Source organism: Thamnophis elegans, chromosome 10, assembly GCF_009769535.1.
Source record: "Thamnophis elegans isolate rThaEle1 chromosome 10, rThaEle1.pri, whole genome shotgun sequence".
Classification (NCBI taxonomy): domain Eukaryota; kingdom Metazoa; phylum Chordata; class Lepidosauria; order Squamata; family Colubridae; genus Thamnophis; species Thamnophis elegans.
This window is the reverse complement of record NC_045550.1, coordinates 12,593,233-12,665,321: the sequence shown is the minus strand read 5'-3', so window position 1 is coordinate 12,665,321 and position 72,089 is coordinate 12,593,233. Positions and strand designations below refer to the sequence as shown.

At 39.2% G+C, this 72,089-nt stretch overlaps 1 protein-coding gene and 1 pseudogene across 1 annotated transcript; both read left to right on the top strand.

Annotated features, from left to right (window-relative positions):
- The first annotated feature begins 19,815 nt into the window (after positions 1-19,815).
- On the top strand, positions 19,816-69,989 carry SLC18A2 (solute carrier family 18 member A2). The gene is made up of 15 exons (XM_032224854.1): positions 19,816-19,954; positions 27,790-28,144; positions 35,602-35,660; positions 36,629-36,712; positions 37,707-37,799; positions 40,361-40,450; positions 41,229-41,272; positions 41,355-41,415; positions 45,554-45,649; positions 55,821-55,899; positions 56,112-56,163; positions 57,674-57,737; positions 64,284-64,403; positions 66,868-67,001; positions 67,493-69,989. The coding sequence occupies exons 1-15, from the start codon at positions 19,834-19,836 to the stop codon at positions 67,601-67,603; spliced, it is 1,563 nt and encodes a 520-aa protein (XP_032080745.1). The 5' UTR covers positions 19,816-19,833; the 3' UTR covers positions 67,604-69,989.
- On the top strand, positions 21,822-23,684 carry LOC116513833 (annotated as a pseudogene).
- Positions 69,990-72,089: the final 2,100 nt, after the last annotated feature.

Here is a 72,089-nt window from a genome sequence, read left to right as displayed (position 1 = left end):
AAAATCTTGAAACTGCTGTTTTAAAAGCATAATTAGAATAAAATCCATAAAAATCTAGCAGTATTGAAATGCAAACTGAGAAGTAAAATGTCATAGAAGCTTGGTGGAAGAGCCACAACTTGACTGCCTTCCTGATTATAACAGGCATAAGGGTGACTGAAACTCCAGGGAAAAGACATTCCAGAAGATCTGATTCACAGCTCCTTCCTTCAGCCTTCCCAGGGTGAAGGGATCTATAGCATGTCCGCCTGTGTGGCCTGAAGAACCAGGAAGATTCAATTTGTAAACTGTAAAATGGCACCAACTCCTGCAAGGGTTGTATAAAGCAACACTTTTGTACTGCTTTACACACAAGCCTACTGGTAGCTAATGCAGTTCTCACAATAAAAATGTTGGACTATATTATGAGTCCTGTCCCAATCAGCATACAAAAGGCTACATTTTGTACCAATTAGAGTTTTCTGGTAGTCTTTCAGGGGCCCAAGTTCAAGCAGATGACAGTCCAAGATGTCTTGACCATAAGGGTCAGAGGTGGGTTCCTATCGGTTCGGACCTGTTTGGCCAAACTGATAGTGGTTTGGCGGCGTGAGTCGCTGGAACCAGCAGCAACCCAGCCCTGCCATGCCCCTGAACCGGTTGTACTGGCAGTTCCCAGGGCCGGATTTAAATGAAAAGAGGCCCTAGGCTATTCCACTTATGAGGCCCTTTCACCTCCCATTTTAAAGTTTGTAAATTACATGAGAGACAATAAAATACATCATTACTGTGATATATATCAATATTTATCAATATATATAGCTGGCCTCCCGACGGAGGGCGGCTCTGCTCTGCGGCAAAGGCAGCGAGGCCAGCCGCCTCCCCTGCTGCGCTCAGCTGCCCGGCTCGGCCCCCTCGCCCTCATCTGCCTGGCCGCTGGTGGGCTCCGGGGTGGCTACTGGGAGCGGCCACGTCTCTCGCCCAACTGCCGGTGCTGGGAACGTGGGTGGGCTCCCCAACTGCTGCGGCACTGGAACGATCTTAACCAATACATTTTTATGTTTGTTTATTAGTCATATGCGTAGAATTTCTCCTTATTTTCGGTTCAGTATTTTAGTGTTCACTGTTTTTAGAATACTGTAATTTTAATTTTGCTAACAATTTGAATGTTGATCTTGAGGCCCTAGGCTGATCTTGAGGCCCTAGGCTGAAGCCTAGTTAGCCTATAGGAAAATCCGGCCCTGGCAGTTCCTATGGCACTGCCATCTTGTTTTTTGCTTCTGCCTATGTGCAGAGCAATTATATTGCACTGTGCATGCACGCACAGCGCACATCAAGTGCGCGCACGTGAGGCGCAGCCACAAGTGAACCGGCAGTAGTGCCTGCCAGAACCCACCCCTGATAAGTGTAATTCTTATTATGAGTTTAGCTTCTTTAGCTGAACTCCTGGGCCCGCTTTCATCTTCATAGAGGATGGGGAGGTAGAGATACTACATGTTTATTACATTAAAATGTCATATGAATCTTCCCAACAGTTAAATGGACTTGGAAATATTCAGTTTCCTGGAACTGGAGAAGCGAAAGCTTCTGAGGAAACATCTCTTTTTCCCCCCTTGCTAAATCCTCAGCCTTACCACCACTATAGTACCGCTGTACTATAAGTACTGTATTTTCGTAACAGTAAGAGAAATCATTGATGTACTTATTAAAAGTCTCTTTTTATTTATAGTCACATGATAAAAAATGGTTCTAGAGCGCATCTTTGATCCAAATTAAACCCCGTTTTTGTAATGTCTCGGTTTCTTTCTTCCTTAGCAATGCATTACAGACTAAGCTAAAATGCTATTTACTCTCAGAAATACTTAAGAATCTAAAATGGCAAACCACAGGACGCTTCCTTCAGCTGCACTAGTGAGACCAATGGCTAAACTGTGCATCCGTGATGTAAAAGATAGTGTTTTATCAAAATTCACCACTCGGCACACCCACACAACGAGACAGTTACCATTTGTGTTTCAGGAAGAAGCTATGAGGCAGATATGAAGTTTTATCATATTCTTTCAGTCCAATGAAGAATTACTAACTCCCACTAAATTCAGAGGACTATTATTAACCTATTAATAATTTTCAATTTTAATTTTAAATAATGCTGCACTCTACTGATTTAACCCATTATTAATGGTTCTACTCCCCCGCCTCCCCATTTTCTAATTCTTGTTTTTGGCAATAAATTACTAGCCTTTCAAAATCTGGATCATAGGATCGATTACTATTCAGACTCTTTGTAAAGGATGTATAAATAAATGGCGTATTATGGCCCACCTTCTCCTTGTCTATCTCTCTAAACCGCAGCTGCTTGTCCTAAACAGCTTCCCTTTTAATTTTGGGAAACATGTTTAGGATTTCCTAAAACCAATTTAAATGTAATCTAAAACTGTCTGGACAGGGAAAATGACTAGTACATGCCGAGGACAATGTTCCATTAGCACTAATTTATTGTCCTTCAGGGCATTGCAGAAACATTGATGAATACAACAGAACACAGACATTTCTGCTTTATTAGAATATCACCTCGCACGTGTCTGTTCATGAATCAGCATCTTACAGTCACTTTTATTCCCAGAACAAAATTTTTATTTCTATTCCAAATGTATAGGAGGTATTTGAAGTGAAAGGGTCAAAGTACCATGTCGAAACCGATTGCCGTGATGAATACGCATGAGCATGAAACCCAGAAGGAGACAACGCATGGTTTTTTTTTTCTTGATTTCAGTGCTTACAGTACAACAAGGATAGGGAATATGCAATTTTTCCAGATGTTATTGAAGTCTAATTCACATCCACCCTGGCCAACAGGAGCAATAAGGGATGATGGGAGTTGCTACCCACAAAGGGAGATAGATGCACCTGCAGAATCCAATAGCTCAAGTTCTCCCTTGTCAAAATGCTGATGATCAGGTGGAAAAGTTGTGATGCACGTTCTGTCCCTTATACATGAATAGGTGATGTCATATTCAGAAAGGCAGGACTTGAGTTTAGTTGTTCTGGTGCTCCTTTCATCATTGGCCCTCCTGATGGACTCCCACAGTGGGAGGCCACACATTACTGTCCTGCAGTGCAGAACGAATGCATGCATTTTCCTAGATTATAGAATTATATTAGCTTTTGAATAACCAAAGAAATAATGATTTAATATAATAGGTATATGGCTCTGCAATGCTTCCTATTCTTGGGGCATGAATATAGCATCTTTATGGAGCTTTTCAGAGCAACTGCAATTCAAAATCATGAGATAATTATACAGAGTAGCCACAGGACCCCATGGCAAAACACAGGCAATTTAAAGTGTTAAGAGGCAAGTGCTACATTTGTGCCTTTTATACATTATAAAACACTTGTTTTAATTCAGTCCAATTTGCTGCACAGCCCTAATAAACATTCCAATCAATCTTCCCATAGGTGACTGGGAAACAATGAATGCTTGATTCTGGGCAAGTTGAGTTGGGGTTTTTGTTAGAGGCTGATTTATTCTCATTGGGGATGAAAAAGAAGCCAGTGTTATGTACAAGAAAGATGTATAGATTACCATTTATAGGTTACTTTCTCAAGTATGAGCTTACTTGAGTATTTAAGATCATGAACAGAGGCCATACTTTGTCTTCCAAAATCATGGTTGATTGGCTCAGAGAGTAGGTGCCTTTTTATTGTTGGACCCAGACTTTGCAAATCCCAGCTCAGAAATCCAAGCCACTTCTTTCTTGAGCCTTCTGCTGCTTCTTTGGCTTTCAACTTTGGGGTCTTTGTTTACCCATCTCCTTAAATATACACACGGATCTGCATGCATTAACTTCTCAACCATTCTGGGCCTATGACTAAGTTGCTCCTTCTGTGTGAAAGTTCATGTCACAATAAATCAATTCAACTTTAAGCTTCCATTGCACTTTCTATGCATTTTTTAAAGAAAGTCTTTGCTTTCTACCTTCCATGCTCCTACTGAGTATTGTGCCAAAGGGAAGATGTGATATTTTCTTTTCAGAGTGCAGGGCCCAGAGGGGAACAAGTGCTTGTTTCCCTGCCTTACCTTGACCTATACCTTGTTAAGCTACGTGCCTGACAAGTGAACCCAGATGAGGGCTCACGGATGTAACCAATACAGTTCATTGCTATTTATTTATACTTAAACATGGGTCAACATGCAAAGCAGAGTGTAATCACATTTGAAAGTGAGATCTCTGCTGAACATCATTCTGAACTTCCGCAGTGCCTGGAAGATGATATTTACAGCTGGGTGTTTAGTTGCTTAAATGCCAAAAGGTTTCAAAGAGCAGCATAAACAGTCAATATAAACACAATTTGCATGTAATGACTGGATTCCTTTAACCTCAAGGGACGGGGAAGATTATTTGTCAGATGCCTTTTAGTTAGAGACAAATGTCCAGGGAAAAAAATAATTAGGTTTGTAACACGGCACTCAGTGGCTCTTCTTATTGATTAGGAAGCTAAGGCAAAGTTTGCCTGCAAGGCTGTGTCAAGTGTTAAGAGAACACTTAGCTGGGAAAGACAGATAAAACAACCTGTGATTTAACCTGGTTATTAATCAGCATTTATTTTTCTTGACAGCAGTTCTCTCCTTGTTAAGATACCAAGTTAAGGCAACATGATCTCTCTTTTCTATCTGGTACAAAACGATTATTTCAAGTGATAGCTGTCACTGAAAATGTCAATAATTAACACTTACCATCTAATGTTCTACCTGAAAAAAAACATTTTAAACCTGACGTGTTTAATTCCAGTGCAGTTGCGTTTGTTCTTGATATTATTCTAGAGAAGGACAGTTTCAAAAATTTCAAATGATAGCAATTAGAAGTAGACGTGGGTACAGCTGACCCTAAGAGGAAATCAATCAATCATATTTATAACCAACATAGTACAGTACAATACAGGGAAAAAAAGCACGATGGAAAGTATATGAAACAAAGCAGAAATAACATCATATGTTTTCCGTTGCCAACTAAAACAAGTAGCCCAATTTGCTTATCACTGGATCAGATTCTGAGTGATGATATGGTCATCTGTTCTAGAAACAACACAAAATCGGTGGGATATGACATGTTGGGACTTTGGCAGCTGAGAGAGTAGAAGTGGGGGATGTACTGGAAAAATTGGTGAGGGCAAATTGCCACATAGGTTCCCCACATATCTAGGCAATATATGGTGGCAAAGGAAGGGAGGGAAGGAGGGAGGGAGGGAGGGAGGGAAGGAAGATTCTGGGAAAACAGGAAATAGGCAGGCTAGCTTGTATGGGGAGGAGGAAGGAAGGGGACAACATATATCAGCCTTGCCTACATGATCTACATGTAAAATACAGTGTGAACCTTCTGAATTTCATTTTGACCAACCCCAAAGCAAGGAAATACTTCAGGTTTTGTTTCTGTAACTGTGGTGGATCCAGAGTGGTTTGGCAGAAACCTGTGGGATTCAGTGATGTTTTTATTGTTGTTCCATGTACATCTCTGGTAAGAATTGACCTGAAAGCAATATAACAGACCATAGATAATGACCATTGTGATAGAATTTCCTAAGGAATACATTGATTATAACTGAATATATTATCTTTTCATGAATCAGGATCATGATGCCTAAACACCAATCCATGGGAAAGTGGGGCATTTGATTGATAGAATACTTCGCCAATCCAGGACAGAAGAGGGAAGCACACTGGTTTAGATCTAACATATAATGCATACCATGCTTTTCTTGCAGACAAACCAAAACCTGGCTCTTCTGGGAAACTGGCTCTTCTGAAACCATTGACAGGCTATTGTGTTGAGTTTATTTGGACTTTTCAGCCAAAAAAATACTTGAGATTGTTATCAGTAAACCAAATCACAGATGTGTCACTTCTAAAAGAGGGAGTTTTATGCTGATTAATGTTCAAAGTGGGAGGGGAACTCACAAATCTTCTCTCTACTGACAATCATTTCCCATTCTGTAAATAATGTTCAAAGGACTACAAGTTAATTGAAGGCACATGAAATGGCTAGGGGGCCATGGCATTTAATGTTAGTGCCAGGATGTGCTGGAGATATGAGGGGATGCGAAAAACAGGAGCAACTTAATGGCATCCATTATACATTTCATCATAGAATCAAATGAACATGCGTTCATAGGCTAAACCTTTTTTTAAGACAGGAGAAATAAAATGACCATTCTTTAACTTGAGTACAAAAAGGTAATAGCTTATAATGAGGATAATGGGAGCAACCCTGAATGTTGTGTCTTTGTAATCAACTGCAGAATGCTAGAATTCTAGTAGATGCTAGAATTTGAATTATCTGCTGGGAACGTAGCGTTCTCTCTCTCTCCCCCTCCCTCTCTCTCCCTCCCCCTCTCTCTCTCCCCTCCTCCTCCCTCTCCCTCTCCCTCCCTCCCTCCACCTCTCTCTCCTCTTTGCAAAACTACATGGTGCATACTGTTGTCATTGATAAGGAATGAAATAATTAGTAAAAACAATAGCACTGTGAATTTGCACAATCTCATATATGCATAATGTTTGCACAATCTCATATAAAAGAGCCAACCCTGATGTGATTGTTAAGTGATGACTTTGTAGGTTCCTAAGCGTGGACCTCACAGGACTAAGATCTAGGAACAGATGCTGAAACCACATCCCAAGCAAGCATAACAGTGGGTGAGAACTGTGGGTGGGCACTACAGAGTATGAAATCTAGGATATCTTAATGGATGGCCATAACCTGAGTATTACCTATATTTTTATTTGCAACTGTGTTGAAGATTATATATAATAAATGATATTGATTTATTTGTATCCCACCTTTATTGTTTTTAATGTATCCAATACAGCTTCCTTTTCTTATTTTCCCTACAACAACAATACTGTGAAATGGGTTGGGTTGGGTTGAGAGAGAAAGACTGATCTGGCTTTCATGGTTAAAGCAGATTTAATTCCCATTCCCGCCTTCTAGCCTGGTGCCTTAACCACTAGACCAAATTGGTTCTCATATATGAGATTGTGCAAATTCACCTGTTATTGAAGAACTCAGTTCTAATATTCTGGATAGATATCTGAGTGTGATAACCTGGAATAAGAGATGTCTGCTCCTGTTAAAGAACGTTCTATGCCATGCTGTGAAATTTTGATTTTGATTTTTTAAATTTTAGATCACCGTATTTATATATGTTACCTGTATTTCTACCCTGGCAACAGAATTCCTTGCATGTCTCTCCTGCTAGACCTAATAGGATGTTAAGTGTTAAGTCCTCGGACTTACGATCTGAGTCAAGTGGAACAAGCTGGGACTTCTCTGATTGGTTCAAGCGCGCCTGTTGGCAGGCGCGAAAATTGCAGCCCTCGGATTGGCTGCCCGCCTGACAGCTGTCATATAAATAGCTGTCAGGCAGCCCCTGTTGTTGCTTGTTGTTTCTGACGTTGGTTCATTAATAAATCATTCAACTGCAGCATGGCATCTGTCTTACCTCAGCTTGCGAACAAAGCATTGGTGATGAGGATGGCGGGATTCTCAACGGCACATTTGTTCGCTGAGTACAGCCCTGACCACAAACCACCACTACCAGGGCAATGCCATTCCCATCCTGGGTTGTGGATAGTTTAATGTACAATATGGAACTTTCAAAGGTCAACTTCCCTTGATTGTAGTGTCCCAGCCCTTAGCTTCACTTCTAGGGATGGATTGGTTCAGGGCCTGGGGGTTTACTGTTGAGGGAATCCATACTCTGGGCCAAGGGGATCTGTTCTCATCACTGATGCATGAGTTCGCCGATGTTTTCGATGACTCTTTGGGCTCCTACACAGGTACTCCCATTTCCCTCAGTCTTGACCCCCAGGTGATGCCAATTCGCCTCAAGGCGTGGCACGTTCCTTTAGCACTATGGGGGAGGGTGGATGCTGAGATTGACAAGTTGGTCTCTCAGGGCATCTTAGAGCCCGTGGACCACGCCCCCTAGGAAACCCCTTTCGTAACGCCGGTGAAAGCCGACAGCTCTGTCCGGATTTGTGGGAATTTTAAGTCAACCTTGAATAAAGCATTACAGGCCCATCCTTACCCTGTCCCTGTAGTGCAGCATGTGTTGCACTCCTTGGACAGGGGAAGGTTTTTGCCAAGCTTGACTTGGCGCAAGCCTACCAACAGCTGCCAGTCGACGAAGCCACCGCGGCTGCACAGACAATAGTTACTCACCGCAGGGCCTTTAAATGCAGGTGACTCCAATTTGAAGTCAATGTGGCCCTGGTCTATTCCAGAGTCTCATGGAGCAGTTGCTCCATGGGATTACTGGTGTCATCCTTTATTTCGATGACGTTTTCGTCGCAGCGTCGAACCAAACGGAACTTGCCAACAAGTTACGCCAGGTTTTCACTCCCTTTCAATGGGCTGGCCTCAAATTGAAAAGTTCAAAGTGTCAGCTTGGGGTTCCATCGGTTGAGTTCCTTGGCTTCTTGATTGACAGCCAGGGCATACATCCGACCCCCTCCAAGGTCGATGCTATGTTAGCAGCTCCTGTCCCGACTTTTAAATCTGATCTGCAGGCATTCCTTGGCTTGCTCAATTTCTACTCCATGTTCTTGCCATATAAGGCCATGGTCGCGGAGCCTTTGCACCAGTTGCTAGATAGCTCAGCCCCTTGGGGTTGACCACAAAATCCCAGATGTTCGCGGCTGTCAAACAATTACTGACCTCTTCCACCATGCTGGTACAATACAGCAAACGACTGCCTTTAGTATTGGCCTGTGATGCTTCGCCTTTTGGCATTGGCGCAGTATTTAGCCAGGTATTGCCCAACGGTCTCAAGGCTCCAATTGCATTTTACTCCCGCACCTTATCGAGGGCAGAGCGTAATTATAGCCAACTCGATAAGGAGGCTTTGGTTGCCATTGTGGGGGTAAAACATTTCTATTACTACCTTTATAGCCGGTCATTCCACCTAGTGACTGACCACAAGCCACTGCTTGGTCTTTTGGCAGGGGATCGGCCTACCCCATTGATTCTGTCCCCGCAGATGTTGTGGTGGACTGAGTTTCTGGCTTCTTATAACTATTCCCTGTCTTACCGGCCTGGTAGGGCCATCGGGTATGCTGACGCCCTCAGCTGTTGCCCATTGCCCACATTGGTATCGGACCCCACCCCGGTTTCTAATGTTTTCCTAGTGGACAATGGCCACCTGCCACTTACGGCCGTTGACATTGCCCTTTACTCTGAGAAGGATGGCCTGTTGTCCCAGGAGCTGGAATTGGTCCAGCTGGGGTGGCCTCAGGGGCTGGTGGCATTGTCATTTACGTCATTCCTCTGCCACTGCACGGAGCTGTTCGAGTTTCAGGATTGCTTTTTATGGGGGACCAGGGTGGTAGTTCCAGCAGAATTGCAGGCCACTGTCCTCAGCTGCCTCCACGAAGGTCACCCAGGCATAGTTCGGATGAAGGTGCTTTGTTGTGCCTATGCCTGGTGGCCTAACATGGACGCAGAAATTACAAAATGGGTTCAACGTTGCCGGCCTTGTCAACAGAGCCGGCCGATTCCCCCTGCTGTTCAGGTTCAGGATTGGGAAATGCCAAGGAGCCCATGGTCCCGGCTCCATTTAGATTTTGCTGGACTCTTAGAGGGTCATATATATATATTGGTGGTGGTGGATGCCTTATCCAAATGGATTGAAGTTTGCCCTATGACTTCCACCACGGATGCCACTGTCCGAGTGCTGACCAAATTATTTGCCACTCATGGATTGCTGGATACAGTGGTTTCCGACAATGGGCCACAGTTTACGTCTGCTACCTTTCAGATGTACTTAGCCTCCTTGGGTATTAGACAAGTATTTGTCGCCTCGTACCATCCCACGGGAAATGGGTTAGTGGAGCAAGTGGTGCACTCGGTTAAGGATGTGTTAAACTGGCTGGGTCCCGGTAGCTGGCACGCTCACCTTACCAGGTTCTTGTTGGTGCAACATTCCAGGTCATGGACAAGTGTCCAGCTGAAGTCCTGATGGGTTGCCGGCTCCATACCATGCTAGATAGGCTCTACCATGAATATACCAATATTGGCCCGTCTGGGGAGTCCGCTATGTTTAGATCTTTCCACGTGGGGATCTGGTGTTTGCACAAAATTTTGTGGGGGACCCTAAGTGGCTTCCAGGTTGGGTAATTACTGTCACTGGGCCCTGTTCCTATAGGGTCCAACTCGAGGATGGAAGACAATGGGGACACCATATAAACCAATTACGCCATCGCGTTCCCAAGGATGACCATGAATTACTGCCCCGAGAGAAAGCCTGCCTGCTCCCAGATGCTGCCTGCCAGCCACAATCTCCATCTTCACCAATTATGCCTCCACCATGGCCCGAATCATTCTCGCCGGCTCGCATATCTGCAGTTGATCACCAGGTTCGGAGGCGGAGTCTCCAGTGGAAGTTCCTTGCCAATCCCGTCTGCCGCCTGAGAACTGTGACACTCCTCCTCCACCTGTATCATCACCCAAACTGTGCAGATCGGGGCGGATCGGTCATCGCCCCGCCTATCTCTCTGAGTACGCTTGTGCAATCTGGTGAGAAGGAGTGTTAAGTCCTCGGACTTACGAACTGAATCAGGGGAAACAAGCTGGGACTTCTCTGATTGGTTCAAGCGTGCCTGTCAGAAATTGCAGCCCTCGGATTGGCTGCCCACCTTACAGCTGTCATATAAATAGCTGTCAGGCGGCCCCTGTTGTTGCTTGTTGTTTCTAACATTGGTTCATTAATAAATCGTTCAACTGCAGCACGGAGTCTGTCTTACTTTCTAGCCTGGTGCCTTAACCACTAGACCAAATTGGTTCTCATATATGAGATTGTGCAAATCCACCTGTTATTGAAGAATTCAGTTATAAGATATATGAGTGTGATAACCTGGGGGCGGAGCTGCAGCGGTGCAGCTGGAGCGTGTTTGCAGTAGTGCCTCTCGGTTTTATTTTATTTTATCAATTTTTAGTACTCCTACTTGATTCTTTTTTATTTAATTAACATTTTTTTGGTGGAGATAACCGCGTAGAACATAATACATACAAAAACTTTTGTTGCTGCCGAAGAATTAAATAAGCATGGGAAAAAGAAAGAAATGCCATGGCACCAGCCCAGGATCTCTCCCTCCAGTGAAGACAGCAAAACAACCACGAATTGAGGAGCTCTTTGTTGGCAAGAGATCTGTAAGTAAAACTAACCCCCCCATCTCCAACAATCTGGAAAGACTAGAACAGGACCGGCAAAATGATATGGCAAATCAGCATTTATTAGACTTCTCCAATCTGGTGGAGGGGGAAAAAATGAAAAAAAATGAGTGTGATAACCTGGAATAAGAGAGGTCTGCTCCTGCTAAAAAACGTTCTATGCCATGCTGTGAAATTTTGGTTTTGATTTTTTTAAATTTTAGATCACTGTATTTACATATGTTACCTGTATTTCTACCCTGGCAACAGAATTCCTTGCATGTCTCTCCTGCTAGATCTAATAGGATGTTAAGAAACATCAGGGAAGAGTTGGTCCTGAAAATTACCTGGCCCTAGAACATGAAAAGTTTTAGAGATGATACCTGTATCTTGAATTGCATCTTGAAGTACACTAGACACCAATGTGACTTACAATGTAACCAGAGGACACTGAGATGTATTCATAACTTCCATCATTATTGGATTGTTTACCAGCTGTACTTTCTGGAGGATTTCCAGGGACAGCCCCATGTAGAGTGCATTGCAGTAGTCCACTCAAGAGGTGACTGAGGAATGAGCAACTGGGAACCAGGAGTGCTTTTGTACACTGGAATGACTATGCAAAATAATGTTAATGACTTAGCTTGTGTTTTCAATTAACATGGGTTTGAACTTTGATCACAGGCAATATTATTTATTGTAGCAATGTTAGCTACAAGATGGATCTTAATCAATTAATAAAAACTTAAAAATCACAATAATATTCCATTGTTTCCACAGGAATGCCATTTGATTGCCTGCACTTCCATTTTAGCCATTGTCTATTCATTGCAGGATAAAGGTTTCTTCCGCGTGTTTCCAACCAATACGGTTCCTGAGCTTTCCTTTGCCACCTGGGCCCATAATACTTGCTGATATCATTGATCCATCCTGCTTTGAAACACGCTAAGTCATTGCAAGCCAATAATTACAGTGACTTGCATATTTAAAAATATCCACTTATGTCTAAATTACCAGAAATCTGCTAACTGCTTTGCAAATTCTTGAGGGCAAAATGTAGCTAGGCACAGGAGAGGTACTGATTCAAACCAGTTTTCATTCTTTGAGTGAACTTGTGAACATGATCCAAACCATACAATAATCAAATTAAGAAAGGCATCAAGTTTTCAATCACACCCATGGAAAAATAAACTGACTAAATATAACTGAGTTTCCATTGAACGTACAATGAAAATCCCGCACAATGACCTTTTAGGTGTTACCACCGTGTAAGTATTAATAATATATCTGTGCACAAATAAGTACTCTCAGAAACAATTTCAGCCACTTGTTCTAAAGGTGCTGGCAAGATCCCTTTTAATATATATCGGCTTTTGTATCTGGCAGTGAGAATGTCAGCTCCTTGGAGGCAGAAAGAGCTTGAGAGGCTAGGAAAACCAACGATTCAAACTTGAGCAGTACTAAATAGCCATCATCACCATGCACTGCGCTGAGGAAAAGGCAATGCAAGGAACAGAATAAACAGTTACAGGCTAGAGAGGAAATCTTTTATGTCAAGATGTTTACAATATATCTTGTCATAAGGAAATCTTTTTCTTCTCTCCTAATGCACAACATACGTAGGATTCTCTTTGAAAATCTGACTGCATTAGAGCTAAAGACTTATTTTTTTCTCTTTGAAGTATTGTTAATGTGTAAATTATTCCTTTTCACCATAATGCAACATTGCTATTGATGTTTCATAAAAGGACATTAATGTAGCTTTGACTAAATAAGGTTGTTTTCTCCTAGTTGCACTGGATTCCAATTCCAATTTCAGTAAATATCTGTTTACAATCAGAGCACATAGGTCTTCGGCTTTCTATTGGAAAATTGAAAGATGTGTGTATAAAGAGGGTGGCAGAAAGGGAGAGAAAGAGATTATATATTGATTTATGATATATTTTTTTATTTCTTCTTAAAACCCAAGAAATAGTTTTATTAGGACCAATCCAAATGTTGTAAAATAGCAAGCGAGCTTTCAGTTGTTCTGCATGGTTAAAAAGGCTAAGCAAAACATAGATGGAGGAGAGGATTTGTCATGATGTGGTTAGCAAATCTGTATTTGGAGATAGTAGAGATGATTATTTAAGAAAGGGGTGAATAGCAACAGAGGAGTCCATGCTTCCTGGTTCACTAGACAACTGTGAATGTTGCATGGGTGAGACAGCCTCCTATTTTATTGCCAAAACTTCTGTCACTCATTATCAAAACAAATCAGAACTGTAGAATATATAATGCCTTGTACAGAAAGTTTCTTAACCTCAGTAACTTTAAAACGTGTAGATTTCAACTCCCAGAATTTCCTAATCAGCATGCACTGGCTGGAGTATTCAGGGAATTGAAGGCCATACACCTTAAAATGGCTGAGGTTGAGAAAAGTTGGCCCAGAGCCATCTATCCATTGTGTGAAAACAGCCTTTATGAGTGGAAGATTCAGAGATATCTGGAGGATGTTATGAAGATGCTATAAGTTGATAATAGAGAAATGTATGGAGAAAGATAGTGGAGCAATATGTCAAAACTGTTCCCTTTGCTATGATAATTCTAGAAACAACTACTGTAGTTCTCAGAACTGATTAGAAGAACTTTAAAAAAAATGGAGAAAGAGATGTTGATGTAGGTTGACCACAGACAATACTAGCATGTAATCACTGAATTCTCACAACTTCACTTTCAAATCTGGGTGTTTAAAAAAAATGCAACAGTGTGATATATGTCTAGCATCTATTAGAAAACAGGACAAGAATTGATTTATAAAATTTAGGGTGTGGAATTTATTTCACTAAAAAAAGAAATAGAAATGGTTTATATATAAAACCTCAACTAAAACCAAAATTTGTATTGATTGATAAGCGGGGACTGGAAATTAATCTGCATGGATCTAAGACTTTGATATTGGAAATGTATGCCCCAAATGAGGATAAAGCATTATTCTATAAAAGTCTTACAGAGACCCTAATAGATTTCCCTTATGAAGATTCTCTAATGCAAATCTCTCAGCACAAGAAGCATTTTACAGAGGAGCAATTGACTAGAAAGTATTGCATAAAGGCACTTTGAATTTATTTTGGAAATATGAACAAGAAAAGACATTTAGTTATGTTTGGTATGTAAAAACCAGGAAAAATTTAGATTCAACTACACATACTGACTTAAAAGATTTTAAAGATTAATATAGTTTAAACCAAAAGGGTTCAGAGGAGGGATTGATGGACAAACAATTGCAAAACTGTCATGAAACTTGGTTTTTGTATAAGATAACTGCAGCAAGATGATTGTATCCATAAAAATGGAAAGATTGGCATTATCCACAGTGGAGGAGTGGTTGATGAAGATGATTAAACTAAGATGGCTATACTGGTTTGATTTGTTATGAGAAAAGACAATATCTATGATTATTGCCGAGTGGAAGCCACTTACAGACTGAGTACAACAGAAAAAAATGAACTTGTGATTTATGGTTTTGATCATTAGACAGGACCTAGGTGCAGGCTATGCAGACACCTCAGAGACAGTCCAACACATGGTAGCAGGATGAGGAAGCAGGTAGGAACAGCCTACATTGAATGACTGGATCAAATAGCTGGCCTTGTTGTTTACAAGAACATCCATACAATATATTGGCCAGATGGAAGATTCCACAGAAGGTCATGGAGAAGAAGACGACTAAGATATGGTGGGGCTTCCAGAACCAGACATACTGATAGGTACTAGAACAGTGATTCTCAACCTTGGTTCACCTGAAGACGTATGGACTTCAACTCCCAGAATTCCCCAGCCAGCTCTGCTGGCTGGGGGATTCTGGGAGTTGAAGTCCACGCGTCTTCAAGGTGACCACGGTTGAGAAACACTGTACTACAAATTCAGCCAGACATCATAGTAAAAGATCCAGAACACAAGACAGCAATGGTGATATATGTAGCAGTGCCCAGTGACAGCAACATCACAAAGAACCCGTATGAGAAGCTGGAGAAGTTTCAGGACCTGAAGGAGACTAGACAACATATGAAAAGGCCAAAATGGCCCCAGCTGTGGCAGGAGACTCGGAACTGTGACATCTAATCAGTGCCGGATTTAGATGAAAAGAGGCTGTAGGCTATTCCACTTATGAGGCCCTTTCACCTCCCATTTTTAAGTTTGTAAATTACATGAGAGACAATAAAATACATCATTACTGTGATATATATCAATATATATAGCTGCCCTCCCGACGGAGGGCGGCTCTGCTCTGCGACAAAGGCAGCGAGGCCAGCTGCCTCCCCTGCTGCGCTCAGCTGCCCGGCTCGGCCCCCTCGCCCTCACCTGCCTGGCCTCTGGTGGGCTCCACGTCGACGGGGCGGCGACTGGGAGCAGCCACGCCTCTCGCTCGACCGCCGGTGCCGGGAACGTGGGCGGGCTCCCCAACTGCCGCGGCGCTGGAACGATCTTAACCAATACATTTTTATGTTTGTTTATTAGTCATATGCGTAGAATTTCTCCTTATTTTCGGTTCAGTGTTTTAGTGTTCACTGTTTTTAGAATAGTGTAATTTTAATTTTGCTAACAATTTGAATGTAGGCCCCTCTTGATCTTGAGGCCCTAGGCTGAAGCCTCGTTAGCCTATAGGAAAATCCGGCCCTGCATCTAATCTAAGAGAGTGTGTCACATAAATCCCAAAAAGGACATCAGAGCTCTCCGTCCAGAAGTCTCCAAATTTCAGACTGCCTTGTTAATCAGATGCCTTCTTTTGAGTTGTCTACCAGTACTTTTGATCAATGATGGGTCAATTTCTGGTCAATCCCATGCAGTGGTGGGTTTCAGAAATTGTTCGAACCTACTCTGTGGGTGTGGCCTCCTTTGTGGGAGTGGCTTGCTGCCCATATGACCGGATGGGAGTTGCTTGCCGCCCATGTGACCGGATATGAAGATGCCGACGACACTTGTCAGGACCACCTTAAATTACCTCACACACAGCACTGGCATGCATAAGAATAGGATGTAAACTTGTTTTTTAAAAGGCATCTTTGGTTTGCGTTAAAACAACTTCAACACACGCCATGTTCTGATTGCACCACAAACGCAGTAGTCATCCTTACCTTTCACAGAGGCACTGAGTTTTATAAATATGAGCATGATAGTGTAGAATAATCATATCCAAGGACCAGTGGTGGGTTTCAAAAAAGTGTTGGACCCTCTTCTGTAGGTGTGGCCTGCTTTCCGGCTCCACTGGTGGAACCTCTTCTAACCGGTTCGGTAGATTTGACGAACCGGTTCTACCGAATAGGTGCGAACTGGTAGGAACCCACCTCTGATCCCATGGATGGTAGACTTTGTTGACTAGTAGCCTAAGGTAAGGTGACTTGGGCACACTTTCTTGTTCAGTCAAGACACACTTCTGGTTGCACTTTGTAACACCTCTCCTTCCTTTCTTGATGTAGCAGGACCTGTTTTTTTCTTTAAAAGGATATCGCGTCCACTACCTTGGAGATCAAGGGGAAAGGTATAAACTGATTAAATTCTCTGCCGGGGAAAAAGACAAGGCCTGCGCCTGTGGCCAAGGGAGCATCTCGAACATTGCTAGGGCAATCTGCTGCTGATGGAAAGCGCAAGTGAGGAAAAAAACCCTCAAGGGCTTTTTATCCAAGTACATTTCATTCAGTGCTTTTAACATTAGACAAAGCAGATCAGCCTCCTGTGCGCTGAGTCCGAAGATGGAGACGCCAGTAAAGCCAGCTGGCTTCAATGAGCTCTGGGCACACTGTCTTCCTAGTATTTACCGCTCGCGGAGCAGCTGCCCGGGGAGCGTGGCGGAGAAGCCAGCTGCCCTGCCAGCCATGGTTATTTCTTCCCGGGCTTCTAAGCCAGACGCTTGCAAAAAAGCGCCTCAGGCTCTGCAGCGGTTTTCCGCAAGGACAACTTCTTCTTTCCTTCTTCCAGGCATGAGCGACCCGCTTACTTTTGAGACCGAGAGAAGAAAGAGCAGGGCGGGAGGGGGGTGGAAACATGATGCCCCCAAGCAGGGAGCACTCCCTATAATTTCTTTTGGAGGGCGGGGTGGGGGGACGGGACCAGGCCACGCTTTGGTTGATGGGCTGCCGTCCATCAGCCAGCAACGTCGAAGGGAGTCGTGAGGAGGGAGATAAGGATCTGGCGTGACGTCAAGGAGGAGCTTGGTAAGCGGAGCTTCTGTGAGGTACCGGGGCTCTTGAGCGCGGCGTTGGCGCTCCGGCAGCGAGCGAGGCGAAGCTCAGCTCAGGGCTGCGTCCGGGGAGCCTGGTCGTCTGGGAAAGGCGCGCGGAGGCTTTTGCGCGCGGCGAAGGGAAAGAGCAGCGGGCGAGGGACGCGGGAATCCGGGAGTGTGGGGTGAGTGAAGGAAACCTGACGGCGCTTCTGGAGCGAGAGCAGGAGAGGCGCTGGGTCAAAAGAGCGGCCGGAGCGGGGAGAGAAGCGGTGGCAAAGTGCGGGAGGGTGGGTGGCTAAGGGGGCAACTGGTGGAAATGAGGCGAGGAGTGATGCTGGAGGACCCTGGAGGAGTGGGGATGGGAGGGAATGGCGGGAGAGACCGGTACAAAGATGGATTTTGGAGCTGGACGAAGCATTAACAAAAAGTACCAAACTCCCCGCGCATCCCAGTCACTTTGGTTGGTACCCTTCGATTCTCCCCTCTCCCCCAAACTTTATCGGTTTTTGACTGCGGCAAAACCGATGAGGTTTCTTAACGGCACGTTACAAACTAGTGGATTAATTTTTGTGGACAAGATTTCATCATCTGCATAGAGAAATACCTGGGGAAGCACCCAGGGATGGCATCCCTGTCTCATCCAGTGCATCTCATAAAGGGGACAATTCTCCATCAAGGCTGATGCCATAAAGATTGGCACTTCTACAATCTTTCTCTCTCCCTCCCTCCCCCTCCCTCTCCCTCCTCTGTATTTAACATTACCTGAATTTTGGAATTAATGAAATCTGTCAATCCAGGAACAAAGGATTAATCTGGAGCCAGAGCACTGTGAATGTATGTGTTTTTGGACACAGTTGGGAGGTAACGGCAGAAACAATATAGAGATGTATATTGGGGTTCATCCTTGACACCTATTTTCAGTATTGAAATATAGACCTGGAAGAGACATTTTCTCATCTGATTCTTGATATATCAGTTTTAACAAAGGATTAATACCGGTAATGAAAAAAATAGGAATGCAAATATAGTGAAGTCTTTAAAATATAGGATGAAACAGTATGTATGAAATTGAATTTGTGTACTTGTAGTTTTATATTGCGATTTTGGATAATGATCAAAATTCATGCAATGTTACCGGTACCACCTCTTATAATCAACTTATGAATCTTTGGAGGGATATTGGGGGGAAATCATTCTGATGATGCTGTATGTCAATTAGTGAAGAATATAAATATTGGTTGGGGTGAATTTGTTTTAAGGTTTATTTGGGGGGGGGATTGTAGGAATCCATTAGGTTTGTGTCTTCCTGGGACCTCCCTATATAAAAAAGAATATTTGAGTCAGCTTCCCATTTACTCTTTCTTGAAGTGAAACCCAAGTTGTAGAATTGGAGTTTGGATCCATGGTGAATGCATGCATCTGGAGCAGTGTTTCTCAACCTTGGCAACTTTAAGTCCTGTGGACTTCAACTCCCAGAATTCCCCAGAGCTGGCTGGGGGATTCTGGGAGTTGAAGTCCACAGGACTTAAAGTCGCCAAGGTTGAGAAACACTGATCTGGAGTATCAAAACAACTGAGGTTCTGAGATCTCAAATATTAGTAATCCCCCCCCCTTTTTTTACATTTATTGTCAATCTTTGTTATTTAGGTAAAATTGCCACATTATGTTAAACAATGAGAAATTAAAACTAGAGATTTTTGGAAATGGGTATATTGGGTGGAAACAAACTATAATCAAGAAAAAAATTCTGGATATATGTCTATATTGCACCGGTGTTCTGGATAATTTTGTCTAAAATGTAATTCAGTCTTCAAAAGTCAGTTTGAGATTGTGGAAAATAAACATATTTATTTCATGTCAACTAATTTTTTATGCAGATTATTTTAAATAAAGGTATAAGTGCCTGATGCTCTTTGTCTAGTGCAAAGCCAGGCAGATTAATTAATAAAAATATGGCCAGTTTAAGATGTCAAGTATTTCTGTTGGTTCAATAAACAACTTAATATCTTTTTATATGTTACTGGAGTAGTCTATCTTTATTTTTAGATTATTTTTATCTTTATAAACCACTGTTAATTAGATTTTGCACAGGCAATTTTTACATGTGGGTACCCAGTTCTAACAAAAGGCAAATAACTTCTGTATAATAAGTTGGTGTTGAAATATTGACAGCAGTGTTAGTCATCATTTATGGTTTTATTCTTGATAAGAGAAAAATCCTTGCTTAGCTAGATAACATAAGGAAAGAGTAGAAGCATTGCAGAAGCAGCAATGACAGACATTCATGAAAACGAAGAGACGTAGGTAGCCATAGTGGTGGCAGCTGGAATCATATTCTTCTTTTAAAAAGTGCCAGGAAATCCAAAAAAAAAAGCTTTTAAATTCTAGATTGTATTAAAATATTGTTTTTTATGTTTATTTTATAAGCCGTAATTTGAGAGAACTAAAATCATGGCTTGGCATGAATTCGGTGTGCTGAATTGGCTTCGAGAGAGTCGGCAGTCCCGAAAATTAATCTTGTTGATTGTCTTCATTGCTCTGCTTTTGGACAACATGCTGCTGACTGTAGTTGGTATGTAAAAAGTTCATCATGGATATTATAAATATTGTAACTGCTTTGCTTGTGGGTAGCCTTAAACTCCTGCGTGAAGTGTGTATGTCTGTACATGCGTGTTTGCTACATTCATTTCCTTCCTTTGTGGCTTTTGTAAAACAAAATGGCAGGAAAGATAAAAAGTTGGCATGTCATGTCTGATGAAAGAGACTTTGGCTCTTTCACTCTTACGTTTTATTATGGTTTAGGTTTTCAGTGTCACAACAATTAGCCATTATGGAAACAGCAAGAAATTGAATTAACTTGCATGATGGCTTGAATGTACGAACGTTGATCAGATAATTAAACATTGTGTTCTTATCAAAGGAAGAGATATTTTATTCTAAAAGGACTACTGTAAAGGACTGGCTCATCTACTGTAGGCAAATCTTAAATTTGGTATCTTCTTTTATTGATATAAGCAATAACAAAGTTTGAAGCAAGATTTGTTTTCAGGTAACACAAAACCTCTGTTTTTATTTAGTGGTAATGAACTGTTATTGTTCATATAGCAATTGGCAAGACAGTAACTCTTATAAAACAAATACCAGACTTTTCAGGTAAACTAGATAGGAAACTAGAGGAGCTAATTCTACTTTACTGCAAGGTTACATTAACAAATTCTTGCAAGTCTGAAAGTACAAATCTCCCACCGTCTCCTTTTCAGTCTGAGAAACAAGGGAGGATCCCTCCTGAGCCTCTTTCTCCTCTCATTATGCAGCTGTAGAGTATGCCTTTTGTTATCTGACCATTCTCTGGGCTTATCTATGGAGATTCTCAGTCATCCATGTCATGGTACTCCCAAAGGTGCTTTTTTCAAGAGGCAACTGGACTTTCTGGTTTTTCTTTGATGACGTTTCACTTCTCATCCAAGAAACTTCTTCAGTTCTAAGCGAAGCGAAATGTCTACAAAGAAAAAACAGAAAGTCCAGTTGTCCCTTGAAAAAAATCACTTTGGGAACATTCTCAGAAGAGCATTTCTTTGCCCTGAGTCTCAAAGTCATTCTCACGTATCATTGCACAGGGGGAATTTCTTCAATAAAAGAATTATGAAGATGAAAAAGCATTCACAGAATTAGCAAACAAACAACAAAAACCTTCATCACAGAAATGTACTTCATTTGATGCCCCAGATTTGATAATTTGAATATGCATTTAAATCAGAATGAGTAAAGTTGAATAATTTTGAAATCTATTTTGAATATAGAAATTTAAATACATGTTAAGTTGTGTTAATACTTAAGCGTTTCTATAATGTAAATCATGATTTTGTATATATTGTAATATTAATTTTTCCATGAAAATGCATCTTACATTAAAATGAAACCATCTTTTTACACTTTTATATGTGATTTCTTATAATAACTCTGTGAAATGAATTGGGTGGATTCATAGTGTATAATTATGTTTGCCCTAACTAGTTTGAATTTCCAGGTTTAAAACAACCAACCATCATTTAGAATTCTGTACTTGGCGTTTTTTTGTTTTCCCACAAGTTTCAATATTTTATTTCTATTTCTTTACTAGACTTTCTATGCAATTATCAAGACAAAATTGAAAACAACATAGAATTCCAACTACAGACTCCAAAATAATAACAAATGTTATTCATCAGGGGCTTTTCGGATTTTAATATCCCCCTGTTCAACAGACTCTTCAGGTTGACTAATATCCCAAATGTAGATTATCAATTATCTCTGACGTCTGTTGAATTATACATACGCATGAACAATTCTTGTTTTATGCCCCGTCCAACTCCATTCCCATTAAAAAAATGGCTATTTCAGCGTTGTCATTGTTTGGTTCAATATAAAGTAACATGGCTTAATTTAGCAATCCTGTACCAATGTACCAGGAAATAACAGTATGTCCATTGATTTAAATGAAGCTGACTCTGAGGGGACATATGGGGAAAAGCTATTCACATATGAATTTTTTTGTAGCTGTCAAATGGTATATGTGTTTATTCAGTAAATATAATTTTTTTTCATATTATATTTTAAACCATTATAGCAATTTAAATTTGCTCTGATATCAAGTAAGTAAATCTTCACTAGATGTTGTTTTTGCAGTGTAGTTTGTAAAATTAAATTTGAGATCCATAAATTAGAACAAATAATCTTCTTGTTCCTGTATCTCCTGCACTTGTGCGGAAGTAAATTTCAATTTTCCTTTGTCATGCTTTAGAACTAGCTTTGACAAGAGATTTTCCAAATGATTTTAAGTTTTGCAACTTAGCTTCCTCACTCTTTCCCTATTTTTCTTATCAAGCATTCCCATCTATTCCACTTTCACTTGCTCTTCCTGGTGGAATATGCCTTTTTCTGCATAGTCCCCCCCCCCCAAAAGAATCCTGGTTATTTGAACAGCTTTATAAATAATAGCCATTTATGGCTCTCCTCTCCACTAAGCTTCCTGTAACAACAACGATATCCTGAGAAAATTGGTTATGCTCTGACATATTAACATTTTTATCTGTTTCATGTTACATTCATGTCAAAATTATCTTTTAGTTTTAAAGTATGGAAATATAGCTTTGTAAATTATTTCCATATCACTAGTTTTTCAGTTACGTACTTGCTGAAGGCCATTCACTTATCTCAACTGAAAGGTTTCCTGAATAAATAAGGTTGTTTACACAGTAATTAGATTCAGACATTTCGCAAAACATGATTCATCTAAATGATTGATAAGTTTGTCATTAATATCCCCTGCAAGTAGTTTTTCCTACCTCCTTATTTTAAAAGTCCTCATTTTCTTTCTGACACATTTATATACTTAGGATGCTGTTGGGAATTTCAACCATATAAAGATGCCATATTTACTCATTTTCTTTCTGTTTCCTTAATTTCCTGAAATTATTACTATATCATCTGAAATACGTTGACTTGAAAACAGGGATGGGTTTCAACCGGTTCGCGGCGGTCCCCGCGAACCAGTTGGTCGGCGAACCCAGAAGTAAGTAACTTCCGGGAACGGCGAAGGGCCCACCCGCCCGCCCGCGCTCCTTACCGGTCTTTGAAGGCTTCTGCACTTCCACGCAAGCGCATGGCACATACAGCGCCTGCGCGATTCTCCACGAGCAGCTGGATGGCACATACAGCGCCTGCGCGAGTCTCCGCGAGCAGCTGGAGCATCGCGCAGGCACTAAGACACATGCGTGAACTGCGCGCGTGCACGAGGACGCCGCCGGCCCCATTCCAACCGAACCGGTTGGAACGGGATTAGCAACCCACCCTGCTTGAAATTGAACAGGATTTACACAGGACCATCAACCTGTAATTTATTAAACTGTATCAAATTTCTGTACCTGGACAGGAGGGAGGTTTAGCAAGTGTGGAAAACGCACTGGGAGGCATCCTATCAAATCGCAGCTGAGGAGATTAATTAATTTGGCAGGCAGGAAAAGCTCACTGACTAAGCAGCGAAGAGAGGGAGACAACATCTCCTGCCAAATCTCAGACCAGTAGGAAGGAATGAGGTGGATGATGCTATCTACAAGGAGTCCCATGTCAAGGACTTTAATCGGGCCTTTGGATTTATGACCAGAGAAGCTCTACAAGCAGAAAAATTGGATCATCATCCTGAATGGTTTAATGTTTACAACAAAGTTTACATAACCTTAAGCACACACAAGTGTGCTGGCATATCTGAATGGGGCATCAACTTGGCCAGTTTTATAGACCAAGTTGGAAACATACTAGCATAAAGGGCTCACATCATCTTTGTCTGTAAAAGTAGGTCCCGGATCGTAACCTGTCAGAAAGTACCATGACAAATGTAATCTGGCCTCCATAGCCAGTTAATATGGCATCTTTTTGTAGAAACTTCATATTCGGTTACTGTAGGGTTACACCTGGCAATAGGCAGCTGTTCTGTGAATTCATCTATTATCCCTTATAAATCTGTCTTGTGTCAATATCTGTCTCTAGGGTTCTTTAGTCTGTAACCATATTAAGCAGTATTAAGTAGGTGTAGGAGAAGTTGCCTGTGGTTGCCAGTTTTAATAAAGCCTGTTCTTACATAATCAAATTATTTTTAAAAAGGGGAAAAAGGAATTTCAACCATATACAGATTGCCATATTTACTCATTTTCTTTCTGTTTCCTTAATTTCCTAAAATAATGACTCTATCATCTGAAATACATTGACTTGAAATTGAATAGGATTTACACAGGACCTGTGTGTCATTTATTAAACTGTATCAAATTTCTTTACCTGGAAAACACCTGTTATGTACATTTGTAAAGAACATATGAAGGAGAGATTATCTACCCTAATATTGTCTTTGTTAATTTCAACAACTGTTCGGAATATTAGATCTGAAGCTTTTCCAGAGCTACTTGGAATTTTGAATGTTCATGACAAAAATAGGAAGCTAATTACTGAGTTATTAATAAAACCAGAAGTTCACATTAACTGAAGCAGTGACATGCGGTGAAGCTTATGGCTGGTGAGGCAAAAAGAAAGAAAGCGGCTTTTGCCCGCCCTGCAGCAGCTATGTCTGAAATAGAGGTGTCCTGCGCCCTGCAGCTATGTCCGACCCAGCTGCGGGGCGCGGGATGCCTCTATGTCAGACAGAAGTGGCGGGGCACTTTCTTTCAGCTTTTGCCCGCCCCGCAGGGCAAACACTTCCACCTTGCAGGCGCTGGAGCCACAGGCCACCAGGAGTACCCAGGCTGGAGTGAGAGCCGCGGAGGCGAAAGGCAAAGAGGGGTGGGGGGTGTTCCAAGAGCCCGCCTCCCCTATTTGCGCTCCGCAAGCCAGGCCCATGGCAGCAAGAGGCTCAGCTCTGCTTCTATCACCCCCCCTCTCCACTCCAGAGAAGCCGGCCGCGGGTGAGTCTCCACAGCCCTGGTTCTGTCTCCAAGCAGCCCCGGGAGGAAACGGGCCAGCCCTGCTTCCCTCCCCAGACTTTCTGGGAGCGGAGGACCCGCATTCCTCTCCCCCTTCCAAGCCCTGAGTGGCCAGCCTCGGCTCCTGCTGCTTTCTCCCAGAGCTCCGGCAGGCCCGCCGAGGAGGAATCCGGACGAGGCAGGAGCGAGAGCCATGGAGGTGAAAGGCAAAGAGGGATGGGTGTGTGTGTTCCAAGAGGCCCCACTCCCCTTTTTGCGCTCCACAAGCCAGGCCCGCAGCGGCAAGAGGCTCAGCTCCACTTCAATTGTCCCCCCAGCTCCAGAGAAGCTGGCCGCAGGCAAATATCCACAGCCCCAGTTCTGTCTCCAAGCAGCCCCGGGAGGAAACTGGCCAGCACCACTTCCCTCCCCAGACTTTCTGGGAGCGGAGGACCCGCATTCCTCTCCCCCTTCCAAGCCCCGAGTGGCCAGCCTTGGCTCCCGCCACTTTTTCCCAGAGCTCTGGCAGGCCCACTGAGGAGAAGCCTGGACAAGGCAGGAGTGAAAGCCGCCCACCCCACCGCCTCCTCCCAGGCCCGCCAGGCCTCTTCCTTGCCCTCCGGGGGCTGGGCAGGGGTTGGGAGCAGCTGGACCACCCTCGGCTGGTGTTTTGGCTGCGGATAAAGAGGCATCTGCTGGGCTGAAAGCAGTGGAGCAGGCCCCGAGTCCAGCCCGGACCGGTGTCCAGCCTCCCTTTCTTCAGCTCCCCGCTCCCCAGCCAGCCAGCCCATCCAGTCCATTCCTCCCCCGGTGCGGCAAGCTCCAGCGGGCTGGGGCCTGGCAAAAGAAAGAAAGCACCAGCCCGCCAGCAGAGGCGGGTAAAAGACCTGCCTCTGCTGGTGGGCTGTCCCCCTCTTCTCAAAAAAGCTGTCCTCCCTGCCTCTCCCCCTTTCATTTCTTCTCAATTTGAGAGAGAGTTTGTTTGAGTGAAGTAAAGAAACAAACACAAACACACAAATTACTTACAATAAAATTAATTACTTACGTGTCACGGAGGATTTCAACTCTCCTCTTGTCTGCCATGATGAAAATGTAAAAAGTGTAAAAAGAAAAAGGCAAAAGCTGCTGCTGCCAGAGTCCCCAATGGATGACTCTGCTTAACTGTTTAAAAAGAGCCTCTAAAAAAGTGCCCTCTGCAAGAGGAGGCGAGAGAACCACGTGCCTCCTTTGCATAAGGAATTTTTCGCCTTTTAACCCTTGCTTAACTCTGCTCAAGTGATCATAAAGATAGTCTAAAGGAGGCATGTGGTTCTCTTGCCTCCTCCTGCAGTTAAGCGCTAAGCAGAGTCATCCACTGTGACTCTGGCAGCAACTACCTCAGCCTTTTTCCTTTTAATTTTTTTTTCTTTTCATGATGACAGTGGTGAGGCCCTGCCTCCCCTGCCTCCCCTGACTGCACGTCCCTGAACTGAAGTTAATGTGGAATACTACTTAATCTAAAAATCTCTTCAGATTAATGATTAACAATATAAATCCAACCCTAAATAAGTAGTCTTGATTCATGTTCTTCAGAGATCAAGTAGATTATTTTATAGAATGAATACAAGAATTATTTTACGTTCAAAATATTACGTAAGAAATATCAAATGCAACCAGTTGTAGATAATTATTACATTGTGTTCCAGTTAAGAAAGTCAAGACTAAAAGTATCATTGTTATTTATTTCCTTATTTATATTTTATTTAGCAGTTTTGCAAAGAAAAAAAAAAAGAAGCTTCTTTTACTGAAATAACTAAAAATATAAAAGATACAATAGTAGTTCCTTGAACTCCATTATGAAGAGGGGAATTCATCCTTTTTCTGCGGTGTTTCCTGGACAACTAATTGGTATCAATATTGCATTCATTTACATACCAGGTTATTGTTATTTTTTATATGACTAGTATTTTGTTTCCAGATGAACTTTATAGAGGTTGATTTATCATTGCAGCCTTTTGATGTTTATTGTGTTTGTTCTAATTAGGATGCTTATTTGATGTTTATACTGTGCGCTTCAAACAGCTGCTGTGGGTAAAGGACATATAAATGAATAAAGGCATAACAAGCATAGGATTTTAATCTTTAGCTTTTAAAGAATTGGAAGTATTTTATTCAGATCATAGTTATATCAATGCCTGGGGTACGCAAAAATCATCTTACACATAATTTTAATATCAATTTTCTAGATGCTTTTGCATTTTTAAATTCAACTCCCTATTTAACCATATGGGGAATACTTTTGCAGAATTCTGAGGAAATTGGGGAAGACTTGAATATATTTTTCCTCAGTTCTTTGATGTTAGACTGAATATAGATAAGTCTTATCATGTTTTTTTCATTCCATGTAGAAAAGAATGACTGACTGCTTGAATTCCAATCATTTTATGAATGAACTTATGGGTTTGTCTTTCTTCATCAGGATTCTTGTATAAGTGGAAACAAACTTTAGAATAGCTATGTTTTCATTTTTTTTTAGAACTATCTTATAAATTAAATAGGCTAGTTTATGATACAGCTTATTTTTGTGTTTTATTAAACTAATAATAATGCTGTTTAAAAATACAAATATGAAATGCATTTTCAAGTAATATGCAAATATTAAAAGATGTTACGAGTTAAATTATGTTGAAATGATAAAATAGTTCACGTAAGATTAAATAAGAAGAAAAATGGAAAGCTCGGACACATGTATCAGAGAGTACAAAATTTGATCAGATTTAAACTGCTTTTATGAGCTCCTGTTGAAATAAAGTTATTTTGATAAATCCAAACAGTAATTTTTCTATCATGAAAAATTCTGAAAACTAGCTATTTGTTCATCCATGTACTTTACAAAAGAAAAAGTGCAGCCTTGTGCTTATTTTTGTTGTGTTTATTATGACATGTGTATGTCGTAATATGTGACATAATTATGTGACAATTGCTCTCTTTGCTTTTTCAGTGCCAATAATACCAAGTTATTTGTATAGCCTTAGACACCCCAAAAATGTAACGGATGTCCAAACCACTAGACCGGAGACTCCTGTCAACTCGAACAGATTGCAAAGCATCTTTTCCTATTATGACAATTCAACTATAGTTACTGGAAATAATTCTGAAAGAACAAGGCCAGAAGATTATTATGCTCAGACAGAGCAAATGGTGGTCAATATGTCTATGGTAACCCCATCCTCCTCAGACTGTCCAAAGAAAGACAAAGAGTTGGTGAATGAAAATGTAGAAGTTGGTTTGCTTTTTGCTTCCAAAGCAACTGTCCAATTGCTTACTAACCCTTTTATAGGACCAATGACAAACAGGTATGTTTTCTTTTTTTTCTTACATAATAAAATATATTCCATTTGTTCTATTCACCTGGGTATTTATTTTTTTAGAGAAATATTTGCTTTATTATGTATGCATCTTATTTCTTATTTAGTTTATTGGTTGCTTTCACTGAAATATATTATTAAAACGAATTGCTAATAAACCTGCACTATATCATCCTTAAATGAATCAGCCTTCTGTTTACCTTCAATTTTATTTTACATAATTTTCAACTTTGTTCCTTTTCTGCTTTTTGACTGGCATCTTGTAGAAGGAGTGAACTTTTTTTTTAGCTAATGCAGATATCAGATAATGAGAACTAGAAATGAAATAGCTTATGTTAGTAAAACTATTGCAATGTCTTCAGTAATAATATGGGAGTAGTGAGTCAAAATTATGCACTTCCCTCCAGCCAAGCTTTCAAATACGTTTTTTATTATAAACTATTTATTTTTATGTTACTTTTCAAAGAACATCCTCCTAAGTTAGCTTGTTGTGCACTTGGTTAGAATGCAGTACTGCAGATCGATTCTGTCCATAGTCAGGAATTCGATCCTGACGGGGCTGAAAGTTGACTTAGCCTTCCAGCCTTCTGAGGTCAGTAAAATGAGGACCCAGATTGTTGGGGGTAATATGCTGACTTTGTAAATGACTCAGAGAATGCTGTAAAGCAGGGGTGTCAAACTCAATTTCATTGAGGGTTGCATCAGGGTTGTGTTTGATCTCGGGTGGGGGCGGGGGGGCATGGCCAGCTTGACACCAATCATGTCGGGGACACCTGTGGTGGCCCAAGTGCTCTACCAGCGAAAACAGGCTCACAACCTCTGTTTTCGGCTAGGACGGCCTCCTGCAACCCTCTGCCAGTGAAAAGGGAGCTTGGGAGGGCCATGCGTGGCCATCCCGAGCTCCATTTTCACTGGCAGAGGCACCGCGAGCCAATCCTTTGCTGTTTCCAGGGCCGCCCCATGGACCAGATCTAAGCACCCTATGGGTTGGATTTGACCCATGGGCCTTAAGTTTGACATCCCTGCTGTAAAGCATATGGAGCAGTATATAAATCTTAAGTGCTATTGCTCTTGTTACTACAAATGCCTGCAAGTAAGAGCTGATGAAACCAGAGACAGAAATGACTGTATGATGGGTTTGTTGTTCAGTTTGTTGATCAAATATGGTTGACATTCCTCCTGAAAAAATAACAATTCAGGCAGGCTCATATAGCTGTGATTAGAAGCATTAGAGTGGCACCATGGTTTTAATATATATCATCACAATTTCATACTTTTCCAGCAATAGCACATACAATAAAGCTGTAGGAAAAATAGTTAGTATAATCAAATTGATAAACACTATGTTCCTATCAAAGCATGACTGAAAAACATCTATAAAACAGCAAACAATTGCAATTTTCTAATAGCATGAAACAGTGATTATGGGCCCAAAACCTTCTGATTCCAGGGAAGTTGTCTTTACTTCTGGATGGGTTTATACTTCATTGGGGAGGAATGATTCATAATTTCAGAATTATTTTGGACTCATGGCTCCTGTTTAAAGAGAAGATGACAACTATGGACAAGAGGACTTTTGTACAATTATATCCATTGCGGAAATTATGAATATTTCTGAACTGAAAAATCCTAAAATCACTCTTAATTTAGTCATCTCCCATGGGATTATTGTAATTTATTTTACAGAAAACAAGTAGTTTTCTGCTACATTCCTCCCATATAACACCTCTAGTTTGAGAGCTGAATTGGATGCCAGTTTACTTTCAGTTGCAATTCTTGAACTGTCTTGTATTATCTTTAAAGAATTCTTGGTTCACAAGTTGAATATCTACAGAACTGCCTCCTCCAAATGGTTCTATCTGTCTATTCGGATCAAGTGAGGTATATTTTTTTTGGGTCATTCAATCTATACAGGCCAAAAGCTTTCTCAGTTACACTCCCTCTTCTCTGAAGCATTTGTACTTCCAGAGATCAGATTAATCCCCAATTTACTGGGTTTTGGTAAAGCTGAAAAACTGTTTTTTTAAAGCCCCAGGAGGAGATCTGGTCTGAGGTAGAACTCACATTCTGGGTTGTGCCTGAATGTTACCTTGGACACCATAGTTTTCTGCCTAATTCTCTTTGTTACTGTTAGTTATCTGATTGTGGATTTTGTGTGTGTGGTTATTTTAATCTTATTGAAAGAATAGAGTAGAAGCCATTCAGAATCTCTCTGGATTGGAGAGGCATAGCACAGCAAACAAATAAGCACAAATTTGTGTTTACCCATAAGACGCTGCACATATGATGATCTATTTTATGTAATGTAAAACAGGTGTTTTTTTTTTTTTAAAAAGGCATTATGGTTACTATTTGATTATTAATTATGTTTATATACATCTGTGTGAAAAAGTCCTGCACACTTTACAGTTTACAGTTTATGACACTTTTTGGATAGGCCGTTGATTTTATAATATTTTATGCTAACTGCTATGCAAATATTGTTATATTTAAATAAATACTGGTGGCTTTTAAGTGAAAAGCATAAGCTTTTGGTAATTTGGTGCTGTTTGGATGTGAATTTTCTTGCATGCTTACAATGATTGCTTATAATGACTATGAAAACAGATTAACTGATGCATACCCAGTGGCATACGTGTTGCAATTACTAAGGCTGATGCTAGAGTTTTGTTAACATTTTTATTGTTTGTGGCCCTGAAAAGGACTGTTTAGGTAACCAAACATGATTACTAATATAAAATTGGCCAGCCCTTATTGCTTATCACCAGGCGGCATTGCTTTGGCATAGACTATATAAGCCTTTGCACGTGATCTTTGATGACAATGTGGTGCCAGGCTGCAGTAATGGATTCAATCAGCTCCTGCTTGGTCTTTGGATGTTTCTTGCTTATTTTGTAACCAATATTGGCCCACAAGTTCTCAATTGGTTTCAAATCCAGGCTCTGAGCTTGTCAATCCAGGAGTTGAATACCATACTTCTTCATCCATTGCTGGACGGACTTGGCTTGATAACAAGGAGCGTTGTCATCCTGGAAGTAAAAGTCCTTCCCTACAAGTTGCTGAGCTGACGGAAGCATGGTCTCTCCCAGGACTTCAACATACTGCTCGGAATTCATGATTCCCTGCACGATTTGTATCCGACCAATACCAGAAGCAGCGATACAGCCCCAGATTATCATGTGCAATGGATGCTTCACAGATAGATTCAGGCAATAGTACTTAAATTCTTCAGCTGGAAATCTTCTGACATACCTATTGCACTGACTCCCAGTCAAGTAGAAATTGCTCTCGTCATTGAAGGTGACCTTGGCCCACTGTTCATTGGTCCACTTGGCATATTTCTTGGCCCACGCATGTCGATGAGAGCAGTGAGTGTCTGTGAGCAAAGGTTTACTTCGAGCCCTGCAGCCTTTGAGTCCTCAGCAAGGAGTCTGCAACACACTCTACTTGTGCACACTTTTACATCTGAGGTGAGATGACCTTCCTGTTAGCCATTGAAATGCGTTGCAGAGCCTGATTTTGCCGTTTTGTCGAATTTCTTGGTCTTCCAGAGCGGAGCCTGTCATTAATTGAACCAGTTATTTGGTACTTTTCAACCACTCTGCTCGCTGTGGTGTGATGGCATTTCACTCTCTTGGCTATTTCTGTACAGGAGTAACCCTCTTCGTGAAGCACAATGATGCGATGCCGCTGCTCAGTACTGGTGAAAGCAAAGGCCTTCATCCTTGCCCACAGCCAGAGCTAAATTACATTGCTCAATGCTTTTCATGCCTATTTATAATCTGGCAACATTGATTGGCTCATAGATTTAGCCCCTGTGCAGACTGGATGAGAGCTAACAAACTGGTGCTCAACCCGGAAAAGACCGAGTGGCTGTTGTGTTTTCCTCCCAATAATTTGGCTAATGTTCCATCAATCAGGCTGGGGGGACAAAATTTATACCCCTCAGACAGGGTCCGCAACTTGGGAGTCCTCCTGGACCCACAGCTGAGTTTTGACCATCATTTGTCAGCTGTGACCAGGGGGGCATTTGCTCAGGTTCGCCTGATGCGCCAGTTGCGGCCCTACCTGAACCGGGAGGCCCTCACAACAGTCACTCGAGCCCTTGTGATCTCTAGGCTGGAATACTGCAATGTGCTCTACATGGGGCTGCCCTTGAAGAGCATCCGGCGACTCCAGCTAGTCCAGAATGCGGCCGCGCGAGTGATTGTGGGCGCACCACGGTTCGCCCACATAACACCGATCCTCCGTGAGCTGCGCTGGCTACCTGTTGATCTCCGGGTGCACTTCAAGGTCCTACTTACCACTCACAAAGCGCTCCATGGTAGTGGATCTGGCTATTTGAGAGACCGCCTTCTGCCAATTACCTCCCTGCGTCCCATCAGATCGCACAGGGTAGGCCTCCTCCGAATTCCATCCGCCAGTCAGTGCCGACTGGCGACTACGCGGAGGAGAGCCTTCTCAGTCGCAGCTCCGACGCTATGGAACAATCTCCCCGTGGAGATCCGCACCCTCACCACCGCCCAGGCCTTCGGCACGGCCCTTAAGATCTGGCTATCCCGTCAGGCCTGGGGATAAAAATCTTAGTTTGTCCCCTCCCGAATGATGAATGAATGTTGTGCTTTATTTTTAATATTATGTATTGTCTTATGTCTTTTGTCTTTGTACCCCCTCCCCGTGTTTTGTAAGCCGCCCTGAGTCCCCTCAGGGAAAAGGGCGGCCTATAAATTATAATAAACACTCTAAACACTCTAAACATTTTGATTGGTCAGCCAAAGCTCGCTGCTGATTGGCTACTTTTGATCCTAACATTCTCAAAAATTCAAGTTGTGTTTGTTTAAGCACATAAACTCACTCAAAACCTTAAAAAGACTTTGGTTATATTAATAAAAATTATGCATCTCAATCTGACTACAGAAATTTTCATCAAAGTACTAATTTTGTGTGGTTTCTATGAATGAAAAGTTAATTAAACATGTAAATACAGCTTAAAACTGAAAGCGTGCAGGACTTTTTCATACAGCTGTAATATATGCTATTATATATAGCCATAGCAGTTAGACTTATATACCGCTTCATAGGGCTTTCAGCCCTCTCTAAGCGGTTTACAGAGTCAGCATATCGCCCCCACAGTCTGGGTCCTCATTTCACCCACCTCAGAAGGATGGAAGGTGAGATTAGAACCGCTGAACTGCAGATAACAGTCAGCTGAAGTGGCCTGCAGTACTGCACCCTAACCACTGCGCCACCTCGGCTCTGGTATGATATCCCACCATACTGTCTACAAGAAATAAAACCAAAGCACATAAAACAGTAAAGTAACACCCATGTTTTCCCAAAAATAAGACAGGGTCTTATTTTCTTTTGACTCCTGAAATAAGTGCTTGGCCTTATTTTTGGGGAGATATTAATTTTGAGGTGCAGGAGGTGGCGAGCATGGTCACCTCATGGCTGCTGCTGTGTTGCAATATTTTCAGGGAGGACTTATTTTTGGGGGAGGGCTTATTTTAGCACATGGGCTCAAAAGCCCAATTGGGCTTATTATTTGAAGAGGTCTTATTTTCAGGGAAACAGGGTATCAAAAGCAATGGCAATTTTATCAGCCAAATTTTGAACTGAAAAGTCTAAAATATTAGAAAATCAAAACTGCAATGATAGATTGAAGCCGGAACCTACGCCTTTCTGATATTCAATATAAAATAAATAAAATAGTTGTTTTAGATGCAATAGCTGGAGGGCAAGGTAAAATTTATATTGCACTTTAAATATTAAAATCTGCTAAGTATTACTGTTGTGTTACTTTTAGAAAGCAGTATTAATTTTTATTTAGAGTAATATAGAAAGCCTGGCTCACATGCTGAATGGGCTCACAATATATGGATGGAACAGCCTGATAACATACAGATTCTGGAATGGTTAGGTCTAATTTATGTAGGTATTTTAAATGCAATTGCATGTTCATTTGAATTTCTAGTAAAAATATGACATGCCCTTGGGCTCAGCTCAACTCCTTTTTAAAAAAGGTTTTTATTAGAAGAACAGTTTAAGAAACTACAGAAACATAAAAGAAAAAGTAGTAAAACAACATAAAAGGGTGAAAGATAACAAAAGAAAAAAGAAATCTAAAGAAGCACTTCTGGTTTTCTTTTCGGCAATTATAAACAAAATAATTAACATCTCTTTACCCTCCCTTCCAAATTACATATCATAGTTTGCTTCTTCTCTTATACAAACCTTTTTAATCAATGAATACTGAAATCACTAGTTCATGTTTATTCATTTTCAGCAAATAAATAAATCATAAGGGTTTCCAGGCTTTCATAAAAGTAAGTATAGTTCCCTCCTTAGTTTAGCTACAATTCCTAATGATTGTAGGCTATGAAGTTTCCTTGGCAATATTACCAGAATGGTTTTCCTTTCCCACTTTTAATGGTTTTCAGCAAAGCCAACAATGATGTGATTGGAGCAGCTGAGAAAAGGTAGAGCAATTGTAGTGGAAAAACCATTGTTGCACCAACTTTCTGTAAATTTCCATCTTTTTCACTGGGTGCAAATCATAGTAAGTTGTATTTATGTCATCTGGTGCTGATCTGATATGTTGATGAAGAATTAATAGAAAACAGCCTTGAGCCTTACTTGTTTTAGCATCTCATGAAGAAATATCTCTTGGAACACCAGATAATTTGTCTGTACATCTCTGTACTCCTTCTATTTCTGTATTTCTTTAATGGTGCTAATACATTATTGATATGTGGTTCTGTAGGCTAAGTTAATGAAAATAATTGTGAGTTTTAAAATAAATGGTTTATAATCTGTAGAGATCTGTAAAGAGATTTCTGATACCATTTGGGCCTATGCAGAAGTCATGGGTTTGCATCACGATGCTCTCACAAATGTCAACCCTCTTGCTGGCTTTGGGGAAGTCCCTACCATTTGGCTAAAGTATTAGGAAGCTTTGTTTCAGTCAGGGATCTCCAAACTTGACAGCTTTAAGAGTGTGGCCTGGCTGGGGAATTCTGGGAGTTGAAGTCCACAAGTCTTAAAGCTGCCAAGTTTGGAAACCCCTGGTTTCAGTATTAAACATTTTGCGCTGCTGTATGTTGTGTTTTCTCACTGAAAGAATTTCTTAAATGTAATTATTCATTTGTAGTGTTTTATACAGTTAATTTAAGGTAAGAACCAGAATTTATTTCACTCTTGCTGAAACAAACGAAGCTTGTAGTCTGGCAAAAATCTGAAATTCTTTTGTGGTTCCCCTCATTTTACATGAGCAACATCTCCTCAGAGATGCTTGCCCCCTCAAAATCCTTCTCTAACCTTCAAAAGGTTGCCTAGCTCTATTATAAAATATTATTTTCAGCTTCCTAAAAAAAATGAAACATCTGTTGTAGATGTAGAAAAAAACGTGTAATGAGTCAAAAATTGCTATTGATTTTGTTTTCCAGGATAGGCTATCAGGTCCCCATGTTTGCTGGTTTCTGCATCATGTTTATTTCAACAATAAGTAAGTGTTGTTTTTCTACTATATCCCCAATATTACAGAAGAGAAGGAGAAATGGGAACAAAGCACTGCTTTGCATTGTCAAATCTGGATATCCTTTGGTTCTAAGAATATATGAAGCTTTCACTAGAAAACTCTTGGGTAAAACATCAATGAAGACAAGACTTTGTTCCACAGATTCTAAGTGTGCCATAATAATCTTGTAGTATTCACATAACCATTACCCTTACCATTGTTGCTTAGGATATGCTTTGAGCTGAAATGTTTTTGTATACAGTCTCTACCATTGAAGTAGAAGAGACAGAATGGATAGAAAAATAAGGCACTTTAATCTTTTCTTACTTGCCAGATGAAAAGCAACCAGAGCCCAATGGAAAGAGGAATGCACTTGAATGTCTCTCATTCATCAGAGTGGCTCCTTCAATTGAATTATTCTCTTTATTATATAGCAATGCATATTCCCCACAGAAGCTTGGTAATTGCTTGTCCATTTTCAGGGGAAAAACCCCTCCTAAACCAGTTAAATTGTATCTTGATTATGGGAAGGTATTGTGAAATGTTGGAACAAATATTGTTTTGATAAGAAGCTTCCTACATTTTTTTTCTTTTATGTTGTATCATCAAGAGGCTAATGCCAGTGTTTCTCAACCTTGGCCACTTGAAGATGTCCGGACTTCAACTCCCAGAATTCCCCAGCCAGCATTCGCTGGCTGGGGAATTCTGGGAGTTGAAGTCCGGACATCTTCAAGTGGCCAAGGTTGAGAAACACTGGGCTAATCATTTCCGCAATAATAACTCTAAGTGAAATAAGAGAAAATAATGCAGATTGAAATTCACATGATGGTCGCAGAGAATTCAGATCAAATGAATGTTAATAATAGGGTAATATAAAAGGTTTTAACTTTTAAATTTAGATAGAGTGTAATCCTTTGGTTTTTTTTTTAAATGTTTTCTCCTACTTTCCCCCCCAGTGTTTGCCTTTGCAGAAAGCTATAACTTGCTTGTAATTGCAAGAGCTCTCCAAGGTGTTGGTTCATCTTGTTCTTCTGTAGCTGGTAGGTTTTGAACATGTACATAAGGACTACAACTGTTTGTTCTTTTCTTTACTATGGATTTGATCAAATTTAGAGTTTAGAGTGTTTAGAGTTTTATTTCATTTGTATGCCGCCCTTTTCCCTAAGGGGACTCAGGGCGGCTCACAACTCAAAAAGGGAAGGGGGGATACAGACAGTTTAACAACAACACAAAACAATACATGGTTAAAAAAGCACAACAATCATACCATTTGAGATAGGGGCAGGGAATCTTTAGCCCCAGGCCTGTCGGAACAGCCAGGTTTTAAGGGCTATGCGGAAGGCCTGGAGGGTGGTGAGGGTACGAATCTCCACAGGGAGTTCGTTCCAGAGGGTCGAAGCAGCCACAGAGAAGGCTCTCCTCCGGGTAGTCACCAGTCGACACTCTGGCCGGCGGATGGAATTCGGAGGAGGCCTAGTCTGTGGGATCTAATTGGTCTAGTGGAGGTAATTGCAAACCATTTTAGTGTTATTATCTTTATATAATTAGATGAGGCCTCTAATTATAAAAAAAAACTTTGAATTTCTTAAGAATGTTTACGATATTCTTCTACTTTTAAAACTTTAAAATCATTTTTCAGATCAAGTAGATTTAATATGTTCTGTGCCATTTAGAATGTGTAGTTTGTTGCAGTCATTCTAGATTCCTGGAATTCTTCACCTTCTTGAGAATTCCAGGTTATATAGCCATTATCCTTTCCTGCATACCACTTTCTGGTAAAGGGTTGCAAAGAAAAGAGTAAATTAAAGTGGGGGGAGAGGCCTCATTTGTATTAAAGGCCCCATTGGCTTAAAGAGGCACAGTTGGAGAGACTTCTCACCCCCCCCTCCCTGATCTTGAGAGATTTTCCAAAGGACAGTTTATTGGATGTGTGAAGATAAATGTTTCACAGGTAATTTGCTCATATCTTAGTGTAATTTCCTGTCTGCCGAGAACAAGCCTAGTGTTTTTTACTTTTCTTTTCTTTTTATGCAGGGATGGGTATGCTAGCCAGTGTCTATACTGACGATGAAGAAAGAGGCAATGCAATGGGGATTGCCTTGGGAGGCTTGGCCTTGGGGGTGTTAGGTCAGTATGACAATGTTCCCTGGAACAGAATATAGGTAGTCCTTGAGTTACAACCACAACTGAGCCCCGCATTGATGTTGCTAAGTGAAACATTTTTCAGTTTCCCTTTTTTACAACTCTTCTTGCCACAGTTGTTAAGTGAATATGGATTTCCCTATTGACTTTGCTTGTTGGAAGGCCACAAAAGGCAATCTCATGACCCTGTGACACTGCAACCGTCATAAATATGAATCACTTGCCAAGCATCTGAATTTTGATCACGTGACCATGGGGGTATTGCGATGGCCGTAAGTGCGGAAAGCCATCGTAACTCAACTTTTTCACTGCCGTTGTCACTTTGAAGGGTCACTAAATGAACTGTTTTAAGTTGAGGACTACCTGTATACAATTTTAGAAATTTCACATGCCGCTTTTTCAGTCAATAGTGCTACTTTAAAGCCAGTCCTTCTTACTCTCAACTAAATCCATATGTCATTAGTCCCTCAGGCTATGAATTTTCTCACACCTACATTACAGTCATTGCCACTGAACACATAAATATCTGAATAAAACTACTCAGGAATATACTATTAAATAAATTATTTGACTCAGAATTATTTGGTTGGCTTTTTAAAGAATTGTACATACTGTATATACACACAGAGAGAAGATAGCAATATTAATAGTACTTAGACTTAAACATATACTGCTTCACAGTGCATTTCAACTCTCTCTAAGACAGTGTTTCTCAACCTTGGCAACTTGAAGATGTCCGGACTTCAACTCCCAGAATTCCCCAGCCAGCATTCGCTGGCTGGGGAATTCTGGGAGTTGAAATCCAGACATCTTCAAGTTGCCAAGGTTGAGAAACACTGCTCTAAGAGGTTCATAGAGTCATCATATTGTCCCCAACAATCCGGGTCCTCATTTTATCAACCTCAGAATCAAACTCCTGGAGTAAGCAGTGAGTTAGCCAGAATGCAGAACAGCATTCTAGCCACTGTACCACCACAGTTCTTAAACCCATACAGAGTACTGTGAATGAAGTTTTGACTCTTGGCGAGTGCCTTGACAAGTCACTATTTCCTGGAACATTTTCAGAAGTGGTTTGCCTTTTTATCAGGCAGACAGGGAGTGACTGGCCAAAAGCTGCCTAACTAACTTTGTGCCTAAAGTGGGACTAGAACTCCCATTTTCCCAGTTTCTAGCTTTGGTCCTTAATTAGTACACGAAACGGACTCAGTTGCTAATACACTGAACATGTAATTGTGCTTCCCTTCCATTTTGTAGCTTTAACAAGTAGCAAGCAATAGTTGCCTAGACATTCTTGCATTTTTATCATATTCTGCTACGTTTGATATAAAAGAGCCGTGATGGTGCAGTGGTTAGAGTGCAGTACTGCAGGCTACTTCTGCTGATTACCCACTGCCAGCAGTTTGGCACATCGAAACTCACCAGGCTCAAGGTTGACTCAGCCTTCCATCCTTCCGAGGTAGGTAAAATGAGGGCTCAGATTGTTGGGGGCAATAGGCTGATTCTGTAAACGGCTTAGAGAGGGCTGTAAAACACTGTGAAGCAGTCTAAGTGTTATTGCTATATATACTGTATAATTGAAAAATGTATGGAGTAGGCAAGTGTTTCTGTGAACAGCTACTACACGTCCCAAATGATTCAGTAGAATGATCTTTTTTATTATTCCTTTCAATCAATTGAATGTTGAAAAGAAATTATGCGTTAAGAACTGTCCCTTGGTGGGATAATTATCTAAAAATGGAATGGAATGATCAAATTGGGTGTTGGGGAGAAGCAGATAGAAGAAAAATCAAGTTTGAAAATAGACCAAATTGGGCTGATGGCTGTGGGGGTGGGGGAACAAGAATATTCCCCTTTCAATCCCTTTATGAGAGAGCCAGTGGCTCTGAAGACAGCTGGCTGTTCCACTCAATCCCCTTCCCCTATTCCAGTGGTTCCCAAACTTGGTAACTTTAAGACTTGTGGACTTCAACTCCCAGAATTCTCCATGCTGGCTGGAGAATTCTGGGAGTTGAAGTCCACAAGTCTTAAAGTTGCCAAGTTTGGGAACCATTGCCCTATTCCATCCTGACATGAGCCAGAGCACAGCTATTTTAAGCTGTTGGGAAGAATTCCTGATGCCATGGTCTTGCATGCTTTCTCTGCTTTGTTTGAGGTTAAAACTTTCCCCATTAAAAAAATGAGGTTTTAATCTAAACGGCAGACACAATATTTATCTACTTATAGAATTACCTTTCATCATTGTTGATATTTGGCCAGACATCTTACTAGAATGTAAGAGCCAAGGTGGCGCAGTGGTTAAATGCAGCACTGCAGGCTACTGCTAGATCAGCAGGTCAGCGGTTCAAATCTCACCGGCTCAGGGTTGACTCAGCCTTCCATCCTTCTGAGGTGGGTAAAATGAGGACCCAGATTGTTGGGGGCAATATGCTGACTCTCTGTAAACCGCTTAGAGAGGCCTGAAAGGCCTATGAAGCGGTATATAAGTCTACTGCTATAGAATGTAAATATTTACTAAGCAAAGTGACGTTGGTCTGGTTTTTTCCTAGTGGGTCCACCTTTTGGAAGTGTGCTGTATGAATTTGTTGGGAAGGCAGCCCCATTCCTGGTGTTAGCAGCATTGACTCTTTTTGATGGAGGTAAGTCAAAGAACAGGCAGTCCTCGACTTAGGGCCAAAACTGAGCTCAAAGTTTCTGTTGCTAAGTGAGATACTTGTTAAGTGAGTTTTACCCCATTGTACGACTTTTCTTGCCACAGTTGTTAAGTGAATCATCGTAATTGTTAAGTTAGTGTCATGGTTGTTAAGTGAATCTGGCCTTCACTTAGCTTGTCATAGGGTTGCAAAAGGTGATCACATGACCCCAGGACACCTGCAACCGTCATAAATATGAACCAGTTTCCAAACGTCTGAATTTTGATCATGTGGCTCACAAAGGGATGCTGTAATAGTCATAAATGTAGAAAGCGGTCATAAGTCACTTTTTTCAGTGCCATTGTAACTTGGAATGGTCACTACATGAACTGTTGTAAGTTTAAGACCACCTGTATTGCTTATGGTTTCAAACACACACACACACACACACACACACACACACACATATGCTGGTCTTGTTGTATTTGGGTCTTTTCCCATGAAGGATTGAGATTGTCTTGGCAATGTTTCAGCGAGGTCTCACTCACCATCTTCAGGCTGGGTTTTGGGCTTAAAGTGTGATCGGAGCTGCCGTCTTTCTATAAATCTTGGTGTGTGTGTGTGGAGTGCTGGCTTTGTTTCAGTAAGTGGAATGATTGGTTGTGGGGTCGTATCATGATTGGTAGATTGGTCCTGATTGGTGCTGGCTGTGTGTCCATTGTTGTTTTGTGTTGTTAAATTATAGTGTTATAGAATAAAATGACCCTTTTTTGCTTTTTTGCAGCAATACAATTGTTAATTTTACAGCCATCTAAGATACAGCCAGAAGTAAGTACTTCGGATAACTTTTTAAAAGAATGTTTATTTTGCCCTTTATAAAACTGTTTATTTTTAATTCTTATTTTAACAGAGTCAAAAAGGAGCATCATTACTGACCCTCTTGAGAGACCCATACATTCTTATTGCTGCAGGTATGTTTGAATTTTACAACATATTTTTAAAATATGTGGTGGTTATCTGAATTTCACAGGTGACTTGAAAATGAAATTAAAAAAATATTTCAGCATTCAAAACCAGCTATCTTCTATTACAGTGATGGCAAACCTTTTCGGCGCTGAGTGCCAAAAAGGGAGTGTGGATGCTCATCTGGGCTGCAACCTGGAAGAGGAGCTGTCCAGGGCCCATGCACACACCCCAAAATGAACTTCTGGTTTCTGGGGCGCACATGCATGTCGGTCAGCTAGTCTTCCAGATTTCTGGCACACATGCACGCGTGACGATCAGCAGACTGGCTGCATGCACGAAGGTCAGATGATCGTCGCAAGCACATGTGCGCCAGAAATCCAGAAGAGGAATGGGCGACTTTGGGCACACGTGCCATAGATTCGCCATCGTGGCTCTATTACCTTCAGTGTTATTCCTTCTTTTTTTCCTCCTTCTCATCCTCCTTCTCCCTCTCCCTCTTCTCCTCTTCCTTCTCGTCCATGGATAAGTTCTGGTTTACAGCTAATCACTATTTTTACTTTTGAAGTGTCAGACTATTTCCAGCCTTTTTTTGCTTAAAAAAGTAAAATTATCCTTGGTAAACCCAAGTGAAATTGGGTTCAGGACATTTAGTAAGTAGCAAGAGAAGTATTCATGCTAATTAGGAATCACAAAGGAAATTCCACATCCCAGGTAGCAAAATGTATGCAACAAAGCTTTATAGTACCATTTATAAATTTCTATATTATGGTAGTCAGATTCAGTATAGCAATATTTTTTTCTCTGGTATTTCTTAAGAGTTCCTTAATAAGAAGTTTAGTGATATTAAACTACCTGGTTTCTGATTTTTCTTTCTTACAGCAGCAAGCCATGGTTAAATTCTTTTTGCATTTCCAATTTTTAAGCCCTCCTCTGCCCCAGATCTATATCCTACGTTTGGATTTCTTCAGTTTGATATCCCTAGAACCTATTATTTCTTCACAATTATCTTTTTGGTCTATGCTTTTTGTTTTCACGTTGTTGTTGCTGTTGTGCAATTTTCTTCTGGGGAATCTGAAGAAGTGATTGGTCACTTGTCCCAATTATCTGCCCTTACCTTTTTTTTCTGGAGATTTTTTGCAGCTGTACAGTACATGTGTATGTTTGAAGTGGAATGAATGAAAATAACATTACCTTGTTGCACAGAATTTGCATCTGAATTGCTAGGCCACTTGAGTTATAGGACATCCAAAACCATTGTATCACTTATTAAACAATTAGAGAAGGTCTCACAACTACAGCCATGATACAATACATAATTGTGTCTTTTCAAAGTATACTAAACTGAAATTGTGTATCACTGTGTTTGTCAAATACTATTGAAAAGTTGTTGAAATAATGCTTCTTAGTGTTGATTTACATGCAGCTGGCCTCTTGACAAGTGCTCTTTGATGTTAGAAAAACAAGGCTGGAAAATTTCAAAAATGGGGAACTTAAAAAAATAGGCGAGATAATTAGACATACTTAAATATCATTGAAATTAAAGGAACATGTTTCTTTGGGAAGAAATATTCATTAATTTTAATTGTAACCTAAAGCATTCTTATTTTCCCATTGTATTAAACTTAAAAATATACCTTCTTTTATCATATTTCTTGTGTGGAATTTTATTAGATATGCACAACTGGAATGGATTAAACCTCTGTTTGGGTATATGAACTGATGCCTATACCCCCAATAATAATTCATAGCTCTTCCAAGAACTTTCCAGTGATTTCCTTCTATTTTGTTTATATTTTCTATTGCAGTGGTCTCCAACCTTGACAACTTTAAGACCTGTGGACTTCAACTCTCAGAGTTCCTCAGCCAGCAAAGCTGGGAGTTGAAGTCCACAAGTCTTAAAGTTGCCAAGGTTGGAGACCACTGTTCTATTGTCTATTGTCTTCCCTTTTCTTTTCTTTTGTTCAAATACTACCTTTATCTACGCAACTAAAGTATGTGAGTTTCTGTTTGCTGATCATTAACTTGAAGAATCCTACCTTATTTGTCCAGGACCAATTTATTGATTCTTTCCTGCCCTTTTGGGTGGTAATCCCTGGGAGGGAAATTATATTGCATGGTAATAATTACTCTTAAGAGTTATTTTAAATAATAATTAGGTATCAAAAATTTAACTGTTTAACACCAAGTTGTAAATCATTGAAGCATAATGAGGGCAATGTCACAATTCTCTCTTCCTGGTGTTTGGTTCCCTTTTTAGTAGCTTTATAATTTGATTATGTGTGAAGCATTTTGCTTCAAAGTTGATTGCTAAAGCAAGCAAACCTCCACTTGTGGATTGTTTTTGGGTTTGTTTAGCAAACTACATTCCACTTAAACCATATTTATTCTAGGGAAAACAAGATTCTGTTTCTCCTGTTCTGTGGGAAGAAATGAGGTGTTTGAGACTAGAATGAAACAAACTGTTTTCCCAAGTGGGTTCATGTTTGTGCATTAATCATAAAGTTTAATTTTCAATTTTTTTCTAATTTAGACTGAGCTGTAGTGTTATTTTCTCTTGAATAGCTTCAATGTATAGCATTTTAAATTGGATTTGCAGAGCTTTGGATGTTTGCAGCTGTGTTTATGTCAAATATTTTTTTTTAGAATTGGTTCTCGGTTAGTGCTCCTGTGCTGGAGTAAATGATATAATAGCTTCCTACATATTTATATTAAAATTGTTTATGTTGATCTCTATAAGTTATAAAAGCAAATAAAAGTACTTTAAAAAAGGAGAAAATTGAGGACTCTTAAATGTGGCAACGGTCACCTTGCCTTATGGTATAACACAGTGTTTCTCAACCTTGGGGACTTTAAGTCCTGTGGACCTCAACTCCCAGAATCCCCCAGCCAGCATAGCATAGCTGGCTGGGGAATTCTGGGAGTTGAAGTCCACAGGACTTAAAGCCCCCAAGGTTGAGAAACACTGGTATAACACAATGCTAGAGAACTTGTCATCCACATCATTTTATGTTAGCATTGTTTTAAACAACTTTATAAAAATAAAAATGGCTGAAGTTTTACATTATAAAATCTTGTGAGAGCTTTGCAGTCTCACAGGACAGAGCTATTTTTCTGCAAGAAGATATCAGAACTTGAAAAAGCAAAGATGTTTTTTTCCCCCAAGTTCTAATATCTTTGGTACAACATCATCATCTTTGCAAGAAATGAATTGGATTCTTGTTCATTGCCTTTAGGCATACAGGTGAGAGCACATCTAGGTTTTAGATATCCTAAATAGACAGCCTAATACAATGTGGCATATTTGAACAAAGGATGACAGCAATGGTCATTTTATTGCTGAACTGTGTGATAAGAGAGCCTTTTCTTGGGCAAAACAATTTCTGTATAGCTAAGAAATACTAGTTGAAGTGTAAAGGTTTAAAAGTCATCACGAGCTGAGTTTGCAGTTAAGTTTTTATTATTATCAAAATTGTTTAAACTGCTTTAAAAGTCATTCAATGCATGAAAGGTATAAGTCCAAGTTATAGAATCTGAAGATTTTCATGTAAAAACTCCATAATTACGTCATATTACTCCATAATGTGCTGGAAGAGAAATTCTATCAAAAATAGCAACACACTTGATATATTTGAATCTACTTGTAGGGAATGTGGCCACTGTTTTATTTTGTGATAAGCAATCCACAAGACTTGATTTTGTTGGTTTCTTTCTTTGGGTCATTCTCAAGTCTTGTAGCAAATAAAATTTGAAATCTGAAAATTGAAAACATTACATACAAAAACACATTTTATTAAAACAAAATATGCATCTTATCACAGTAATAGCAAAATTATTTGTATTAAAAGTTGTGCATTGCCTCTGCTAGATTTAAAACATTTTCTAAACATCATAACACATTGCACTCCATGTCTTTGGCATAGTCTATTGCTTATTGTTCTCATTTTTGGAAAAGTGGAACTTTTATGAAATTACAGGATTAAATGTTTCCCTCCCCCCATCCTAGCAATTGAAATATAATCATGGTTGTACACTTGACAACCAACTCTTCAAACTGCATTTGTTCATGTCAGCGTAGCTCTTTCCAGCTATTGATTAGAATTTAAGTGAAATAATTCCAGAAATCTATTTTTCATCTCTTTCAAGGAGCAATATGTTTTGCAAATATGGCAATTGCTATGCTGGAACCAGCCTTACCCATTTGGATGATGGAGACAATGTGTTCAAGCAAATGGCAACTGGGTAAATTGCAACAAAATCTTAGCTATTTTATTTTTGATCCTAAATGTATGTGATTGCCTTTTCAGAATTGTTAATCATGGATGTTCAGTTTTTATTTTTGAAATCTGTATTTAGCTAATAGAATGATTATCCAACGTATAGTACTTTATGCATTATGCATTGGAAAGCATGAGGCTGTGCAGAATTTCAAAGTATTGCCTTGGTTCATAAGATGCCTAATGAAAGCAGATATTTGTGGATAAATTTGTGACTAAAAGCAGTGCCTTTTACAATGCTTTGCAATTCCATGCTTAGGAGAGGGGACTGGTCATGCTGCTTCATTTTGGTGACTGAGCTGCTGTTTATGATCCATGGAAATGAAAGCCTTCCCTATACATGCAATGTGTTTCACTGAGGCAAGAGTCTAACTGTGGCAGTCCATAATGTACTGTACCCATTCCTCATAAAGAGAACAGAAGACATCTCTGCATTGAACTCAGCTTCTTGCTGTTGCACAAACTTTAAGCAGTTTAAATTATTCCTTATCTTAAGCATAGGCTATCTGGAATTTCTTAGTCCCGTATTTGTGTTGTGTATAATCAATCCATTTTTGACATCAATGCAGAGATGTCATTGACTTTCTTTTTTTTAAATTTCCTTTGCCTTAATATATTTTAGACTGTGTTTGTTAAAAAGCTACACCGTGTACGGGCTCTGGGAAGTCAGGGGGGAGGGAGGTGGGGTCTTAGGGGGGAGGGGGGATATATAGTATGTGCTAGATACTAAAGTAACACGATTGCACTTGTATACTGTTGCTCTTTAATTCCAGTGTAAAAATAGGACAAGCTGAATATATTAATAGATAGTAGAAATACACCGAAGGGAGGAGTAGAGGGAAAGAAGAAAGAGGGGTAGAGAGGGTGGGAGAGAGGATTGGAGGGAGGGTGAGAAGGAAGGGAGGGAGTGTATTGGGAGAGAGGCGTGGTAGAGGGGGAGGGGAAGTAGGGTAAAGGGGAATGATGGTGGGAAGACAGAAAGTTGGAGGGGGGCGAAATAAAGGGTGTATGGAGGGTCGAAGAGGTACATTGGGTTTCTATTTTGAGGGGTATTATTGACAAGAGGAATGGCTGTGTTTATTGCTTAATGTTATATGGCCCCGGTTCTGTACAGTATATGTGTGACTGTAAGAAAATGAAAATGGAAAATAAAACTATCTATGTAAATAAAGAGAACAGTAGAGATACTACATAATGTACGCTACACCTGCATAAAAGCTTTACTCAGTAGAGGTTTTCTAAGCATTGGAATGTTCCATTAGAAATAGATAACATTTAATTAGATTTACCAAATTATATATGCACCAATATATCCCAACTTCTGAAGAATGGCTCTATTCTGGGCCATGTGACTAAAATGACTTGGAATAGAACAGTCAGCAACATTCCAAGTGCTGCCTAAGTGCTTCTCCCATAGAAAAGAACTGGATGAATTTTCTTTGGACTTTTTTCCGCTCACCTGAACTAGCCTATTTTCTTCCTCAAGCTCCCCCCCCCCCTGGACTCTCATTTACTGTACATCAATCATGCTTCTAGTTAGTTCAGTGTTCGAAATGTTATACAAATAGAGACCATAGTCCATTTGGTAGTGCAGTGGTTAAAATAACTCTGCCCACAACCAGGACTTCGATCCTGACTGACTCAAGGTTGACTTGGCCTTCCATCCTTCTAAAGTCAGTCAAATGAGGACCCCAATTATTGGGAGCAAAATGCTGACATTTGTAACTGCTCAGAGAGTGCTATAAAGCATTGTGGAATGGTATATAAGTTTAAGTGCTATTGCTATGTAGTCACTTTCCAAAACTCCATTAACTTGAAAGGTATGTAAAGGGAAACTAACTCTGTGATAGTAACTACAGAGTGAAGGGGATAGTTTCTTACTTGCATTGATGCCAAATGTAATAGCATTATAGTTTCCCATCTGTCTGCAACACATATGCTAATATTACTCAGCTGGACTTTGAAAAAATATCCTTATTAAAAGCTGTTTAGTAAACTTAGTGATGGGATAAGAGGATCTACCAGTTTATGGATTTCTATTTAGAAAATAGAAAACAAAAATTATGAATAGATTTCCAGTTTTCTAAGTGGAGGGAACTAAAACATAAAATCCTTTAAGGATCTATTTGGGAACAGAAATTTTAAACGTATTAATCAGTGGTATTGATCTGGCCAAACTGTTAGTAGATGAACCAAACTGTTCACAGTATCAAGAATGGAAGTACCAAGAGTGGAAGAAATTCAGAATGAGTTCTTTAAATGGGTAAGTGATCAATTAAGGGATAAATGCAGGTCACTTTAGGTGTATGAAAGCCAACTGGACTTTCTTGATTTTTTCCTTTGAAAACATTTTGCTTCTCATCCCAGAAGCATTTTCATTTGTGAAGAAGGAGGAACAGATTTTTTTTATAAAAGTTTTTATGGACAAACAAAGACGAACAAAACATAAAACATAAAACCTTCATCAATTACATATAGCATGTCGTTTGGTTACAGGCTTTTGTGCATCACTGCTTTCAGTTACGTATAAAGTCACAGATTATCCAACAGATATACATAGGTACATTATTATCATTATGCATCATTTGTTCATCTACAGTTGTTATTCCTTTATTTTGAACGAAATATTCCAAGTATTGAATTCATATATATATATCAACTTTCCATTGCATCATTCTTAATTTATTTAAGAATAATATGCCTTTATAATGTCACCTATATCATTCTATTATTCTTACAGTATATAAACAGAAAAAAACATTCTCCAACATTTTTCATTTCCATGGTTTTTTATCTAGCCACTGATAGAATGTCCCATACCTTATAAAATTGTTCATCTTCTTGTTCTCTAATTTCAAATGTCAATTTACTCATTTCAGCACATTCCATTATTTTCCGAATAGGTTCCTCCTGCATTGGTATTTTTTCCTTTTTCCAATTTTTGGCAAATACAATTCTAGCTGCCGTTAAGACATTTACAATCAAATATTTTAAATCTTTGATGTATATTTCTGGAATAATTCCCAATAAAAATATCTCTGGTTTAAAGTCCATGTGTTTTTGTAACATTTTCTCCAACCACATGTGGATTTTAGTCCAATATCTTTTGGCTTTTTGCAAGTCTACCACATGTGGTAATATGAACCCGGTGTCTGATGACATTTCCAACACTTTTCCGATTTGTTCTTGAACATTCTTGCTATTCTCGTTGGGAGTAGATGCCACCTATCAAACATTTTATACAAATTTTCCTTATATGCTGTTGACATTGTTATTTTATAATTTTGAGACCACAATTTCTGCCACTTCTCTAGTTCAATCCCATGTCCAAAATTCCCACCCCCAAGCTATCATAGGTTCTTTGACTTGTTCTTCCTCTAGCTTAACCTCTAGTAATTGTCCATATAATTTTTAATTACTTTTTCATCAATACCTACCTTTCATCTAGCTCAGTCATTTTATCATAAAAACCTTCTATTTAACAATCTTTGCCATATCTAGATTGTATTTGCACATATGAAAACCAATTCATCCTTATTCCTTCTTGTTCCAACCCTTGCATAGATTTAAGTTCACCCTCTGCATTCAGTACTTCACCATGTCTAACTGTTTGTTCCTTTTTGTATATTATTGGATATGAAAAAGCTTCAATAGTTGATAGCCAGACTGGAATTTTTAAATAATATTGCCTTTTGATCTTTTCCCAAATTAACAGCAGAGCCTCCTGTAAATAGTGTCTTCTAAAATACCCCTATGTTTTAGTTCCCTTGTACCATAAAAAAGCATGCCATCCCAACAATATCATGTCCTTCTACAGTCAATAATCTGGAATTCCTTAATGTTATCCACTCCTTTACTCACATCAGGCTTGTTGCTTGATAATATAATTTCCAGTTAGGCAGGCCAAATCTTCCTCTTATTCTAGCTTCTTGTAACAATTTTAATTTTATTCTTGCTTTTTCCCCCTGCCAGATGTACTTCAGCACTATTTTATTTAAATCGTCAAAGTAGTCTTTCCCTAGTCTGATTGGAATTGTCTGGAACAAATATAAGATTCTTGGTAAAATATTCATTTTGATTGTAGATTTTCTCCCTATCATTGATAGTTGTAGATTTTCCAATTTCATCAAATCAATCGCAATCTGCTGTTTGAGTTGATAATAGTTGTTCTCTTTGAGTGTACTACACCTTGCGGTTAAATATATCCCCAAATATTTAACCTTATTCGTAACTTGAATCTCCAAGGCTTCTGACAATTCTTCTTTTTGTCTTGATGATATAATCTTTGTCAAAATCTTCATTTTATCTTGTTTATTTTCAGACCTGCTACTTTTCCATGTTCCTCTATTTTTTCTATCAATTTAGGTGGAGTTTCTAATGGATCCTCTAAGATGAAAACCAGAATATCTGCAAATTCTTGTAGTTTATATTCTTCCTTTTTAATTTTCATTCCTTTTATTTCTTTTTCTTCTCTGATATTTCTATTTAAAACTTCTAATGTTAACACAAAAAGCAGAGATGATAATCGGCAGCCTTGTCTCGTCCCTTTCTTTATTTGAATAGAGTCTGTCAGTTCTCCATTTATCATTACCTCTGCTGTTTGTGGTATATGGTTTGTATCGCTTGTGTAAATTTCTTACCAAAGCCCATGCGTTCCAGTTGTAAAAACATAAATCGCCAATTCACATTATCAAATGCTTTTTGTGCATCTAAAAACATCAAAGCCATTTGTTTTTCAGAGTGTGCCTCATAATATTCCAAAGTGTCCAGAATTATTCTCATATTATCTTTAATTTGTCTCTTTGGTAAAAACCCATTTTGGTCTGAGTGAATAAAACTATTTAAATATTTTTTTAATCATTCTGCCAGTATTGAAGCAAATAACGTATAGTCCGAGTTTAACAGGGAGATAGGTCTACAGTTCTTAATTTGTAATGGACCAGCCTCTTCTTTTGGCAGAAGTGTGATATATGCTTCTGACCATGATTTGGGTATCTTCCTCTCTGACATCACCTTGTTCATAACTTCTAATAATGGAAGAGACAAAGATTCTTGGAATGTCTTGTAAAATTCCACTGGTTGCCCATCCAGGCCTGGGGCCTTTCCATTGTTTTGTTTTTTGAGTGCTTCGCTTAGCTCCATCATATTATTTTGCCTTCTAGCATTGTTTCAGTTTCTTTGGGTATCTGGGGAAGATTAACTTCCTGTAGATATTGTTTGACTCCTCCCTCTTCTATATTCTCTTGTTCATACAGTTTACCATAATAGTCTTGTATAATTTTTTTTCTTCTCTTCATTTCCATAACAAATTTGCCCTTGATCATCTATTAATTGCAGTATTTCATTTGATTCACAGGAATTTTAATTTCCTGTGTAGTTTTCTATTCATCTTGTTTATCGTTGGGAGCGTAAATTGCTGTTAAAAGTATTTTCTTGTTATTGTCCATAATTTTCACCATTAAAATTCTTCCATCATCATCTGCATAGATTTGTTCCACTGGTATTGTATCTTTAATATAAAAGATCACTCCTCTTTTCTTACAGCTTGCCAATGTAGTAAATATTTTTCCCAATTTTGGCTGCACCAATAAATGTTCATGTTGCTTCTGAATATGTACTTCTTGTAGACAAATTATGTCCAATTTTAATTTTTCTAATTTATGGAATATTTTTCTTCTTTTAATTGCTGAGTTAAGTCCATTTAAATCGATTGTGATCATTTTTATCTCTTCCACATCTATGTTTTATAAATAGGATTTATAGCTCTAGTTGATCTTGGTTCTCATGCTTCTCTGATATCAACACCACCTACAGCACCTTCTTCTATCTCGATCCCACTTACAGCACCTTCTTATTTCTCAGTCTCGGCTGTGGGCACTTCTTGAAGTTATGTCAACGATTCTTCTTTTCCAGCCTCTCCAGCCTTCCCTCTCAGATGTTCTGTGAAAAATGCTTCTGTTTTTTCAGTCATATCTATTCTATATCTTTGTCCTTGCCATACAAACATTAGGCCTTCTGGTATAAGCCATTTGTAGTTAACGCCTTTTTTGAATAAAATCTTAGGAATTGGTATTCTCTTCTCATCTCTTTCACTCTTCTTGGAATTTGTTTCAGAACTACAATCTCCTTGCCTTTATATTCCAATTTTCTACCTCTTGCTTTTTGTAGTATTTGTGTCTTAATTGCTTTCTTAGTAAATCTTACATGAATTTCCCTTGGAAGAGCATTTCTTGCTGCATATCTTGTGTAAACTTGAAACATCTCATCTATACCGTCCATCATCTTCTCTTGTGTTATCTCCAGAACATCTGTCAGAATTTCTGTTATTATTTGTGCCAAGTTCTCTCCTTTTTCTTCTTTTATATTTTGAAATCTTAAAAAAAATCTGACCTTTCAATCTCCCATCCCAATATTCCGCTGTTGTCTTTTTCCACCATATTCAGTCTACTGTCAATATCCCAATTTTCTTCTCTCTTTGTTCATCTTTTTCTTCAATTTTTTTGTAGTCTGTCCTTGTATTTCATCATTAGTTTTTGAATATTTTCAATTTTTTTTCATCTGTTTTACCTGTTTTTTGGTCAATATTTTCAATCAGAATTTTTTTTGATGAGAAGTTAAATGTTTTCAAAGAAAAAGTCAAGAAAGTCCAATTGCATTTTGGAAAAAACACTTTTGGACAACTAAGGCCTGGATTGAGACTTTTCATAGACATATATGAAATGATGCACCTTGGGACTCCAAAACCCTTAGATACACAAATAGAATATGAATTGTCTTTAATTCTCAGGGTCACAGAAGATTGCTTAATAAAAAGGCCAACTCAGAGTCAGAACCAATGTCTTTCAACCTATCTCTTGCCCTAAACTAAACAGATTCACAATTTGGTTTTTCCAAAATGGGAATTTTAGATATTTGGAACAATTAGCCTTAAGGACAGATCTGGCAGTGGACAATAGATCACATGTCAAAGTGCTCTTTCCAATTTCAGAAATATGAGAAATGCAAAGAACAAATCTGACTCAATTGTGTAGATATCTGTAATAGTCAGAAATAGTTTGTTGGTTCACAGGTCTCTCCTTAATTAATCACTCAATTAAGATGTTGACTGCATGCAACAAAAAGCAATTCTATACTTCATTATATAGTGAATTATATATATATAATTCATTCTATAAAGGATTTGAGTTTTTCACTGCTGCTGTACACAATCTACATCTTAATTGAATAATTGACCACATGATATGGTGCAGTGAATTCTTGATGTGAGGAATTCTATGACTATGCACAATAAGGTGACTAAAAAGAATAATATTGAGAAATTGAAAAAGTGCTAATATTCCAGATACTAAGGGTTTGCATCATCTCCATTCTATTTTTTTTTAATAAATGTTTTTTTAATTTTAATTTGAAACAAGTACAGCATCTTTCTTTACATCTATAGAAAATGTATCAATCGATTACAGATAAACTTTGGTACATCTCCTCCACGGTCAAGAAACATAACTCATATTAACTCAAGCATTATTATATATCCATTTTCATTTGACTGTAATTATTATTTAAAAATATTAATAAAAGTAATAATCTTGAACAATACATGCCCACACCAGTGGGAAAAGAAAAAATCAAAAAGAAAAGGCAAAAAAAAAAAGACAAAAGCGACAAAGGACAAGGCAGGAAAAAAAAACCACAGGTATCTATTATAAAAAAGAAGAAGTATATCAACTGGTTACAACATCCTTTGGTGCTTCTCTTCCATTAACCCATATTAATTCAAATATCTTAACTCAAATGTTTACCATATTAACATCATTATCATCTCCATTCTTGAAAAGGCAATATTGGTTATGATAAACTAAAGATGAAGCAAGGTGTTCCCTGAAGGCTCCGGAGGACTAAAATCAGCCCTACGAGCAACCAGGATCCGGGTTGCCAGTAGGGCCAGTTTTTTGCACTCCGGGGGCTTCAGGGAAGCTCCAGAGGGCGAAAAATGGCCTCGAAAGAAGGCCAGAATCAGCTGGCCAGCACGCGCATGCACCCTGGCCAGCTGACAGGGCAAACCTCGCGTACCCTGACTAATGGCTCCGTGTGCCACCTGTGGCATGCGTGCCATAGGTTCGCCATTACGGGTATAAATTGTTCATTTTAAATTTATTATAGTTGTATATCTTGGTATTTTTAAAAATAAACAATAAATGAAAGAAAAAAAGCTTTTGAAGATATATGGCATGTTACATCTGGAATACTGTGTATTGGTCACTATTTGAGAAAAGGAATAGAAGAAAAACATTGTTAAAGAGAAAAAAGTGTTAAAGAGAAAAAAAGTGTTAAACCAAACTGCTCAGAACACCTTCCCTGTGAAAAAAGGCTAAAACTTTTAGGAGTCTTTTTTTTAGGAAAAAAAGTCAACAGAGAAAGGATATGAATGACACGTATGAAATCATTCATAACATGTAGAAATAGAACAGAAATAATTTTTCTCCTTCTCTCAAAACATTAAGATAAGGGACCAGCTATTTTGGATGAGATTTAAAATAGGAATAAGAAGTTACCTTTAATAGAATGCATAATAACATGTGGGAAATCATCACTGATTTGCATGGCTTTAAAAGGAGGTTTTGTGGCAGATGTATCAAGCATTAAACACATGTTACCTGTAAGTTGGGGGATACCAATGTCTGTTACAGGGCAACAAGAACAGGAGAAGGATATAGTGTCTGGGCATGTCCCAAAAAGTATCTGTTTAATAAAATGAACCTTGACCTGATCTAACATGGTTAGTAAAGAAAATCCTGCTGATTCAGACCAAAGACCTGTCAAGTTCAGTATTCTGTTTACAATAAATGAATAGGGAATCCTATAAGCAGGATGTGATCAATAGAATAACATTCTTTTTTAAACAAAAATTTATTTTATCAATTTTATATATACATTCACAATTATATGATCTCATAACTGTTATTAATAATATGTATTTATAACAATTTTTTCCCTACAGTTGACAATATACTTGAAGATTGCTTTCTTACCATCCCATAGATCCATCTTATCTTACAACGGTCCTACTTCTTCTTCCCTCCCTCCCTCTTTCCTTCCCTCGTTTCTTCCCTCCTACTCTCCTTCCTTCCCTCCTTTCTTCCCTCCCTCCTTCCCCCTTCCCTCCTTCTCTCCTTCCCTCCTTCCTTCCCTCCTTCCTTCCTTCCCTCCTTTCTTCTCTCCTTCTCTCCTTCCTTTCCCCCTTCCTTTCCTCCTTCCTTCCCCCCTTCCTTCTCTCCTACATTCCCTCCTTCCTTCCCTCCGTTCTTCTCTCCTTCTCTCCTTCCTTCCCTCCTTCCTTCCCTCCTTCCTTCTTCTCTCCTTGCTTCCCTCCCTCCTTCCCTCCCTCCTTCCTACCCCCCTTTCTTCTCTTTCTTCTCTCCTTCCTTCCTTCCTCCTCTCCTTTCCCTTCTCTCCTTCCCCTTCCTCCCCTTTACCCTTCCCCTCTTCTTCCCATTCCTCCCCTCTTTCCTACTCTTACATTCCCTCCCATTCTTCCTCTGCCTTTCCCTTTCTCCTATTCCTCTCCTTTCTCCTCTCCTTCCTATCTTTCCTTCTACTCCTCCCTCCATCCACTCTATCCGAGAATAACATTCTTTCTTCTTGCCAGTAACAAGTATTCCGCTGCATTATATAGCAACAAAGGACTGATATCTATATTCTCCATTAATTATTTTGTATTTTATAAACATGGATTTCTAAATGTAAAGTAATTTGTGATCTAATTCTAGAAAAAAAATCAGTTGTTAGTGTTTGTTACTTTTCAATTTAATTCACCTTTTAACAAAATTTATTGGCACTTCTTAATATGTCTTATTTCCTTGTTCTAGAGCTGCATATACTCCTTCACCTGCACAGAAACACGAATTTATGAGAACGCTTTTGAAAATATAATTATAGTTTAAATCTGATAGATTGTCTTGTTTGAGATTATAAAAGGTTTGAGGTAACCCGGATATTAAAGGGTATTTTATTTTATTTGGTTCAGACCGTGGACCTTCATTAGATATGTTCTAATAAAATTGGCTGTGCCTGAAGGTATTAGTTTTTCCTATGCTTCACTGAAAGCAATGTTGATAAGACACTCTCATATTTTTCAGGCGTTGCTTTCATTCCAGCCAGTATCTCTTATCTGATTGGAACAAATCTTTTTGGGAGCCTTGCACACAAAATGGGAAGGTAGGCTAAGTTTAAACTCTGAGTTCATGGACATCGTTTTCTAAATGCTTGGTGTTTCTTAATTCTTAGTGAAAACATTCTGATGCATTCATAATAGTAAATAATTTTATTTTAAAGTCATAGTGCTATTAGCTACCATGTATTACTTCAGGAAAATTCATTTGTTTTCTGTGTTTCTAGATGGCTAAAAGATACTGTTTCTCCTTCCATAGGTGGTTTTGTGCCCTAATTGGGATGATAATAGTGGGATTAAGCATTTTGTGTGTGAGTAAAAGTTGTTACTGCGAAAAATACAATTTTGTTCTGTTTTGTACTTTTGTTGTGTGTAACAGTAAAGTAGGACGCAGCATCCTGTATTTAGTCAGATCTAAATACAGGTGGTTCTTGACTTATGATTACATCTGAGCCATTCCATTCTAAGTGAGACTGTTGTTAAGTGAGTTTTGTTGTCCACGTAACACATTTGTCAAGTGAATCTGGCTTCCCCTTTGACTTTGCTTGTTGAGAAGGTCCCAAAAGGTGATCACATGACCCTGGGACAGCGCAATCTTTATAAATATGAGTCAGTTCCCAAGCAGTTGAATTTTAATCATGTAGCCATGGGGATATTGCACCGGTCACAAATGTGAAAAATGGCCATAAGTCACTTTTTTCAATGCCATTGTAACTTCAAATGGTCACTAAATAAATGGTTGTAAGTTGAGGACTACCTGTAGCACATTAAAATAGGGGGGAGCTTGAAAATTTGAGTTTAACAGCTGCTTACTTTCAACTGTGATTTGTTTTAAATAATCATATATTATTGAACAAACTAGCAGCTCAGTTCACACATTTTATAAGCTATAAAATTGTGGTTTAAAAATATTGTTATTTTTTTCTGAACAAACTGGAATATTTTCCCCTAATATGAACAATTATGCCCTTGAATAAATTGTCCAATATTTTTCCAATGTAGATCCTCTAGCACTCATTTTTCCTGTGTATATTTTCCCGGTGAACATTTTTAAAATGCACATTCCCTGCTGTAAACCCATTTAAAGATATAAACTTTAAAATATATAAATACTGCTATTTGCAGTAATATTCATTACTTATATCTTTTTGACGTGCATTTTTTATGTGGGCAAACAAATGATTACAGCACTTCCAATGAAATATTCTTTTGCATCTCAAATTGTAGCCATTTTGTTCTTACCTTCCTTCAGGAGAAAAATAATTACAAAAAATGAGCTAGGCCCTCTTGATTCTATTATTCTTTTAATTTGTGTCAGCAGCACTTAGAAATCTTGCCTTCATTAACATTTTTAGTTGGCATTTTCCTGAGCCTTAGTATTTCCCTATCTTTTAATATAATGCTACCAATTTTTAAAACAATGTTGCTTTCTTATGTATAAACACAACCAGTTAGACTTAAATTCTATTGAATAAATTCCATTTATTCATGCTCCAATTCTCATAGCTGAAGACTTTGTATGTGTAACTGGCATCACTAAAATCTGTGCACTGTCTTTAAAACTAAAACATTATCTACATTCTATTTGAATCTTATATCAATAGGTGTACATTTAAACTTAATAAATTTAATACAGGGGTCTAGGAAGTATATCTCATCCTCCTGCTTTTGGAGGCTATACCAAATATGTGGTGGCAAGAAGTTGCATTTAGAAATGTTAAGAGGCATGTACCACACAAAACTGGCATAGTCCTCAAGCTGATGGAAATTGTCTGCTCATCTAATGAAAAACTTTGATACTTCATTTTGTTTTATTTCCAGGTACCATTTGCTAAAAACATATATGGACTTATAGTACCAAATTTTGGAGTTGGCTTTGCCATTGGTAAGGAAAAAATGGCTAAACATTTGGTTTAGAGAAGTGTGTGTGTGTGTGTGTGTGGTGTATGTGTGTGTGTGTATGTGTATATATGTGTGTATATATATATATATATATATATATGTGTGTGTGTGTGTGTGTGTGTGTGTGTGTGTGTTATATTTGTGCTGATAAATAAATAAAATATAACACAAATATAACAAAGGCAACAGTAAAAATATTGGGTTTCTGTCGTGATGGACTCTTGTGACGAGCCGATTGACAGATAATGGAAGCAGTTAGCTTCCTCCCATAATTGGGGCATACCAGGGGTTGTGACACTAAATATATATATATGTTGTATTTGTAATGGAAGTAGTGATCTGTAATGGAAGTAGTGATCTTCCTCCCATATTAGGGCATAACGGGGGTTGTAAATCTATCTGTCTATGTATGTATGTATGTATGTATGTATGTATGTATGTATGTAAATATTGTGTTGTGTATTGTGTGTGTGTTTGTACAAAAATATGAGTGCCAGGTGTAGTTATAAAAGAAACAGACATTGTGATCACCGGAACTTTAAAATATATTGCTTTCCTTAATATATAAGCTTTCCTTAGCCAGTGCTAACATCGTCAGAGTGTAAAAACCATTAAAGAGATGCCTGCCTTTATACAATATTAATCAATTTGGCCATTGCGCACATGATAGGCCCATCCACCCTTCTCCCACCTGTAATTAGCTTTGTTGTTTTACATCAGGCATGTTAATTGATGCTCCTATTCCTTCCTCCCCTATCGAACACTGCTTGGGCTGCTCATCCCCAGGGAATAAGGCTGAGCTGTCTGATGTTGCTTTTTTTTTTTTTAATACATTTTATTTATTTCATTTTCATTTTCATTTTATACAATCACTTATATACTGTGCGTAACAAAAAACAAAAAAAAGGAAAAAATCCACCATAAAAAAAACAAAAACCCAACATGACACTTCAATCCCCCATACACCCTTTCTTCTCCCCCTCCAACTTTCATTTCTCCCCTCCAGCATTCCCCTCTTCTACTTCCCTTCCCCCTCAGACATCTCCCCCTCCCTCCATCTCACCCTCCTTACATTCCCCTCTCGCTCCCTCTTTACTTCTCCCTCTTCTTTCCCTCTTCTCCTCACTTTGGTGTATCCCTACAATTAATCTATTCAGTTTATTTTTTAGAAAATAAAAGAGAAAAAGAAAAAAAAGGAAAACGAGCCGCAGTATACAAGTGAATTCTTATTGTTCTAAGAATTGAAACTGTAATTCCACCCTCCACCCTCCCCCCTATAATCCCCCCTCCCTAACCCCCTTACGGCTTCCCAGGTCCCATACCCAGCATAGTTCTTTAACAAGCACTTGAGTATAATAAAGCCAGCTAACTTTAAAGTTAAAAAAAATAAAAGAAAAACAAAAAAAAGGGAAATAGTAAAAAATAGAAAAGAAAAAAACACACACAAAAAAAGGAAAAACAAGAAAGATCAATAAACCCACTACATTAACACAGCTTCCCATCATCTGTAAATCTTAAACAATATGGCTCATTCCAAATTTCGGTTATTTTATTACTTGCAGGGTTTCAAACTATGTTGGAACCAGGTAAGTTAATCAATTGGGGTTCCCCAGCTAAAGGTCTCATTGCTTTATCTATCTATTCAAACCTTTAATTTATCTCTTTTTTATCCAAATATCCAAACCTTTCTATAAAACCATAAAACTCAAGTACTTCTTTCATTTTTCATTTCCAACACCTCCCATTCTATCCTTACCCACATCCACGTGTAAATTTTTTACCTTCCACCCTGCCTTTACCCATGTCCACATATATATTTTATCCGCGTCCATTGCTCCTCACATATTTACTCCACCTTCCTGGAGACTCTCTGACTAATCTTTCTTAACCTTATATTGAAATAGCAACTGATACAAACATCAGCTTGCATTCTAGCCCCAAGTAGTCTAGTTAAGCTTTCGCTACCCTTCCCTCTCCCACGCGCCTCCCAACTCCGTTCGTCCCAGACCACAACTTAAAAAGATCGTGATCTCCGCTCTCCTCGCCTAGGAAAATAATTCATGCACAATTTGAGTTAGAGTTCAAACAAATCTTATATACAATATGTGTCCACAATCAGCAACGCTTCTTTCAGTCTCCATGTCTCATCATCGATATACAACTTTTCCATTTTATCCCAGGCAGAAATCATAAAGTTTTAGGAACATCGCTAAGTCTTTATTCTTTACTCTTCTGCCCTTCCGGAAGAGGAAAGCAACACCCTCCGCCTTGTCTCGTGTCTCGCTGCTTGTCTTCTCCTTCTCCTTGTCTCTCTCCAGGTCCGGATGAATCAGGAAGTCCCGCCTTCAGGGTCTTGTAATAAAATTCTCGGGCTTCACAGACAGAATTAATGCGGTGTTTTTGATTGCCAAATGTAACTGTAATGCCAGCTGGGACTTCCCATTTGTATGGAATCTGAGAATTTCTGAGTTCTTCAGTTAAGAAAATGTAATCTCTCCTTGCTCTTAATATTTGAGATGGTATCTCTTTAAAAACAATCAAGTCCTGTCCATCAATTCTCAACCTCTTGTTGTAAAGCTTCTGTATTATCACATTTCTGGATTCCCTTGTGGTAAAGTATATAATTATGTCCCTCGGAAGCTGTCGCTGTTTTGCTACCCACGAATTCTGGCGGTAAATTTTTTGAATCTGCCAATCAAAGTTAAGTCCCGGACTTCCCACCGAGCGGCTAAGAGCCTCAAAGAAGATCTGTTTCAAATTCTCCTGTTCGTTTTCACGCAGTCCTCTAACTCTTATTGCGAAGGCAGTCTTATTATAATTTATCATGACAAGTTGTTTTTGAGCATTTTCAATTTCCTGTTGTAACGTTTGAATTTTAGATGTCAAAGTAAAGTTAGTTTCTTCCAAAAGTTCCAATTTATCCTCCGTTTCAGCAATATAATCTGTCATGACTGTCATTACTCCGATCATGTCCTCCTTTGCTTGAGCAATTTTAGCATCAAATTGATCATATAAATCCGATATCAGTTGATTAATTTCCTGTCTGAAATTATTAAGCGTTTTGAGAAGAAATTCTTGTGTTAACAAATCTCCAGTGGAGGACGTAGGAGGCAAGGGTAGCGGCTTCATAGCAGTTTTTTGAGATATGTTATTAAGGAAGCGCTTCTGCTTAGATTTGGGAGCCATTCCAGAATAAAAATAAAAGACAAGCAATCAAGCAAGCCAAGAATCAGAGTCTCTGCTCCCCTCAGTTAATCTTTTAACAGTTAATACGGAGAACCCTTCAGGAGAATAGGACTGACTAAGTACGTCACATCAAACACAAAAGCTATAAGATCGCCATCTTGTGACGCAGCTAGAAAAGGGAGCCTTTTGCAAAGTTGAAGCTGGTATTTTAGATAGTAATAGAAGAAATTCCTCAGGAATGGTCCCCGCCCGGATTGATTTTTAAATAGCTTAGCTTTGTCCTGGGGGGGGGGGGCAATCTGCCTAGGGCTGCAAAAAAGGCAGCTGCGGAGAACTGGCTGGAGTAAAAGCTCAGCTAATGTTGAACCTCTTCTCCATTCACAGCAAAAAGAGCTATGAATTACAAAGAGATCCTAACGACTGACCTTCTCCCTGCCCCTTTCTGCCAGAAAGGGGAGATATCTATAGATCTTATAAGATATACAGACCAGAACCCTGAGAGGAGCTCCGTTGAGCTCCCGACGGCGGCAGCTCCTCCCCCCGAAGCCCTGTCTGATGTTGCTTTAACAGCATTCTCTCTGGCTTCCTCCCACACCTCCCACACCTCCTCCCTCTTCTTCTTTCTCACAGGCACATCTGATATATTAATCAGCTTCATTTGTTGTTTTGCCTGTGATCTTGTAACTGGCCAGGAGGAACAAGCCTATTGTATAAATGCAGGTATCTCTTTAATGGTTTTTATACTCTGACGATGTTAGCAGTGGCTATTGAAAGTTAAGTGAGCAATATATTTTTAAGTTCCGGAGATCACAATGTCTGTTTCTTTTGTGTATGTGTGTGTGTGTGTGTATGTATGTATATTATATGCAGTAGATTCTGATTTCTATCACAATTCCCTTCAATGAATTTGAAAGGGTACAATATTTTCCCGTGAAGAGAGGCATCCAGACTGTTCATATGCACAATTCTGTGAAAGAAGGGGAGGTACTTGGGATACATCTTACGCTTCCGTTGGACAGTGGTAGAAGTAATAACATAGAAAATAGCTCACCTGGATTTATGGGATTGGTTCATGATCCTAGATAGACTACTTTATATCTCAGATTTTAATTAAGTTGCAACATGTGGCATCAGTTAGTAATTTAGATCTCCTCCCTGATTGGACTCTGAATTCAAAAGATGCATATTTGAAATAGGATGGCTTTAACATAAAGAACTTTATCCCATTTTCATTACTAACAACAATTATCCTGTTTTCCCCAAAATAAGACCTCCCTGGATAATAAGCCCAATCAGACTTTTAAGTGCATGCGCTAAAATAAGTCCTTCCCCCCAAAAATAAGCCCTCCCCCAAAATATTGCAACACAGCAGCAGGCATGAGGTAACCACGCTCGCCACCTCCTGCACCTCAAAAATAATAAGATCTCCCCGAAAATAATACCAAGCGCTGTGTTTGGGGAAACACGGTAGTAATAGTTAAGAGTCCAACATTCTAAAAAGATTGTATGCAGCAATTTACATTAGCCATTGTAATACATGGAAACCTGTGGCTTGGCCATTGTTTCCAAAAATATACACAGTAAAAAACATTGCCAGGAGAGTTAATTAGTGTTCATAGTAGGAAAAGGTAATGCTTTGCTGGTGCTTCCTTTCAAAAAGCAAATATTTTACAATCTACAAAAGAAGTACAGTCAGCAGTGATTATCAGCACGTAAGACAAATAAGAAAACCTATTTTGTCTCAATGCAATGTTGGTAGACTATGCTTGCTAGCAAGAAAATTAAACATATTTTATTGTATCATAACAGATATGACAGATGGTACAATAATTAGATATACATATGTAGTATAGAATATAAAGAGTCTTTACGAGGTAGAGAACATGTACAATACTTTGACATTGGTAAATAGCACTGGATTGATTATATTCTAATAAATTACCTTTAGTTATAGCAAAAGTAGCTCATGGATAACTAATTCTAGCATATAATTTATCAGTTTTAAATGTAGTCAGAGGTCCCATTTTTTATACACTACAAGGTAGCAGAACGTATTTTGTGAACGTTTTGCCAATAAACATAGAAAGGGCTAAACATTTTGGATGAATCTTTCACAGAAAATTGCCCTTGTCTTTCATATACAGGCCTTTGCAGATGGAGAGGAATGTTTCTTTATATTAGCACCAGCTTTACAGTATCAGCAGCAGGAGAGTTCTTGTTTTGAACTGTATTTATATATTATGGCAGAAGGTTTGATTAATTTCTAGCAGCCCAGCTGTAATAGCTACAGAATGTAATATCTCTTCTACTGGCTTGACATGTCTATCTGCCTGCCCAGTCAAATCTATAAGGAGGTGTAAGGACAGTTAATGGCAAGATAAACCCACACATTAGTAGGATACATTAAGATGCCTAGAAAACCATTCAGCTGAAAATAATATACTTGCATTAAGACAACTTGTATTAAGGCAATTTAAATTTTGCATTATAGCAGGATACATAATTATATGAAATCTAAACATATATTTAATGCTCAAATAAGAGCCGAGGTGGCGCAGTGGTTAGGGTGCAGTACTGCAGGCCACTTTAGCTGACTGTGATCTGCAGTTCAGCGGTTCAAATGTCACCGGCTCAAGGTCGACTCAGCCTTCCATCCTTCCGAGGTGGGTGAAATGAGGACCCGGACTGTGGGGGCAAGTTGCTGACTCAATTTGCTAAAAAAAAATTGTAAACCGCTTAGAGAAGGCTGAAAGCCCTATGAAGCGGTTTATAAGTCTAATTAATAATAATAATTAATAAATATATACTGTTGAACTTTGATATTGGAATAATAAGGTACATGGTGAATTCATGATTACTAAAAGTTTTCCTAATTTCAGATCTGAAATATCATAACTGATTATCATAACCCATTGATTTTATACCTGATACCATAACAAAGTTTGTAAAGGTGATATGATGCTTTTATAGAGTATGCAGAACTGGGCTGTTCCTCCTTGTGAAAAGTAATCTCAATTTAGAAAGGCAAACACATGTATAATAAAGCAATGTGACATTTGAAGCAAAATTTCTTATTAAGAACTTACAATTTTTTTGTCATTGTTCCTGCTCTGGTGAACAAAGCGCAACCTATTTCAAATTTTGATTGCATTATATTGAAAGGAATATGTTTTTATTATTGTTGGAATGCCTCTTGATTTAAAAATTCTGTAGTAAATTCAGTAAAACTGGGCACTTCACATACATACTTCCTTCAGGAATTATTTCTAGTCATTTTGTAAGTAGATATTTGGAGAGAAATTGGAGATCTTGATTAAAATACTTTTGTTTGTGTTATAATCAGGGATGGTGGATTCTTCACTGATGCCTATTATGGGCTACCTTGTTGATCTGCGCCATGTTTCTGTCTATGGGAGCGTTTATGCAATTGCAGATGTTGCCTTTTGTATGGGTTTTGCTTTAGGTAAGGACTTAATCTGTTTATTTGAAATGCATTTAACATTAAAACACTGTTGCAGAAGAACTTTGCACTGTTTTATATTGCCCCACCTTCACCTCCATAAATCCAGCTCCCAGGATTGGGGATGGGAAAGTTTGCAATCGAAGGCTTTTTCACTTCCTGCTGAAGAGATGCTTAAAGGTTAATCTGGAGCAGGCACATCAAACTTATGGCCCGCCGGGCAGAAGCGTCATGCACTGGTCATGCCCACACCCTGTTTAGCGAAGGGGAAAGAGTTGCGATTCATCATGTGGCCATGCTGTGATGACGCGAGTTTGATATCCCTGTTCTAGGGCTTACCAAAGCTGTTCTTCTTTTCGCCTTTTTTGTCTTTCCTACTGCAGAATCGTATTTCTCAGAAAATAAGACCGAGTCTTGTTTTCTTTTAGGCTTGAAAATAAGCACTTGGGCTTATTTTTGAGATGGTCTTATTATTATTTTTTTAGGTACAGCAGGCCAGACTCGGGGGAACTGGATGTGCCCTGGACATGCCACCGCCTCCATTCCAAACCTTCAGCATTCGGAATGGAAGCCTTTTGGCAAACAGGAGGAAAATGGGCAGGATTTTCCTACCTGCCATCCTTCCCTCAGTCTGTGCTAAGCTTGAGGAATGGTTGACAGGCAGGAAATTCTCCCCTCCCATTTTCCTCCCGTTCACCAAAAAGCCTCCATTCCAAATGCTGAAGGTTCAGACTTTTTGACAAATGGGAGGAAAATGGGGGGAGGGGGGAATTTTCCTGCTTGCCATCTTTTCCATAGTCTGTCCTGAGTGTCAGAGTTCCAAGTAACACCCCCAATGAAAGAAGACCCCAAAGCTTGAAGTTTCTCAAAATTCCATTTTATTAGAGATGTCATATTGGCACATCTGGGAACACCCAAATCTGAAAGTTCTGAGTTTTCTCTACCCAAAAGAAAGTCAAAGATCCATCCCCTGCACCCACAAGTCCATCACATGGTCCAATCAATTCAATGTCCCAACTGGAGACAACCTCTAATCATCCAAATCCAGGCTAAATGCTCTTGATTCCAGAGAAAGGAATATTGTTATGGCTAATCCTCCACCACTCCTTGTGATTCCCCACTCCTGTTTCCCAGGCACTAAACGTGGCAAGCCTGAAGCTCCAACAGAAAATATGGCTTCCAGTGATGACTCTGAGCTTGCAGAACGGATGACAGACAGGAAAATTGCACCCCCCCTTATTTTCCTCCTGTTCGCCAAAAGGAGGAAAGGAGGTTTTTTGGCAAACGGGAGGAAAATGGGGTGGGACAATTTTCCTGCCAGCTAGCGTTCCCTCAGTCTGTGATGAGCTTGAGGAATGGATGATAGGCAGGAAAATCCCCCCCCTCTTCCTCCCGTTTGCCAAAAAAACCCTCCCGCAAGCCTCCCTAAAAGAGGGAAAAAGCAAAGCACCTGGTCAGAGGTGCCAGCTTCGGGGAAGCAGCCCAACAAGCAGAAGTGCTGCGCCCAGAAAGAGAAGGGCAAAAGCAGAATTTGCATTGCCCCAAGTGGCCGGCAGGTTGCAGTCAGACAGTTGCCCCCTCCCCCCCTGTGCCACTACTCATGCTGGCCACTCCCATCCCCGCACTTATTTTTGGGGTAGGGATAATATTAGGCTCACCACCCAAAAATTAGGGTTGGGTTTATTATTGGGGTGGGTTGTGTTTTCGGAGAAACATGGCAGGAAACCATGCTATCTATTTTTAGTCATTGGTAGAAGTCCCAAGGCCTGGATGAAAGTCAAGAGGGGCACTCTGGGGCCTTCAGATCTCCACTTATGCTGTTTAAACTTTCTGAAAGAAAGCTACAGAAAAATAGCCTGATAGCAAAAATGATGGGTTAAGGCGAGAACAAGCTGATTTCCCTTTTTCACTCTTAAATTCCTTGAAATAATGAGAACTATGGCAATGAAGCAAGGGAATTATACTAAGCATTTCAATAGGCAGCAATCAGAACATTTAGTATAATATTCCCGTTTTAAATATCTAATCATGCTTTCAGCGTATCCTGCCTATCAATACACCTTATGAACAAATGTGTTGGTACACATTGTCAATCATTCCTGTACAGGTCCTCTTTCTGTTCAGAGTGGCTAAGCTCTGGAACCAATCTATGGCTTGTTTATCTTTATATGCCAACTGGGCTCTTGTGGCATTCCCAAACAAGCCCTACTTCAGTTTGGAGCATGATAGGTGAAACCTGTCATCCAGGTTTGTACATAATGCCAATTAAATAGAAACATAGGTAGCTGCCTTATCCTTATTTTAGGAGGAGCCAATTGAGACCAGTTAGGCAGTTTGAATTGGCCTACTTGTCTATTCTTTGACTTAAGACATGAAGTGGCCCAATGTTTTAGATCACGGCTTTTTTCTTCTTCTTATGGATGGTGCTCAGCTTTTCCTTTTGGTTACACAATTTGTATTTCCAAAGGTCCATCTGTTGGTGGTGTTATTGCAAAGTCCATTGGATTTCCATGGCTTATGACAATTATAGGAATTATTGATATCCTCTTTGCTCCCCTGTGTTTGTTTCTACGCAGTCCACCTGCCAAGGAAGAAAAAATGGTAAGCACAGAGCTGTGTCTTGTTCTTCTCTGGAGTCAATATAGAACAATTTTGTAGCATGCCTTCCATGGCTCCATTTTCTGCAACAAAATAAACATGATTGCTTTTAAGTACATTAACAAAGGTGTTCTGTCATTTACTTTTCTCTAAAATATATTTTTAATTAGGAGACTGTTGAGTTCTAGTCCTGCTTTAGGCAGGAAAGCTGGCTGGATTACTTTTCAATCCAGCTTTAGTTTGGATTAATTCACAAACCATTGGATTAATCTGTTTTGTATTTTTATATTTAGTGAACAGGAAAACTACCTTAAGTGTTTTATATTTAAAACTAAACACTAGTTAGGCTAGTATAAAATGGCAGACAGATTAAACTTTTGAAAATCAATCTTATGTGCTATATACTTAAGTGAGAACTAATTTTGAAGACTTATGTTGTTACACAAAACATTGCAATGCTTTGGTAATATAATAATAGCTATGTTTTTTTGTAGGCAATACTTATGGATCAAAACTGTCATTTTAAAACCAAAATGTATACCCAGAACAGCATCCAACCAGATCCATTAGATGATGAAGAAGAAGAATATGAGAGTGATAAATAATATTTAAAAGCTGGTATTGGTAGTGCAATGATCCATCTCATCAAAAAGTTTTAAATGTACTGCTCTTTAAATTGTGAACTTGTATAACAAAATGAAACCAAAGGTATAGTTATTTATTGCCCTTGATCAAGATTACCCATTGCCTTATGAAAAAAAAAATTAGACGATTCTGTTGTTAAAACTTGGTGTTTCACATTATGCATTTTGTAAATGTATACATCTCCATCTAGATCCAATATTAATTCAAACATTTCCCTTATTATACATTTTCATTTAATTCATTGCAGCAATGAGTGCCTGAAACTAGCAATTATAAATTACCAGATTGTCTATTTAAAGATATTTATATAATACTTTGCACTTTTCAAATTAACTTTACTTCAAATTATTCTTACACTTAACCTAATTCAGAATGATGTAGAGTGAACAAAACTTTATAAGGCTAATAGAGAATCAATTTCATCACAAAACTACGTGACATTTGAGAAAGAGAAGTTTAATATAGAGTATTAATAGGTTCATCTTAATTTTGCATTGCTACTAATAACATTCAATGAACATTTTTTAAGCTCATCTAACGCCCAAATCTAGTGTCTTATCCTCATATAAACATTGTCTACTACATTATCTAAATATGTAAACTTCAGATAGCTTTGCAATAGCTTCAACCATTTATCACATTCAAAATGGTACAGAAAGAAAAAAGTCAAGCTATATGATTCCTGCTTACGTAAGTTTGAAGTCGAGTGAGTATGGGAGACAAGCCCAAGATCCCCAGTTGAAATGTGATAATTCAGAACAGATTTGTTATTTCCCTGGGATGGAGAGTCAAGCCTTGATCTGGAGCTTCAACATGCTGCAAAAAATGATGACGCAGGAGGCCTTTTTGTCATTTACATGAAAAGAATTGTCGTTTCCAAAATCCTGGACTGTAGGACCCAATTATAGCTTTGGGAAGTCTGAGGTTTAGTTATATCACATACTCTATGAGCTGTGCCTCATTGTTATTCAGTCTTTCATCCTAGGCTGCTGCATGGTTTATGGTTTAATATTTTCTTCACATCAAGTACCTGACCTAGCCAATTTCCAAGCAATGAACCATGCCATATAAAAAGAAAATTATTTATAAGAAGTTATTTGCGTAATATTCCCTTCCTATTCAAAATTCAATTTGGATGATTCTTTCCAAGGAAGCTACTGATGCTACAAATTTGAGCACGTCACAAAACAACATCCAGTACTGGGACATTTAAAAATAATAATTTTTCAAGGAACATAGCCCCAAAAACTTTATACAAATTTCTGTAAAGTTTGGCATGCTTTATCTCTTCGTGAAGCATTTAGTTTTTCTGCTACTGTTTTCCCATTTAATGAAGAAACAAGACTGATAACTAATCCAGTTTCTCCCATGTTAGTCTAGAGTTGCTTTTTTTTACCCCAATTCTTGCTTCGGATCCAAAGATAAAAATGGAATGGCTATAACAGATCAGCCTGTTTCTGAAGTCAAGATGAATCCTCATGTTGCATTATTAATCTCTGCATACTTCTGGATAAATCTGTTCTAATACGTGCCTATTTAAACTAGAAACAAAACTATCAGCACTTCAACTCCCACATGAGACTTGTTTTGTAAAAATGCTATCTGATTATTAAAAAGGAAAACCAGGCAGGTATATTCCCTAGTAGACTTGCACTAGAATAAGTAAAGTATCTGGCAGACACTTCATGTTAAAAGCTTTATTTTTCTAGTTTGCTTTGTTTTTGCAAATTACAAAATTATTGGACACACCTGCCTTTTAATGTTGTCAGACTTTTAGGTATCCGGACAAAATGAAATCCATACGAAGTCTGTTCACGGACTTTGCTTGTAACTATCCTTTGGACATCAGCTGATGGAAATGGATTAACACCTTTCCTTGAGTGAGAGTCTGCAACATATTGTGCTTTTGAAGAATATGCAAAGTGGGATTAGAGATTTCAAGACTGACTAGCTTGACAAATGGGAGGCAGGTAACATTCTGGTTCTTAATACATAATGGTCTATATTGCAACCTATCAACTCCTGTAAGTGTTCTCTCAGTGTTGAAATGAGCCCACGGGTTATGGCCTTAGTTGTGAAAATAAAAAAAACCAACAAATGTAAGACCATGTAAGTATCAAACATTTATGTATTGTGGTACACATAACACCCTGTTTGTAAACTTGATCTCTGTGCCTTTTCTAATGTATCAGCAGATGGTTTGTATTTAAAACAGACTTTCTATAGTTTTGTAAAACATGTGTTTGTGTGTCTTTTCCATGTATAAAACATATATTTTGGTCACGTTTTGGAAATGCTTTAGAGGAATTGTTATTGTTCTGTTATACAGAAAATAAGAATGGAATGTTATTTCGTGAAAGAAATAAAAGGCAACAACGTGGTATTTCATTACTGTTAATGTGACAATTAGTCCAGAAAGGTAAGACAACAGGCCTTCATCTCCTTTCTCCACTGCTATGACAGTTCTCAAAACGACTGTGCTGAATTTTAAATTGTTCTATACATTGAAGAGTAAACAGCTGCCCTCATATAAGGATTCAAAAACCTTTTCTTAAATGACAATTAAACAGGTATCTCTGTGTCTATATATGTATGTGCAAGGAAGGGAAAGAAGTGTATGGAAAGAGAGACACTTGACAATTCCTCTAATCTCACACAGATTTGCAGAATTCTCCCTTTAAACTCAAATGTTGGGCAGATAAAGAAACGCTCTGTATTCACAACTCTTCAGCAGATTCCCTAAATTATGAGTAGGAAGTTTTAAACAACAAACCCCCACTGTGAAAGGTAGGAGAATGTCAGACATCATTCTTCCCTCACAGTTGTCCTTCTTATGGCAACACAATAGACCATAAGTGGCACTGGAGATTTCTGCATCCGAACATTCTGAGATAGATTTGAATTACTCAAGTTTTCTTTCTCTTACTATAAACATTGCACTGGATAATAAACTAATAGGCTGAGGTGCTATTGCAATTAATTTATTCTAATCCATTTTACTTTTGGCACATGACTGTAAGAATCAAATCAAATTAAATCAACAAATTGTACCACATTTATTTTAGTGATACCTTTATTACAGAGAAAAGTATTTACCTCAATCTGTATTTGGCTTCAATGCAGCATATTATTTCAAAAGTCACCTTGCATATCTAAATGTATTGTGCAGAATTTATCAATTTCTCTACAAAATTAGTTTTTATTTAACGGTAGTCTGGATTTTTTGGTACATTTTTCAAAACAGATAAATTGATTTCCTAATCTCTTTTTCATAATACATTTTTTAAAATATTTTTTTTTCACTCTAATAGATACGTTAGGTAACATGTTTTCAGATAATGCTTATCTGTGAAAAGTCGTACTGATAATCTTAAGAGAATAACACAAGCATTCAAAACTGCTTCTATGAGATTGTGATAATGATATTGAATGTAATACCTAGTAGGATAGTCTTAGATTGCTATAACCTCAAGGAGTTGCATCACACAGTATGTTTTAATAATTCTGTTATTAGAAGTTTAATATGAAAATGATTATGAAAACACAAAAAAACCCTACTGCATATACTTTGTAAATTTAATCTTCCCAAGAAGTTTTAACTTGTGATTTTAAATTCCTCAGATCTATCAAGAATTTCTCAATCAAAGAATAAGTACTTCTGTACCAGAAAGTATTGCAAATGTTGAGACGCTCCTTAGAAAATGTGTTATTAGAAAAAAGGTCACGTATTGGTACCTCTTGTATGTAATTGGGCAATCTCATTCTCTATTTCGTCCGTTAGCCTTTTACCAATGTGGAGCCTTTACCAATGCAATTCCCTGATTACAGACAAGGCTAGCTGACTCTGATGAGAATTGAAATCAAAAACATTGGGCAGGAATCAGGATGGCAAAGGGTCCATAAAAGTTTCCATTGTGGGGGGTTCCTAACTACCTAGGCCTTTGAAAGAATGACTGTAGCATCATTACAGATACACAGGCCTTCTACCGTATTTTCACGACCAAAAGCCGCACCGGATTATAAGCCGCAGTATCAATTAACGTTAATTTTTCAAACTTTTTCCACATATAAAGCGCACCGGGTTATAAGCCGCACGTTTCCCGACGCTTCTGGACATCTGTTGCAGTCGCGAGGAGGAGCGGAGAACAGCGCGAAGGTTCTTGGCGCTCCAGGAAGCCCCGAAAGCGGCTGGGGGAGGCGCACGGCTTGGTTTCTCCTCCCTGGACGTCGCAGCAGCAGCCCCAAACTCACCGATCTCAGTGTTTTTCGCATCGGGGTGTGCTCCAAGAGCATGCCCCGATGCGAAAAACACAGAGTTCGGTGCGCTTGGGGCTGCTGCTGCGACGTCCAGGGAGGAGAAACCAAGCCGTGCGCCTCCCCCAGCTGCTTTTGGGGCTTCCTGGAGCGCCAAGAACCTTCGCGCTGTTCTCCGCACTCTCCTCGGCT

Excerpts from the sequence above, each read along its gene's own strand:
- SLC18A2 (XM_032224854.1), top strand. The coding sequence starts at position 19,834 with ATGGCTTGGCATGAATTCGGTGTGCTGAATTGGCTTCGAGAGAGTCGG. Across the intron at positions 35,661-36,628 it reads CATGTTTATTTCAACAATAA|TGTTTGCCTTTGCAGAAAGC; the intron begins GTAAGTGTTGTT and ends TTTCCCCCCCAG. Across the intron at positions 56,164-57,673 it reads TGGGATTAAGCATTTTGTGT|GTACCATTTGCTAAAAACAT; the intron begins GTGAGTAAAAGT and ends TTTTATTTCCAG.